Raw genomic sequence first — 61,273 nt, 5'->3', positions numbered from 1 at the left:
TTATTAATTTAATAATATAAATTTGGCGACCAAAGTTGGTCTCTAAATAAAAAATACATTATTTATTTATTTATTATTAATCACTAAAAAGCGACCAACTTTGGTCTCTAAACCAAATATTATATTTTAAAATCTGGAAACTAGAGATCAATTTTGGTCGCTTTTGTATTCAATTATTTATTTATTTATTAAACTATTGACCAACTTTGGTCCCTAAATACATGGATTTAATTTATTTTTTAAATATTAGCGACCAACTTTGGTCGCTATATCACCAGAAATTTTATTTTTTTAATGAAATAGCGACCAAGTTTGGTCGCTTTTTGTAGAAATCTGGGTAAATAGCGACCAAAGTTGGTCGCTATTCTCCAGAAAATTATTTTTTTAACATGAAAAGCGACCAAATAGAGACCAACTTTGGTCGCTTTTCTGTGTATTATTTTGGCAGAAACTGCCTGTTTTTGCAGCTACACCACCTGCGAGTCATACCAATTTCCTAAATAGGCATTTTATGCCAACAACAACAACAATAAAAAGCAATTAAAAGCAACAAGGAATAAAGTTCAATAGAACTAACACATTAAGCTAACAAAACTAAGTTAACGCTTATTACAAGCCCATTCGAACTAAAGAGAACTAACACAATTGTATATAAAGTACTGAAGGAGTGTTCTTTCATCATCCTCGTCTGCAAGTTGGATTGCCTCGCTCGGTTCATTAGGTGGTTGACTGCGTATGAATTCCCTCACGTCAGATGTGAAGCGAATTGAACCTATATAAAAAATTATATTGAATTAGTATTTCAAAATTTATATAAAAGCAAATCAAAATATTTAATGAAAAGTAAAAAACTTACATGTATGTAGTCGAGGCTCGACCCTCCTTTCTGAATCAGTCTCTTTCTTCTTCTTTACAATACGAGTTTCATTGAATAGCTCATCTTGCTTCATTGGCATCATAAAGTTGTCTGGTGGCTTTGGTGATTATCCTCGTGGTACTATTACTCGAGATGAACTTTGATACTTAGAATAACTTGGATACGGTACATGACAGAGTGTGTCTTTGATTAATTGTTTATCTCATTAGCTACAATGATAATAAGAAGGCAACGACATGTGTTTCAAAAAAGTGATGGTGTAGGTAGGATTTAACATTTCCTAAGTAGATAAAAGAGGTTATAGAGGAATTCTGTACTTCATTTTCCATGAGGAAAAGAAGTTTGATTGAGAGTGACAAGGTTGATGAAGACGGATGGTTTTCCGTTGGTCGTTGCAGTTCCCAAAAAACGTGGATCATAAGACTCTATGATGACAGAGATTATAGGAAGTTTTGTACTCAACTTTCTTTCCAGTCTGATCCGTACAAGCTTAATGTGATATTGGTTCGGATTCAGATAATGATTTGACCGACAAAAGTATGGAAATGCTCTTAAAAAGAATTAAAGGTAAAATATTTTTTAGCTTCCTTCTCGACCAAGAAAAACGTTTTACCTTTAATTCTTTTTAAGAGCATTTCCATACTTTTGTCGGTCAAATTATTGTCTGAATCTGAAGAAATATCATCCAATATCACATTATTTTAAGAGTTTCTCCTTATCCGCCCATCTGTTTTTCTCGCTTTCTTTGTTCATAGCTGTACAAAGCCGAACAAACTTATCTGAGAGAAACTTCGTCATTTCCATGGAGTAGAGTAGTTTCAAGGTGCTCGTACTCATCAGGAAGTGACGCCAACAACATCAAGGCCAAGTCACCATCATCATAAGTTGTATCCATATTTTGCAAATTTGTGACCAACTTATTGAAACTGGTGATATGTTCATTCATCGTGGTACCAGGAACATAGGTGAAGTGAAACAGTCTCTTCTTCATGTACAATTTATTTTGACTGTTTTTCTTCAAAAATGTATCCTCCAGTGCTTTCCATAATTTACTTGCAGAAGTTTCCTTTGTGTATGTATATTTTTGCTCTCTAGCAAGGTAGGATCGAATGGTACCGCAACCAACACGGTTGATAATTTTCCAATCTTCTTCTCCAATAACATCTGGTCTTTTTTCTTCAATGGCAAGATCTAGCCCTTGTTGAAAAAGGACATCTAGAACCTCGCCTTTCCACATCCCAAAATGCTCGGACCCGTCAAAAATTTCTACCGCAAATTTAGCATTTGACACAATTCTTGTCATAAGCGAAGATGTCAATGATGATGTATTGTTGACACTTGAAGTATAGAATTCCTCTATAAGCTCTTTTTTTATCTACTTAGGAAATACTAAATTCCTACCTACACAATCACTATTTGAAACACATGTCATTGCCTTCTCATCATCATTGCCGCTAATGAGAATAACAATTAAAGGCACATTCTGCCAGGTACTTTATCTTAGTTATTCTTGGTGGAAGTTCCATTGTATGTCTAATAACGTCATCAACCTCTTCTAAAAAATCCTCCCGCAATCTAAAATTCCAAAACATAAACCAAAATTTCAATTCATATCCTAAAGGTTCAACTCATACCTAAAAGGTTCAATTTATATCCTAAAGGTTCAACTCATACATAAAAGCTTCAATTCATATCCACAAAAGTTCAAGTCATATCCTAAAGGTTCAACTCATACATAAAAGCTTCAATTTATATCCTAAAAGTTATATTCATATCCTACGAGTTTAAACTTAAACTAAAAGTTCAATTTATATCCTAAAAGCTTCAACTCATACCTAAAAGGTTCAATTCATATCCTAAAAATTCAACTCATATCCTAAAAGGTTCAATTTATATCCACAAAAGTTCAAGTCATATCCTAACGGTTCAACTCATACATAAAAGCTTCAATTTATATCCTAAAAGTTATATTCATATCCTACGAGTTTAAACTTAAACTAAAAGTTCAATTTATATCCTAAAAGCTTCAACTCATACCTAAAAGGTTCAATTCATATCCTAAAAATTCAACTCTTATCCTAAAAGGTTCAATTTATATCCACAAAAGTTCAAGTCATATCCTAACGGTTCAACTCATACATAAAAACTTCAATTTATATCCTAAAAGTTATATTCATATCCTACGAGTTTAAGTTCAATTTATATCCTAAAGGTTCAACTCATACCTAAAAGGTTCAATTTATATCCTACAAGTTCAATTCACAAGAACAAAACCTAAAATCTATAAGTTATATCCGTATCCTACGAGTTTAAACTTAAACTAAAAGTTCAATTTATATCCTAAAAGTGGGCGACTCGTTGTACTCAAACAAGAGCCACGCAACGATTCGCTTAAGGCCTTAAACATTAACATTGTCTTGAACTTTAAGAGAAAATCCAAATATACTAACATGTGTCTATATTAAATATCTACCTATAAACTAATCAAGATTAAACTAAAAGTTCAATTTATACCCTAATATATATCTACCTACGAATCAAGTCTTTGATGTTAAATTAGTATCTATTGCTTACTAAAATATTGAAGGAGAAATACTCAATAAAGCCTAGCCTAAATATTCAACCCATACCCTAAACCCTAGATTTCTATAAAATGTTAAATAATGATAAATACAATCTAAACCCTAGGTTTCTATAAAATACAATGTTAAATAATCAATTGAAACACTAATTCTAGGTTGAAATAATAAACAATTGAAACACTAATTGAAACCCTAGGTTTGTAATTCTAACCTTGAATTTTTAGGAGGTGGAGAAGGAGAGACGCAACAGCGGCAGAGGCGACGGCGACGGCGGCAGCTGAGCGGTGGTCGTTGGTGGCGTGGGTGGGGCCTGGTGGTGGGAGTTGGAAGGGGGGTGGAGTTTGAGTGTGAGAGAGAAAAGAGGGATTTTGGGAATTTTTTAGAAAGAATGGGAGGGGATCCCGGTTTTGAGAGTTATGTAATTAAAATAGCGACCAACGTTGGTCGCTATTTTGGTGGGTAAAACAGTTTTGAATTTTTAGAAATAGCGACCAACTTTGGTCGCTATATTCTGACCGTTTGACCAAAATAGCGACCAAAGTTGGTCTCTATTTCAAAAGAGAATATATATATATATATATATATATATATATATATATATATATATATATATATATATAAGTTGTATTCGATACGCTATTACCTAATACACTTATAGTTAGTGCATAGTATAGCGTATGTATATATATATATATATATAAGCTATATTCGATACGGTATTACCTCATACACTTATACTTAGTTCATAGTATAGCGTAAGTACATATATTATATATATATATATATATAAGCTATATTCGATACAGTATTACCTCATACACTTATACTTAGTGCATAGTATAGCGTAAGTACATATTATATATATATATATATATAAGCTATATTCGATACGGTATTACCTAGTACACTTATACTTAGTGCATAATATAGCGTAAGTATATATATTGTATATATATAAGTTGTATTCGATACGGTATTACCTCATACACTTATACTTAGTGCATAGTATAGCGTAAGTACATATTATATATATAAATAAATATATATATATATATATATATATATATATATATATATATATATATATATATATATATATATATAAGTTGTATTCGATACGGTATTACCTAGTACACTTATACTTAGTGCATAATATAGCGTAAGTATATATATTATATATATATATATAAGCTATATTCGATACGGTATTACCTCATACACTTATACTTAGTGCATAGTATAGCGTAAGTACATATATTATATATATATAAGTTGTATTCGATACGGTATTACCTAGTACACTTATACTTAGTGCATAATATAGCGTAAGTATATATATTGTATATATATAAGCTGTATTCGATACGGTATTACCTCATACACTTATACTTAGTGCATAGTATAGCGTAAGTACATATATTATATATATATATATATATATATATATATATATATATATATAAGTTGTATTCGATACGGTATTACCTCATACACTTATACTTAGTGCATAGTATAGCGTAAGTACATAAATTGTATATATATAAGCTATATTCGATACGGTATTACCTCATACACTTATACTTAGTGCATAGTATAGCGTAAGTACATATTATATATATATATATATATATATAAGCTATATTCGATACGGTATTACCTAATACACTTATACTTAGTGCATAGTATAGCGTAAGTATATATATTGTATATATATATAAGCTGTATTCGATACGGTATTACCTCATACACTTATACTTAGTGCATAGTATAGCGTGAGTACATATATTATATATATAAGCTATATTCGATACGGTATTACCTCATACACTTATACTTAGTGCATAGTATAGCGTAAGTACATATATTATATATATAAGCTGTATTCGATACGGTATTACCTCATACACTTATACTTAGTGCATATTATAGCGTAAGTACATATATTATGTATATATATAAGCTGTATTCGATACGGTATTACCTAATACACTTATAGTTAGTGCATAGTATAGCGTAAGTACATATTATATATATATATATATATATATATATATATATATATATATATATATATATATATATATATATATAAGCTGTATTCGATACGGTATTACCTCATACACTTATACTTAGTGCATAGTATAGCGTAAGTATATTATATATATATATATATATATATATATATATATATATATATAAGCTATATTCGATACGGTATTACCTAATACACTTATACTTAGTGCATAGTATAGCGTAAGTACATATATTATATATATATATAAGCTATATTCGATACGGTATTACCTCATACACTTATACTTAGTGCATAGTATAGCGTAAGTACATATATTGTATATATAGACACACACGCCCGCTTTGTAGTACTATTCATCCCTTGTATTACAAAATTATTAACGACTTACATTTATATTATTTACATAGTAAACACAAAAGTGATTTTTAAATTTGACCATATAGAGACCAACTTTGGTCGCTAACTTTAAATGAATTTAATTTAGCGACCAAAGTTGGTCACTAAATGTACATGAATTTAAATTAGAGACCAAATTTGGTCACTAAAATTTAATCAGATTTATTTATATTTTATATAATATTTAAATTAATAATAAAAATTATTAAACGTTAGAACTGGGTCCCACATTGGCGACCAACTTTGGTCGCTAAATTTTGAATTATATTTATTTATATTTTATAAAAAATTTACATAAATATATATTTATTAAAATATTATAACTGGGTCCCACTTTAGCGACCAAAGTTGGTCGCTATCTTCTTATCCTTCAGTTAGCGACCAACTTTGGTCGCAAGTTTTAAATTATATATATTTATATTTTATAAGTTTTATAAAATAATAATAAAATTATTAAAAAAAATTGTGTGGGTCCCACTTTTGCGACCAACATTGGTCGCTAAACTCAGTGTATCTTTGACCAAGCAAGTCTGACCAGTCCAGTCAACAGTTTGACTAAATTTGCGTCCAAATTGCGACCAACTATGGTCGCTAAATTATTTTAAATATTTTATTATTATTTTCGGTAGTTTGGCGACCAACTTTGGTCACTTTTCTTAACAGACCAAATTTGGTCGCCAATATTTGGTCGCTTTTTGGCCAAATTCTAGTAGTGGTTACACACTTTTTACGGACGAAAATCACCTTACATACTCAACCTTTAGACACACCTCTTTGTCTACGTGGCAAGTGCTTGCTTTACAAACAAAATAAGGTGTCTGAACAGTAAAAAACTTTATATCTGATGCTTTATTTGAAGGGTCCAGATTTAATAAAACTTATCCAACGGTTAAATGAATTTTCTTTTTTCCTTTTCCAATATCTTCCATTTTTCATTTTTCTAAAGTAATTTGGTTCAAATTGAAGATAATACTAAGTTTTCTCCATGATTGCCCCATTGAAAAGGAAAACAAAAAAGAAGATTCTTCTCAATTGTTCTTCCAATCTCACTTGAAAACTTCATTACAGATTCTTCTACACTATTTATAATTTTTTCCTAAATCGATTTTTTCAGATTTTTTCCGTCGATCTGTTACAATTTGAATTGGATTTCTTCATTGAAAGTGGAGAAAATGGATAGTAAACATATTGTTATATCTCGAAAATTTTCAAAAAAAGAAGAAAAATACATCAGAAGGTAGGAGCAGTTGATCAGGGCTTCTATTTGTTTTTTCTTTTTTTTTTGAATTGTAAGGTGGAGGTTTGGGTTTTTTTGTGGTCGGCGGCAATGGAGATAGCGAGAAGGCTGTGGAAGGTTTATGTTGTTAATCTATCCATGATTGTTTCTTGGATATGTGTGTGTTAATGGATGAATGATGAAAGAGGATTGTTGAAGAAGGCAGAGACATGAGCTGAAGAGCTATAGTGAGGGCACGATGAACGAGATGGGTTCCTTTTCATTTTTCTTTTCTTTTTTTATATGTGAGAGGGGTTTTTTTTTATATATCTTTTTTTATGATAATGACACGTGTCGTTGTATGATTGGTGCGTGATATTACACATTTTCTAAAAAACTGGTCAAGAAAAAAGTGATGTGTCTTAGGGACACTTTCGAAATGTTGAGTGTGTAAGGTGATTGTCCGCAAAAAATATGTAATAGGAATTTGGTCCATAGTTCAGAGGGTAACCTATGTATTTGCCAATTAGATTACCTCCCCAATCTTCTTATTCTGGCCAATACTAAGTTGAACATTAGCTTTCTAAAGACCTTTTGATGGCACAATTTCCTGAGTTTTAACTTTTATCAGCTTCCTTTTCTTTATCACAAATCCCAAAATGTAATCCTTTTAAAATATGTCCAGGATTTCAATTAATCCTCTCTTGTTCTAAAACTGAATTAAGTTAAATCTTAGAAATCAGGATTATGAAGGGGAGCCTTGGCGTAACTTGTTAAAGTCGTTGCCATGTGACTAGGAGGTTACGGGTTCGAGCCGTAGAAACAGCCTCTTGCAGAAATGCAGGGTAAGGCTGCATACAATAGACCCTTATGGTCTGGCCCTTCCCCAGACTCCGCGCATAGCAAGAGCTTAGTGTATCGGGCTGCCCCTAAAAATCAGGATTATGCATAGATTTAGCTTGTGTATCATGCACACATTTAGCTTCTCTCTCTTAATATATCCACAAAATGAGTGTCGTAAAAAATCTGGATACAAGAGTACTAGCAAGATCAGAAGACATAAGGCACAAATTGCGCGTAATTGAGGATAAATGAGAAAATGTAGTTAGATATAATTTGACCATGAAATATATAGACCTGCAAATGCACCGGTCTATAGGTGAGAGCTAGGATTATTGAAGGTGTTTCACACATGAGAGGAAGTTGTCTCAAAAGACATACGATCTCTTAGAAACTTCTATAGTATTAGCGACCAATATAACACAATAGAAGTAAAAGATCCATACAGGTAATACAACTAGTTGGGATTAAGGTTTACTCTTTGAGGAGGAACTGAAACAACTAATATCATACATGTTGTGCAAACCAAGCAATATTCAAACTAATGAAAAAATCAATGTTTTAAAACTATGTTGCTCATGTTAGGGATATAGTAGATATGCCCTAGATCCAGTCTCATATTTGATGATTTGAACATATTTTTGTGAACGTTATTTGATATAAAAATATATGGCATTCTTTTATCATAGTTATTATTAATTGTTTGATTAATTTGATAAGGTCCTTGATTAAACGTTGAGATTTGTCATCGTGATAAAGATCATGATAATGAGAGCAAAGTCTTTTACAATTTAATCTAAATTTGTTCTTGATCATAAGATTATTAATTTGGACATTAGTAATCCGGTTAGATCAATATTTATGTGATCGTCTTTATGGGATAAAGATTAGTTGATCTCATTAACTAAATTACATAGATAGATGATGCATATAGAGATATGATCATTAAACCGACTCATTGGATAATTCCTAATGGTTAAAAGTTTCCTTTGACCTGAGATCGTCATAGTAATTGACAAGTTATTTATTGTGCTTTGATACCAGACACCTATGGCCCTAGGGCGATAGTTGAAAGGATATTGGGTATGATTAAATGCTTGTAGAATTAGTGAGCGATCAAGATGGAATTTGTCAACTCTTGGTAATGAATTTAAGCTTCATGTTGTCATGAATTATAAACGACCAAATTCAGACCTTGGCCAGGACAATTGAATGAAAGAAGAAAAGAGTTTCTTAGGTCATTCAATGGTCAATTATACTTGACATGAACACGTAGTTGGTCGCCTATTAGGATTTGACAGTTGAACCATATCCTAGGGTGATCCAGAGCTATAAGCACAGAAGGAATTACTACATTATTCTTCTACTGATTTTTTAGAGTAAATTGTATACTTCATTCTATCCGGTCGTTAAGGAGTGTTGCTAGACGTCACCCTTGATTAGTATATTGATATGATCAATTTACTACCGGTTTAGAATTGAACCTATGGGGTCGCACACTAACGAGTGTTTTGATCGTTGCTAAAGGATCAATTACTTTATTATTTGATAATTAAATTAAAGAATTTGATTAGTCAAATAAATTTAGATATTAGTTCAGATGAAATATTATTATATTCTTTGTTAGCACAGAGGATATAATTAATATTGTGAACAAATTAAAATTTTTTATTTGAAATAGAAAATTAAATTATATCTCTTAGTTGAAATATATATGATATATTTGATACTCATAATTAAAAGGCTCATAAGTTAAAATAAAGTCCATGAAAGGACGAGCGGCTGACTTAACCCATTAAGAATGGAATATGATTTTTCTCTATTAAATACTAATAAGGATCTGACTTTATGGAATGTCCATAAAAATTGGCAGTCACGAGACCCATGGAATGGGATTCGAACCGGCCATTGAAAATTTCATAAAGTTTATATTTGAAATAAACTTTTACCTAAGTATATTATTAGCTCAACCAACTAGGAAAAGGGTTTATAGGTGATGCTATATAAAGGGTGATTGAGAAAATTTGTTGTAGTAAAATGAGAAGAAAAACACTTTGTAAAAGTGAGAGTGTAATACAAAGCCAAGAGAAAAAATACAATTACAAAAAAAGTGTTTCTTGTTCTTCTAATTTGAGTTGAGATTTTTGAGAAAAATTTCAGCACAAGTTTTTCGTTCAATTTATTCGCGGGTTTCATTGATCAAAGAGTTAATAGCAAGGATCAGTCTCGGTGTAGATACGCATAGAGTCTTCGCACTATTGAAGAATTTTTGAAACGAGACTCTCTTCACCATGTACGTCTTAGATCCGATCTTTGACAGGTAAATAAATTTTAAACACGAAAATATCTGCCCAGGATTGTTATTGTCTTCCGCTGCGTGTTACGAACACCTATATGCAAACCTTCAGCTCGGACTCTCCAAAATTGTCGTCAGGTGTGTGTCGGATCCTCCAAAAGTAGTGCATTTTTGGAGGATCCGACACGGATACGACAGCATTTTGAAGAGTCCATGCAACATAGTTTTAAAAGAAACAAAAAAAAAAAGATCAAAGGAAATTGAAGAGATTTCAACGGTATTGTACTTCTCCTGTCTTCATGTTAATACACCAGTGCTAGGCCTTGAATGCTATTGAATAAAAATCTCTCATATCTCTTGTTTATATACAGATATCCCTGTCAAAAACTTAAGCTGATAGCAACAGATGTAATGTTGTAGAAACTTTCAAGACCTATTGTGGATTGGATCTGATCCTTTACGAACTCTTCGTTTGCTTGAGCCATTCGGATCAAATTTCTCGCTTACTGGTGCAGATTTGATGCTTGTATTCAATTCCTTTGTAACTAATCCGTTGAGCATACGCCGACTCTTCGGCATCAGTTCATGTTGTTGTGTACTCCATCTCAATGCAAATTCTGCATTTGTAAGTGAAGAAACTTTCACTGGAATAGTTGCTAAGAGCCCTATACAGATAAGAAGCAAAAAAGGCTTATTACTAATGATAATCATGGTTCTTGTTCAAGACAAGAGAAACAAGAAATACAGCTGATTTTAAGTGAGTAAGACACTAAGCAGTTCAAATATCGGTGTCCTGTTTCTGTTATCCATTCTTGTATATATATATATATATATATATTGGCTGATTTATTTTTTAATTGGGGTGGGGGGGGGGTTATATTGAAAACATAAAGCAGGGAGGGTCCAGAATATGAGTTTTTAGATTCACGCCAATCATAAATTTGGGGCTAAAGTAAAATGAAGGCTGTTATAAAAGAATCCAACTAGGATGAATTAAAGGTCTTGTAACAACATTCTTGAGAAGCTAAGCATCTTTTTTCACTTGTTTCCCTTATATCTGTATCATTACTTCTGCTTTGATCTTCTAATAAAGGACCAATGTAGCCACTTGGACTTGCAGTCAGCTTGCTACATCATTTCAGCTAGTGTTATTAAAAGCCATCGCTTCGTATCGTATAACGTATCATTTTATAATGTATCGTATCGTATTGTATAATATTGTACTGTATCATTTTGATATATATAATGTTTGGATAGATTGTATTGTGTGTCGTCGTTTCATGATATCGTGCACTAATAATATGAAGAATAAACTTGCAATTTTACAAAGAAAAAGTAAGGTACGAGGTAGAACTATTATATAAAAAGGTAGGATAAAAGATAAATAGGATTATTTAATAACAAAGAAGGGTAAAATGAGAGTAAAAAATAAGATAACGACGCGACCATATCAAATTGGCATTACATAAAGTGATATTTTTTGTCGTTGCGACTTATTTAACAATATGATACAATAAATTAAATTTAAATAACAATTAAAATAAATATTATATTTAAAGTAACAATATCATACAATACAACAGGTAACAACCATCCAAACAAGCTGTAAGTGGCAATACGAAGCAAGGGATTGTTGCTTCATGGATCAAACTATGCGCATTAGACAAGTGTGCGCTACAAACAACAAGGCACAAAGTGATCCGAACGAAAAATGGCCGTTTTATTGAATCTCAATTTTAAGGAATTAGTTTAATATCGGCATTATTGTGTATTGGATGTTAAAGTTATTTTAATTTCAAACTGATTAATATAATACTAACTCGTATATGTTTGTTACTTAATTTCTTTTTGTAAGTTTGCGCTTCATTTCGGAGAAGTGTGCTTCACCTCTCGCTTTTCGCTTTAAGTCTTACGAACTTTGTTGCTTATTTACTCTTTCCCTCTTTTAAAAATACAGTCGTCTCAGCAGGGAAACTCTATTTTGTATCTCTCAAAGTGTGTAAGGTTTCTTTACGTTTCACAAATTAATGAACCCAAATTTTACACTTTTGGGTCCTCTAATTTGTGAAATAAAAGAAGTCTCACACAACTTACGCTCAGTTGTGTGAGGCACAAAGTAATATTATTAGTCTTAGCATGGTTACTTGTAATAGCCCTAGAAAATGCATTTAGTTATAAGATTTAATCCTTGATTAGAAGGGTTAATGTTTGTTAATCAAACCTTACTTAGGTATTAAGGAAGAGAGTTTTGTGGTGAGAGACTAAGCAGCCAAACTATAGACTGGTAAAAGGGTAAGTAGTCATAAAGCAAAATGTAATGAAAAAGATATGTGGGGGAATAGAACATCTCTTCCTAAAAACAACCAAACACTAACTTTATGGCATCAGGAAATCTCACTTTAGAATTCCAAGCTCTCTTCCCTATGCAAAACTAAAAATACCAGTCTTGGTTTCTTGTGCTAAATCTGTTTCTTTATGCTTTTCTTTTTAGTCCTTATTTTTTGTTGACAGGCCAGATTTCCCCTGTTTAGATATAAATAAACCCAACTTTTTCTTTATATTACTTTGATCTATTGTCTAATATTAGTAAATAACATGCAGGTTGGAACACTCTAAAGTACAGGTTATCATGTCCCATAAATTTGTGTTGTGGAGAATGGATTGTGTCTGAACAGTGTAATGGTCGAAGGTATACAAATACAATATGTTTTCTCTTTCATTGGTAGACTGGTCACTTTTACCTTTTGTCATGTCACAATAGGTAAAGTTTTTGTAATACATTACATAAGAGTATGGTGGGATGATTGAGATCCTTCCACCCTTAGGGAACGATATCTAGTTCGAACCTTGGAATGGATAATCGTTTGGTAGGAAGCGCTTTACTCCCTTGGTAGACCTACTCAAAGAAAATTCAAAAATTTCTTTACACTCTTAATCTTCAGTGTGCTGTCAAATTAAGACAATATAATAAAAGTCGGAGTAATAAAAGAAGGTTTTATTTAGGTGTTTGGAGGGACCTGTTAACTTGCTTGTACTGCATATTTCTTATTTAACGTTGCCATACTTATTAGATACTACAAACTTTAAAGTCCTCGTTGCCTTGAGAATCTTGAAGGGGCTTTCATGATTTCATCCTATGCTCTTAGGAGCTTTAATTTACTTACTTGCAGAAGAATGTATCCATATTCCAATTGAGAAATATGCTTTAAATTTATTTAACACTCAAGATGACTTGATAAGTATATATATCCTTTTTAATATTGTTTTGGGACACTTTTATGGCTGAATATCAACTGAAAAGAAGCAGCACAAATAGTGTGTCGGTTTATATTTTATAGGCGAATGTATCATAGCAGGGTTAAATATTCATCTGCACCGAGTGTTAACACTAAATCATATTAACTTACTATAGTTAAGTGATTTAATGAGGTGAGAATATATACTAATTAGTTATGGTTAAGTGCTAGAACTCTATGTACAAACAAACGTCATGCATTTATTGATTTAATGTAAACACTGTATTTTTATTCATATGCGCAATGTACATAATTTACTGATTTAAAATTTTGAATTCGTCTTTATCGTGGTATTAATTTAGACATATAATCCGACCAAACAGGAATAAGTCCTTATCTGCTAAGCAAGACAAGCCCCCCAAAAAAGATTGTGTTGCATGGGATATGGTCATACGTCTATAATTTGGTGCTAGAAAACACCAAGATTTAGCTAAGTGGGCTCACAAAGACAATCTTTGTTAAAAGATTAGATTTGAACGACAAGAGTGGGACACAGCAAAGAGAATGTTTACCAAAAAATACAAGTTTAAAGAAGATGCTTTGCTCTACTTTAAGATCATTTTGGATGTATAAAATTATAGTAGAAATGATCCTATAACATGGATACACGAGTATATGTGTTTTTCCAACTTTTATATATTCTCAATCTATATCTTTTCTTTTGGATCCCTCCTTAAATTACCACTCCTTTCTAACCTTCAAAGGAAATGTAAGCAACAAGACTTGCTGAATTTGATAGTGAAAGTTAAGATTGTTAGCAGTCTGTTAAATGATAGTTTTGTTTGCCTTGGGACGGAATGAATATTTGTTCTCTATGACAGCTTAAACTTTTAGATGAGATAGTTACACTTTAACATGATATTAGAGCAGACAGAGGTCTTTGGTTCGAGTCTCATCGCTACCCAATATCCAAAAAAAAAGAAAAATTCACGTGCTTGGTTCATCAAAAAGAATCAAGCCCGCACATGAGGGAGCGTGTTGAAGACATAATTAAGTAAATAAAAGTATCTTCACTCTAATAGTTTGAGCTTTTTAATATAATGATCACACACTTTAACAGATAGTACCGTTGGCCATATATACTTTATTGGTAACTACATCGAAATTCAAGCACTTCCTCTCAAGACATAAAAGCTTGTTACGAGAAAAAGTAGAAAATCACTTGAGAAAATTTGGAAGTCCTACTTTCAGATTTGTTATTGAAACACTAACGTCTGTCATATAACAATTCTTGATTGCGCTAGCATGAAAAGTGATTACTTATTATTAGGTAAAGAAAAAGAGGAAAATATGAATTTGACACTTTATTCGACAATAAACATGCCTAAGTACCAACAGTGGTTAGCTGAAAGTTGTAAAACATAGAAATGATGTTTTAGCTTTAAAAAATAAGGAAGGTATGCGTAACATCTCAATCCAAATGTGTGGCTAGTATTACAAAGACAGACTTAGAAAAGGATCTTGAAAATTATATTGTTTTTTTCTCCACAAGAAATCTGAAGAAATGAAAAGAAAAAAGGGATCATGAAAATGTTTTTTGCTCATTACTTGATGTTCATTTTTCTGAAGCGTGCTGTTGTTGTGTTTTTTTTTTTTTTTTTTTTTTTTTTTTTTTGCATAAGCTGAATACTAATTGCTTAATCTTTCCATAATACCAGTATAAAGGAAAAAAGACATTATATTGTAACAATACTTAGCCAACTGAAAAGTCACATGTCTAGAACTAAAATATTTGAGCCAATTCTTTATGGGCAAGAAAGGTTAATCTAAAATGTCGTACATAGGTGAAAAAATGAAAAGATTAATATACAGCTTGCTGGCATTCATTTTTTGAGTAAAGATAAGATAGTGCTATTGTCCACAATACAGATAAACAAATTAAGCATAAGGCAGCTTTTATAGCTTAAAAATAAGAGACCAAGGATACTCTTTGTTATTAGACTGTTGAGTACATTGCTTGACCTCCCACAACTGGCATGGATATGCATCCACACGAAATTCTTACCTTATCTAAAAAAGATATGCGGTTCTTATTGTTTAAACGAGATCCACTGAAGCAGGCACCGCTGGTGTAGCTGGTGTGGCTGGTGTAGCTGATGCTATCGTAAACTGTACACCTCTCGACTGTCCCGAGTGTAACACAACTGCAAATTGTGTTGCTGCCAATGCTTCTGCTTCCTGCTTCACCAAACCATGAAGAAGAGTTTTACGATCAGATATAACTAAATAAACATGGACAGCACACTTTCTAGAAAGCAATTCATGGATGCAGCCAATATTACGACTAGCTTAACTAACACCCACCTCTCTTTGCTTGCGCTGCTGCAAAATGCTGATGGCCCAGAGCATGATGTAGCAGGGTAAAAGGAAGCCAACTGCCCGAAGCAAGAAAAGCTGCAGACATGAATCAATTAGAACCGCTGTTAAAGAAGAGAATTTATTTATGAGAAATAATAGACAGATGGCAACCATATAGGTATGCATAGCCAACTTACCGAAAAGAAAGCAGTTGGATCTTCATCATCTCCATCCGTGTCTGTCATAGGTAATGCATGGCGCAAGAGTAGAAGAGCCATCAACTGTCAATGAAAATCATCATTTATGTCTGGACAGTAATCAGATTGTGGGTAGAAAAGGGAAGGGGTAGACTAAAAGATAAGGAGAAAAAAGAAATATAGGAATCCTGGATATCGGATAACCATAAAGGAGAGACCAGTCAATATAGATCACCAGCAATTGAGAAAGTCACTCTTTCGTATCTTGAAGAAAGCGTAGGCTTTAAGTAATGGCGTTCAGCAATATAAAGCTTGAACAAGGTATTGCACTCTGCATTTGGTTGGTCTCTCTTCAAAATATCTTTTTCTAAACAAATTAAAATGTGAAAAGCTAAACTTCGGAAATGAAAAACAACTAAGCACAGTGGGAAAAGAAACATATGCATCTCTAAAAACTTTCTTATTTCTTGCCTATCGCTTGCCTAAAAATTCAGTTGGATAAAATACTGAATGAGATTGGTGTATTCTTTTGAACGAAATTTAAGGAGCATTATACCCACTGCTTGAAGGTGAAACAAAAAGTGAACGAGGCAATGACACAAATGCTTGGTAAAGAGGCTCACAGTGTTATCTTAGGAAATAAGTTGTACAAGGGCTTACAATTAAAGCAGCAGATCGGCAGAATGCCGCACCACTTGCATTTGCAGAATTGTAATCATCTTCTAGAAGTTGGCGTTCAGCCTCTGCAATTGCCAAGAGGCGAGGATCATGTAAATCCAAAGGAGTACCAGAGATTTGCCATCCTCCCCTGCACAACATATGAAAGGCTTAAAATTAAGAATAAACTGTAAAAGTGCATTGTCAAGCCTCATATGACTAATTCCATACAGAATAGGTAACATCACAACCAAAGAGGTCATCACATAAATCATGGTGAAAAGATTACAGAAAAAAGAAAATTTTCAAACAAGTTAGAGCTAGTCCACAAAAAACTAATGAAAGATGAACTAACTTAAACTCACCCAATATCAATAATTGTCTCCTCAGCCACAGTTCGAGGAGGTACAGTGTAGCCAGGCTGGTATTGCTGCATATTGCAATTGAAAATGAATTTTTTCAGAAAAGAAATAATCTAATGAGTGTCAAGATAAAAGGAAAGCCATTCAAATGAGTCAAACTCAGTCTCAAGTTCTCTGAAATCATCATGATAATGCTATTTAATTTTAAAAAAAGTTGAATGTCAAAGCATAATGGGATAGAGCTAAGCAAGAGGGTGGAAAAACTATAGGTGAATGCTCCAAGAGACAAATACATATCCGAATGTCATCGTCTTGAAAAACCAAACTAAGCTTAGATACTATCGAGAAGTAAGCAATTATATTAAAGGGTAAATTACAGCTATCTCTCTTCTAAATATCAATAAGTAAATCAGATCAGAACTGTGAGAAGATTATAGGGCCAAATATATATTGTTGTTTCATTGACCACTAGGCCATATCCTTGGGTGCTTCCACATCATTTTTGAACTAAAAAGTACTAGTAATTTATCATGTACTGAATCTTGTCCATTCAGCCTAATGTGACGCAATAAAGTACAATGTAGCCCGTGTAAAATCTGCAAGCCAGACATCTCGAGCAAATAATTCTCCACACTTTATCTCATGGGATCTAATCTCAATGGACTGTATATACCATCTAAACCCATCACACTTACCAAACTACCCCTAAGGGTAAAGGCTATTTCCGTTTCAAGAGGGGAAGAGAATCCTGTGATTGAACCCATTGGTGACGCAAGCAGGAGTACTCTCACATTTAATGGGTGTCTTTTCAAGAAATCTCATAATACACAAGAAAATATGGAAACCAACTGGGAGATTGACACATACCTGGTGGCAAATCTCACAAGTAATATCCCCCTTCTCATCGCACCAGTGTTGAACACATGCTCGGTGTGCATACTGCAGTTCGAGTTTTTTTCCACCAAAATAATTAGCAGAGAGACAAAGTGAAGAAAGAAAATAAAGCTAGAGAGACCAAACAAAAAAAAACGACAACACTTGAATTATCAGGCAATTAAAGAAAATTTGTGACCTAATGTATAATAAAATGGAAATGGTACAAAGAAGAGAGGTGCTACCATCTATGCAACTATTGTTCCCATAAGTAGATAAGCCATCAAATTGTCAGCATAAAAAGCTTTGATAGAATGAAGATGTATACAAAGAAAACAAATGCAACAGAAGAACGGCAGTGGCAAGCATGTTACAGCTATATATCATCAAGTTCTGCCGTTGAACAAAAGAATTCCTGAAGTTAAAGTAGAATGTGATATGACTATACAGATAGCAGGATATGTCCTGATAACACAGGAGTAAGGGTCATGTCTTGCTTAATTATGGTGAATAACCACAACTTAAGCCAAATCAAATTTGCTTGAGGTAAGGGTTACAACAGCCTTGAAAAGGGTTAGTTATATCACTACTGAGGCACCAAGAGAAAATGGAAAGAAAAAAAAACAACGCAAAATTATCATGCAAAGACGCCCCCCCCCCCCCCCCCCACACACACACACACAAAAAAAAAAACAGAAAAAATAGTGGCACCTAAGATTTCACCAAATCAATGCCTTGCAAATCCACTTTGTGCTAAACTAGTTGAGATCCACATATTGAGAACCAACAACTTAAACAGTGTCTAGGAGGTAATACAAACTGAAGTTAGTCCAAGCATGATCCAATTTCATCGCAAAATATGAAGAAAACAAAGATTGGTGAACCTTGTGAGCTTAACAAATCCATAAAATGTAACCCCACAAACTCAAGAGATGATCAGATTCTCTAACACCAACAAAAATCAAGGGAGATAAAAACTTTACTTTGAGACTTCCACTGCAAGCACATGGACTCTCCAACTTGTCCAAAGAATCCTCCTCCTGGCAAATCCTGCACTCTCCTCTACAAATTAATGGCACCTCCTCATTCACCACCTCATCATCCTCTTCTTCCACAGTCATGGACGAAGAAGGTCCCACCATTTCAGGGTTCTTGATAATCTCTTCTGCATTTGGCTTCACAAGCCGATCCACGTACACCACCACACGATCTCCCATTCTATACCCAGATAAAATGACACAATTCCTGCACCAAATTTACCAATAATCACTTCAAGTTTGATAAACAAAAACACCCATCTCCTAATTTTCTACAAATTGCAAGATTTTCAGCTCAACTGGATTCCAAAAACGAAATGCACCACAAAGTTAAGATCTTTCTTCAACAAAAACTACTTCTCAATTCCAAACTAGTTAAGATCTTTAATTCCAATGTTAAATTAAAAAAATGAAAGAGAAATTTCAAGAATATATAACAGTGTGCATAAACCAAAACCCTAAAGATAAAATTATACCCATCAAGCCAAGAACCTCAGCAAGATCAAGGAATTTCTCAAAATTCACAGCAGCACAAATGCAAGTCAAATGAAAATCAAACTACAAATTAATTAAAAGAAAAAAAGAGCAAAAAAAAATGTACCCGGAGAAAACGAAGAAATTCAGGAAACGAAATACAACCAAAAAATCTGCAGAAATGTAGCGGAACCAACCAAAATTAAGATAGCGGTGTGAATGGTATTTGTCTTAGGTTTTGACACAAAAGTAATAAAACAAAACTAAGGAAGCACCAAATGTTTTTGTTGTCTTCTGCACTTTCTGGTGCAATTTTCAGAATTTTGGAGCTTAGAATGGGTCACTTTGGATATACGCTTTATACAGATTTATATATGGTATGCATGAAGAACATGTGGATATGTATATTAATTTCTCTTCCACTTTATTACAGTATATGATGGTTATATTATCTAACTTTAAGTATGAGTTCATAGAATTCTCAATTTTTTGAAATAATATTTATATATTTTTAAAAAATATAAAAAATATATAAATTGTACTTTCTCCTTCCCAATTTATGTGATAATTGGCAAATTTCATGGGTCAAATGAGTTGATTTTGATGATGAATTCGGACATAGAATCTTTAAAAAAATTTAAAATAAAATTTATATATTTAAAAAATACTATAAGTTACAACAATTAATAATTAAAAATATTTTTAAAATATAAAAAAAAATTAAGGTAAAAAACTCATTTGATTCTTAAAATTTAAACTGTCACATAAATTGAGGTGAATAATTAACAACTAAACCATTTAAACAATATAAGGAAAAATCACAATTAAAAAGAAACTCATTTAATTCTTCAAATAATATTATATGAAGTAGACAGAATTACGTATTTTTAGTTTACAACGGCTCGTTTTGTCTGCATCGGTTTTGGTGCAGGGATGGCTCAATCTGGCTTTAAATGAAGTTAGTGATCGATGACTTTGAACTCCCTTTTAATAACGTTTTCTTTCAACGGCTTAGAATTTAATTCAGGGAAGGGGGCAAAGTTGTTCATACACACTTCCACCAGCCTGGCTACTTTTCACATGCTTAGAAATTTTTAGTAACTCCATATTTTGAAGAAAAATAGTCTTTTGTAAAATATGATTACTTTTGTTGAGGTAGGAACGGAAGTGGTTGTGAATATTTTACTGTAACGTAATAAATTAATTTTCCCTCATGTAGCTAGGGAAAAGGTAAGGACTGTGGAATTGACGAGTGCTAATGGATATTGCAGTTCGAATTATGGTCATTTATTACTTAAGTTATCCTAGAAACAAGAATTAAGTTTACTTGACATATTTTGAAATGACTATATACGTCCCTAATTAATACTATCGATGTGTGTATGCCTTCGTCAAAGAAAGAAGGGAATCGCATGAAATTTTCATACACTCTAGGGGTCGTTGGTATAAGGTAGGATAAGATGCAGGATAAATTTATACCACCAATCAAATACGGTATAAATTTAATTCCAGACTTAATTTAAGATATCCTATTTTATCCCACCTTATTCCATCAAAGTTGGGATTATTTTATCCCACCTCCCATGTGATGCAGGATTTTAGTCCACATACCAAAAGACCCATTAGGCCTAAGGCCTCGCATTCAATAAACCTTCTCTTCCTCTATTTATCGCAACCTCGCCCTCTGGAAAAAAAATTATGTTAATCGTTACGGATACCAGCTACCACAATTTACTTCAACATGCCAAATTAAGCTAGCAATTAGCACAAGGCAACTACAATTTTATCTCAACGGACCCTAGCTCGTCGAAGAACAATTTCGAATCATTTACCACCCATGAGTGACTTCAATTCTACCCCACCCTCCAGGTTGATAAAGGCAATTCAAAGAGAACAACTTGGTAAAGGAATCGTGTATTTATGACTATTGTGTAAATGGTACAATATCCTTGCTACCAAAAGAGACCAGCTTTTCTAAATTCTAGTCTCTGCTTCCTCACACCATCTAATAATATTTTCAATGGAAGCTTTCCTGGTAACTGTTCATGACCATAAACAGAGACGGACTACTTGGGTTGTCAACCTCATTTCAACGGTCCATACGATTGATCTCACTTCGACGAAGAATAGCATCTTTTACTTGGGGTACCAAGCAACAAAGTGTACAGAGATTCTTGGCAGAGGCAGCTGATCCACTTCGGTCCTTTCGCCTTATCCACAGATGCAGGAAAATGGCTTCCCATCCTATAAAACAATCTATGAACATCTTCCAACACGTGTGACTATGTACTTTCCTTTCTCTAGATCATACACAGTCTTCAATTGTGGCTTTCTCCACTTTGACACATACCATGCTGTGAACATCACCAAAATGAAAAAGGCAAAGAAGAGAAGCAAAATAAGAGAGTCCTCACTGAACATATTTGCAAACCAGCCGGAATGCTCTTTGTCCAACTCAGCCGTGCTCTGCAAGATGAATGCTCCCAATGCCCAATCAAGTGGAATATTTTCAACTTGATTAGCATATCCAATCCTGCTCAAACGCATACATGAATAAAGTGGGATAGTCAAATATTCCACTAACTATATGCTTTTCTTAGGAAAAGATTAATTGGAAGTAAACTGTATTAATTTTATGCTTTACTGGTACACTTCATTTCCTTTTTATTTTCTTCTTTATTACCTTCATTTCCGTTGACTCCAAATTTTCTCCTCACCTATGATTTTTCAGTAGATTTTAACTATTCCCTTCGCGAAAGATTCAAAGGAGAGACGAGCCTCGGGAAGAAGTGGGGAAGGGTAGATAAGATACTTTACCATGACAACCATTTTTAAACTTGGAAGGCTACAACATGTGAAAGGCAGACAGCACAGTTTTCTCTTTCTTTTTAAGTCAAGCAAACAGCAGTAAGTATTGAAGAGGAAATCAGACGTTAGTAAGTACCTATCATCATCCAAACCAATTCCAAGACTATCATGAAGTAGTGCCAATATATACGCTGAAGAGAAGCAATAACGATGCAAATCCTGCTCTTGAAGAGAGTGGTACTTGCTTTTCAACCTTGACCAGTCCTCTTCACAAAAACTTTTCCCAGCAGCCATAAGATCAGAAAGAAAAGCTTTTGGGGGCAAACCAAAAAACTGTTCAGAAAGGTTTGGGAGGAAAAATTACAAACAAAAAAAGCCATTCTTTAGCACATCAAAAGCAAGATATTACCCACAAATAACACAACAAAATGTTGACTTCTATCAGCACATTGGTACAGTTACAAGATGAATGTGCACCTTAGAAGTATGGAAAAAATTTTCTGTAGCCAAAAACTTCCCCTGGAGCTTTGGCATAAATGTTGACCCAATGTAGCAGCTTTTATAAGGGCAACTCTCTGCATTATGCAAGAAGAAGAGCTTCATTTAATGGTTTCAAATGAAAGGAAAATGCCTGATAAAAAATTAAGTACAAAATTAAAATTGCATATTTGTTCTATTACAGGTAAAATAAAAGCAAACCTTTGCCTTTCTGCAAAAGTGATAATGACGCAGACCTGCACTCTGAGAAGTTGCCGCTGGGATACAGAGCAGATAGGAACTTATTCTTATCTGCAAAACTACTGGGGGAGAGCTTCAATGACCTTAGGTTGTGTGTATATCCTCTAGGAGAACAAGGATCCATCAGCTTAACACTTTGAGCAGCTGCATTGATTTTCATAAAAAACAAATTTGCAAATATAAATTTTTACTTGCAGAACCATATGAGAAGAGATGTCTTATTTAAGCAAAAGAAAAACATGAAAACTGATGCATCAGTCCTCGTGAAAAGCAGGATATTAACTAAAGCCATGCTACAACCACAGCATTCCTCAAAAATGTCACTTGGACAACATAAAAAATCACTTTACAATGATGAAAAAATTAAACAGAAAAAAGGCATTTGCTTTATTTTTCCACTTCCTTTCTTCCCTTTTATTATATGTTCCTGGTTGTGAGGATGCTGTGGGGGTGGGCTTTTAAATCAATGAGGAAACAGCACATTTTCAGTTATCCACAAATTTGGGCATTTAGAGAACTGAAAAGCTCAAGCATACAGCAAATTTCACTAAATTATTTACTATAAAAGCCAAACATAATGCACCAATCCCCCCCCCCCCAAAAAAAAAAAAGAACTCCTGCATAGTAAAGATTATAAGGTTGCAAGAGAAAATTAAAGAACAGCTATCCAAAGCTCCAACTTTTAAAGCAAATATCTATATATTCATCTCATGGGAGTTAGAAAGATGTATATGCTGTAACAAGAATCAACTAACGTCTTACCATGAAGTACTTGAAGTTCATATAAGATTAAACGAAAAGAGATTCCAACATTACCTTGATCTTGGCTGCTCGCGACAAGGGACTCCAGGAGTAAGTCAAATGCAACGTTCTGCAAAAAATCACGAGCAATGAAACATTAACATATAGCTATGTTTCATAGATAATAAAATAGGGCATGATGGACAACGAATACCAGGTCAGAATACTGAAAGTCCTCTGCAATACAATTTCAAAATGTTGCTTTTAATGCATATAAGTGCTAATTAAAACTCTAAACGAGGAGAAGATCAGATTCACATTGTTATTAAAGAATGCTTGGTTTCTAATGCAGACTAATTCTGCAGCGAAATCTTGGTTATCTACTTTTTTGTACTTTTTTTCTATAACTGGGAATGTTTAGGGCTAGCTGGCACATGGTTGGAAACTCAGTGGATAATGGGCCAGCCGCCCTAGCCCTCTTTATTTAAATACCAGGATTTTCTCTAGGATTTGTTTGTGGCTGTGTGGCAGGGTTCAAATTCATGACGTGCACCTAAAGCCACACATCATGCTCTGCACTCTTACCACTAGATCAAAAGCACAGGGAGCGACATTGGTTATCTACTTTGAAGTACAATAATCAAGTCCAGGGAGCAGAAGTGTTCCTAATAACGTTGAATCATCAGTTACCAATTTTACAACATTTGGCATGCAGTTCAGAATACAGTCGCTTATCTGATCATGTAATCACCAATGACACTTAGGTTTAGAGAATAAGATAATCAAGGAAAATCTTGCAGTGTTCATGATAAACAACTAGAGGAAAGAAAAGTTACCTGACCAAATTGAAGCAAGCTATGACTGTAGATCTTGTAGGTAAAGTTTCTGAATTTAATTGTCCGAGAATATTCTTGGGGCATAGGCTCGTCAGAAACAAAAGTCACCTGAATATATCATACAACAAAAGTAATAGTAACTTCCATGCTCTCATGCTATCCTGGAATTACATCATGCAAACTGATAAAAACAATTTAAGATGCAAAAAAAAAAAAAACACATAAGACAGCCTATTCATTGTGCAATTAAATTTTCTGTGAGCTTGAATGCAATTACTGACACTCCTTTTAAAAGAAAATGACAGGTCCGCACATTATTTTTGGCTCTTGAAACAGAAAACTGTAATAATGTCCGCATCCATTTTAGATGACAAGAGTGCCTGGAATAGAATAAGCCGAAACATCCCCAATATGGTGATAAATAAATTTTTCAAAAATGATGAGATCAACCTGCGCAGATGCGCCACCAAGTTCAATTATCCCAGTTGTTTGCAGAGGATCACTACCAAGAGTACCAAGGGCATAATTAGCAATAACCCAGGCATACAAACCCTCATCAGATCCTACAAATCAACAAAAATATGATGTTACTTCTGCTATCATGAAGCAAAGATTGTACTCCACAATAAAGTGTCTGCATAGCTTCCAACAGAGGTTCACAGGTATAAGAAACTAATGTGTCAATATATACGTTATGGAAAAAGTAAATCTGACAAGACAAGAAGATTCTATCATTTCCCTCAAACCTAAACAGAGAGGTTTCTCACCTCCAAGGATTCAGAAAAAAAATGAACTATAAATATTCCGCAGTACCTTGCAATTACCTTTTAAGAATTCACAAACTCCAACTATCATTTGAACACATTGAAAATATATTTTCTAATTCTCCCAAATAATTTAGGAATGAGCAAGTAACGAAGTTTAATTAGGCAAATAGCAATTGCGAAGATCAAAAATATTAATAACGAAAATGGGTAGTGCATGGCAACTTAAATAAGCTCAAAATCAGACGCCGAAAACCAGAACATGAAACTGTATCATGTCACACGAAATTCTTTTTAACTTAAATACTACCATCTTGCTTCAGAGTCCAAAGGTTTGAAGCTATAGTTATTATTTCAGAACAAACAGACTTGTATTATTGCATCATATCCATCAAAAAGTAGTTTATATTCTAAACCTGATGGGGCCAACTATATGAATCCTCCATATCCATTCCACTCTAATTCAGCACTGGAAAGACTTATAGCCATTAAACCTTTTTTTCTAAATTAGTAGTTAAAAGTTTTTACCCTAGCCTTCGACCTACCCCAAGATTCCTCTTTGATCCTTGCTATGCTTTACAAACTCATACAGGCAGAGTTATATAACTACATCACAATGATAAAACTTAACATGCCAAAGCTCGTGCGGAAAACCCATTAAAACTGTCAACTGTAACTTATAAACAACAAACTTTCAAATTGATGAGGTAGTTAAGCTTTTACATCCTTGCCTGCTACCTACCACAAGCTTACTCTTTTATCTGTGCTATGATTTACAAACTCAAATAGACAGAATTATATAACCATAGAAACCCGTTAAGACTGTCAACAGTAACATAAGAATAGGCTGCATTGCAAACACATTCCTTTCCTGGATTACCTGAAATAACAGAAGCCCAATCATTCATAAACTTAAAACCTGAATCCCTCAATACCTTTCGACACACTTCTAGAATCTTCTCCTGTACATCCAAATCCAACAACCTCATTCCAGCAGTAGCCATCAACCTAATCTCCGTTTCACTCCAATATTCCTTCGGCACAATTTTCTTCCCAAACTCCACTAACTCCGCCACTGATTCACTCGCCATCTCCGGTTCCTCCGCATATGCTGATAATCCCGGATTCACCCTCATCGAAACCAAACCCTTTTCCCCAAAATCAAACACTGGTCCCACCCCATCCCTAAACTCGTACTCAAACACATGTATCCTCGTACCCGTACTTCCCCCATCAATCACGATCCCGTATTTTTTCTTCACAGAAAACCTAATTTTACTCGAAAACACAAAAACGTAACATACGAAAGCGATAACGAATGCTATTGAAGTGTAATAAATGAGGTTTGATTTGGAATTGTTTCGATTAGGGCTCCGATGCGAAGATCTGCTGGGTCGGGCTTGGAATTTGACCGATTCCATTGTTTGACTTCCGTTAGTAGTCTTTATTTTTTTGCGGGCATTGGATCGGCGCATCAAAAATTGGAAAGATTTGAACCATATGAATAGCAATCTGCATATGATTTTGGTATGAGATTTCTAGGGGTTTTTTTATCGGAGATTGAGAGGGCGAAATCGGAGAAGCCCTCTCTTCTCCGGCGAACAGATTTTTGTTACTTAGATTCCTGAACCGTTGCCGGTTCAATCGGTTCCGGCTGATAGACCTCAAGCTTGTTTCAGAAGATGGGGAGGATGTAGAGAAGGAAATTGGAAAGAAAGTGAATTGAATTGATTTTTTTTGTTCTTTATTCTTTGGGGTGAAATTAAATTGACTTCTCGTCAATAACTATATTTACATGGAGTACTACTTTTCCACAATCAATAACAATGTTATACTTATAGTAGCATATTTGCCGAAGCTTCTCCAACGTCAAAAGTACTTTTATTTTTTTTTTAAATTTAACTTTTTCATAGTTAAGGTATTTGGACAAGTTTCTAGGAAGAAAAACAGTATTTTTAGTAGAAACATAAGCAATTTTTTAAAAATAGAAAACATAGTTTCTCCTCAAAAGCATTTTCTGAAACGTGCTTGTGAGAAAAATACGCTTAGAAGCAGTTTCTAAAGCCTGGTCAAACACTAATTGTTGCTCAAAAATATTTTTCAAAATTAATTAGTCAAATACAAATTAATTTTCACTAAAGTACTTTTTTGATAAAAAAGAAAAAAAATACTTTTCAAAATAAGCTGATTTTAGAAGCTTGGCCAAATAGGTTATTAATAAGAGCCTGTTTGAAAAACCATATGAAAATAAGATATTAATTATTTAAAATATAGTCAAGATATTAATTATTTTGTTACGATATTAATTATCAACTTATAATTATTAATACTTTTAGTTTAAAGAAAAAATAATCTAAATACCCAATTATAAATAATATCTAATTGGTGAGAGGGATAAAGACAGGCGAAAGAAGTCATGGGGAGGTGTGATCAGGCGGGACATGACGCAGCTTGAGCTAACCGATGACATGATCCTTGATAGGAGAGTATGGAGGTTGACGATTAGGGTAGAAGGTTAGTAGTAAGTCGAGTGTTTTCCCATATCTTCTTGTTCCAGTAGTATTAGCGTTAGTATCATATTATTTTACCCTTAGATGGATATTGCTATATATCTTGTATTGTATTACTTGTTATCAGTGCTTCTTTCATCTTGTATCTTGCTATCTTAGTCTCAATTTTTTAAATATCTTGTACTTTTATTACATGACATCAGTGCTCCTTTCATCTTTTCTTTAGTTGAGGATCTATCGGAAACAGTCTCTTTGCCCGTCAAGGATAGGGTAAGGATGCGTACATCTCACCCTCCCCAGACCCTACTTGTAGAACTACATTGGACCGTCGTCGTCGTCGTAATATTTCTTATGTATACATGTATTTATCACATATTAAAAATTTACTTAACACTTTATATTTTATTAGTTTTATTTTATAATTGCAAGTATAAGTATTAATTATATAAAATACTTTTTAAGCTCATACCTAAATTTCTTATATTCACAAAACTAAATAAACGAATTAAAGTCGTTATTAAATTTTTTATTAATTAATTTAATTAAAAATATTATTTATTTGGAAGATATCGTTTTATGATACTATTATATTATTTAACTAATATTAGTACCCGCACGATGTGCGGATAATATTATGATCCTGCTAAATTTTATAAATTAAAAAGAGCAAATTATATGAATAATTATTAACACAAACTTAAATAATATAACCTCATATATAGTCGGTGATACAAACAAATAAAAATACAATATAATTCAAAAATAAATACTCCTCCCCTTTCAATTTACATAAAATATTTTTCTTATTAGTTTTTTCCAAAAGAATGACACATTTTTGTATTTGGAAATAATTTAACTTTAAATTTTTTATTTTACCTATTTTATATATAATGAGAAGTTCTTACACCTATGCAAATATCATGGCCCCACAAAACTATTAGGGTCATAAGTTTCAAAAGTTTTCTTTTTCGTTCTTAAATTTCGTGTCAAGTCAAACAATCTCATCTATATTGAAACTAAGTGAAGTCATACTATATAGAGTAATAAAAAATAAAAATACATTTAGTAACATCTTAATTTAAGTTATAAAATATATTATATTATTATCTCAACATAATCAATTCTCACATCAACATCAACTTCTACCAACCTAAAATTACACGGTGACAAATTAATATATACATACATGATAATTTATTAACAACCAATATATTTTAACTTTTGGGAGTTACCTACTTATAAAATAGTTGGATCGTAATTTGCTCAATAATTTTGCTAGTTACCTCAATTTTAACCACACAATTAAAGTCACATTGTTTTTAGCAATTTAAATGATACCTTTGAGATATAGTTAAGATTAATATATTATAAATAAATAAATAAATGTTAACCTGCTTTAGATATTTTTCTTCCACGATGCACATGTACTAAAAGAAGATGAATTCTTACATGAAATTCTTAATTAAATGAATTTTACCTTATGATTTTATGATCCACTTTATTTTGTGCAAATAGTACAATTATATTCATCTACGTGTTTAACCTATCTAAATCTATTTCATTCTAATTGACACACACACACATAATATATATATATATATATATATATATATATCACCGGCTGCTCGATCAATTGGCTCATAATATTTGAGAGAACATAAATATCAACGACGCGCTAAAATGCCATTGTCCATACCTGAGCCATTAGAGAAGAATCTATCCTCCCTTATTATATATCTTAGCATATCAACTGCTAGCACTAATAGAAAAAAAAAAGAAGAATGTATGTGTTGCTTCCAAATAATTGAGATATAAAATAAATTATAAAATATTGGATAATTAATTTTATCGTAAGGAAACACAATTGACATTTGTTTAGCCAATATTTGAGTCGATTCATAGTTAAACATTATTCCTAAGGTAGTTACAAAAATTAAATTTTGATCCAACAACTGAGTAATTATAATTATGGGTTCGAACCTAGATTTTTTAGTCTTATTTCTAGTAACAAACACGTTTTTGTTTTTTCTGTTATTTTTGTTGTGAACTCAAATTTCAAAAAACTCTTTCTCATTATTTAGAACAATTCGCCTCGCTCGTTGAGCCTCCCCGTTTGAATTGGAACATTTATGTATTGATTAGCTTTCCTAATTAATTAATCAATCAATTCAAATTTAACTTTCTTTCCATTTAGATTCAAAAGAATCTTATTTACTATCTTTCTATTTAAATTTAAATAAATATTCTATCTTTCAATTTAAATTAAATACAATAACAAATATTGTCATAATTTGTCAAGTGGCTTTATATTACCTTTCCACTTAGCTTAACCATAATGCACACTTGCTATATTGCCATGTGACTTTTTATTAGCTTATCGCGTTACTTAATGTCTTTACTCATTGCTCTACTTTTAGTATAATACAATAAATATAGTTTGTATTACCTTAAAATTTAATTTAACATTGTTCTTTTGTTCCGTAGCTCCAATTATTTTGTTAAATTTATCAATAATATTATTTTCCTATTTAATTATTTTATTAAACAAATTTAAAGTGTAGACCCCTTCACATTACTTCTATTCTCCTCTATATACATTATTTTCTATCATATAATATTTTAATTATTTTTCACATTTCGTGTTGTATCTATAATATAAACATTATCGTATTATTTTTCTAATTCTTTTAAAAATATGCCAAAGTTTAAACAAAGAAGTTCTTTTATTATTTTCCATAAATCTACAATTTTTTGTAATTATTATTTTATCACGACCCGGATTTCCCACCCTCGGAAGTCATGATGGCGCCTACTAATGGGAGCAAGGCAAGCCAATCATCAAACAATTACCTTTTTACCAATTTTATTTCTCTTTAACAAACATAAAGCGATAACGTATAAATAACGGAAGTTTAAATTTAAGCGGAAGTAAACAATGAAATATCTGAAATCTGCATTTATTACAACTACTTAAGCCTTAATCACCCAAACCTGGTGTCACAATGTCACAGACGGTCTAAGATTTGCTACATACAAAGTCTGAAGAAATAACGGTACATTGTTTCTGAAGTAAGGAAAATGAAACAGGGAATAAGGGCTAGAGTTAGACGCCAGGGCCTGCGGATGCCTGCAGGTCTACCTTGGATCTCCGTGTGGACTGAAGGTAGCCTCCAAACTACGATCCAAGAGCTGCTCCGGGATCTGCACATAATACAGAGTGTAGTATCAGCACAATCGATCCCATGTGTCGGTAAGTGCCTAGCCTAACCTCGGTGAAGTTGTGACGAGGCTAGGATCAGACTACCAAATAACCTGTGAAATTCAATATATATAGTGGAAAAAGAAGTACATAAATAAATAGTCAAGTAGAGGAGGGGAGCATGCTGCGGGAGAGATATCAATTCCGAATAGAAGGACATCAAGTAAACGAAAGAGGCAATATAACTCGGATATCAACAAAGAATCAGAAATTAATAAATGCACGGCATCACCCTTCGTGCTTTTACTCTCGTCCTCACCAAAGCAATCATATAATAAAAGAAATGTGCACGGCATCACCCTTCGTGCTTTTACTCTCTTTCCTCACCATATAATCAATATATTCGGTACATAATGGTACATCGTGCGGCACGGCATCACCCTTCGTGCTTTACACTCTTTCCTCACAATCATACACGGCATCACCCTTCGTGCTTTACACTCTTTCCTCACAAAACAATGCACGGCATCACCCTTCGTGCTTTAACTCTCTTCCTCACTCAAACAACAATCACAAACAATAGGGCAAGGGAATAAATGAAATTACAATAAGAATCCCGATAAGGGAATAACAATTTAACAATTAAGTCCCGGCAAGGGAACAACATCAATAACATCAATATCCCGACAAGGGAGATAACAAATAAATCAACAATGGCCCAGCAAGGGTGACAACATAATGATCTCTTCTCTTTCTCACCTTTAATTCACAATTTACTTCACAACTCGAACCAATGCTCTAGAGGTTTAATTATCACTTACTCCTCAATGTTCATAGGTCACAATTCCTTCCACAACCTTTACACAACAAGTAAAAACCATCACCAAGGCATGAAAGATACAACGAAGTCATGATAATCACAATATAAAGACTCACGGGCATGCTAGACACCAACGTATAGATACTCGTCACCATGCCTATACGTCGTACTCAACAATTATCACATCGCAAATAGGACTCGACTCCTAATCCCTCAAGCTAAGGTTAGACCAAATACTTACCTTGATGTCACGAACACAATTCATGTTTCAATTATAGCTTTATCCATTGATTCCACCACCAATTTACTTGTATCTAGTCACAAGTTATTTAATTACATCAATAAACGCTAAATGAATCAATTCGAATGCATGAAAATGAGTTTTCCAGAGTTTTGCCCAAAAAGTCAAAAATCGCCCCGGGCCCACATGGTCAAAACCTGAGGTTCGAACCAAAACCCGATTATCCATTCCCCCACGAACCCAAATGTGTAATTTGTTTTGAAATCGGACCTCAAATCGAGATCCAAATCCCCAATTTCTGAAAAACCTAGGTTCTACCCAAAACACCCAATTTCCCCCATGAAAATCATTGATTTTGAGTTGAAATCATGTTAAAAGATGTTAATGATTGAAGAAAATAAGTTAAAATTAACTTACAATCGATTTGGAAGAAGAGTTGTTCTTGAAAAATCGCACTAGGAAGTTTGTGTTTTGAAAAGATGTGAAAATGGGTTTAAAATTCGTCTAAGTATAAACGTTGCAGGTTGTAGATGTGAGAAATGCGAACAGGGATTCGCAATTGCGAACCCCGATCTCTGCTAGCTTGGGAATTGCGAAACAGGACTCACATTTGTGAACCCTTCAGGGAATTTGGAACTTCGCATTTGCGAAAGGGACCCTCGCATTTGCGAGGTCGGAATTGCGAAGAACATCTCGTATTTGCGAGATAAGACAGGCCTGGGCTGGTTCACATTTGCGATATTGCATTTGCGAGCCAGCGAAGCCTTCAGGCCTGATCATACCAGCAACGAAACCTGCAATTTTCTAAGTCCAAAATGCACTCCGTGGCCTATCCAAAACTCACCCGAGCCCTCGGGGCTCCAAATCAATTATACACACAACCTCAAAAATATCCTACGGACTTATTCGTGTAATTAAATCACCAAAATAACATCATGAACATCGAATTAAATCCTAAAATCGATGAAATTTCTCAAAACTTCTTTAAACATCAAAATTTGCATAAAATCGATGAAATTTTGACGTCCGAATCACGTCAAATGGATTTTGTTTCTTACCAAACTTTACCGACAACACATATAAATCACATTGAACCTATACCGGGCTCCAGAACCACAATATGGATCCGATACCACAGGTTTCACATAGCATTTCACTTTTAAAAAAACCTTTATATTTTTTAGAAAACAATTTTTTCAAAAATTCATTCCTTGGGCTTGGGACCTCGGAATTCGATTCCGGGCATACGCCCAAGTCCCATATTTTCATACGGACCCTCCGTGACTGTCAAATTACGGGTCTGGGTCCATTTACCTAAAACGTTGACTGAAGTCAAATTAATTTATTTTATAGTCAAAATTTATTATTTTTCACAGATTTTCACATATAGGCTTTTCGGCTATATGACCGGACGGTGCACGCAAATCGAAGTGATGCTAAAAGAAGTTTTTAAGGCCTCAGAACGTAGAATTTATTTTAAAAACAAGTGATGACCTTTTGGGTCATCACATATTTAGTATTATGTGCAATAAGCAATTAATTTTTTTTCTTTTGTTTTCTTACAGAGTTTTGACTTTAATTTTTTTTATAACTTAACTACATGACAATTTTAATTACATCTTTATATTATTAATTTGTTTCTTGGCGTTATTTCATTGTAAATGTTTTAAATTTTAGGTTTATAAATTATGTTTTCAATTGTGTGATATTATCCATATAATATGTTTTTTCTCTTATTACAAAAAGTTTTCTTATATCAAATTTAAATGTCTAATCCTTCTATATATCTACAATTATATTATTTGTTGACAAAAACAATTCTCTATTTTTTGTTCTTTGTCTATCGTTATTGCGTTACCCGTTACTTAATATGGTTACATTATTACTTAACTTTTTATTAGTTTGTCACCTACTTTATATCCCTATCTGCTACTTCTATTATAATATACTATAATGAATATGGTTTTTTTCTCTTAAAATAATCTTTTTATGTTTTTTTAATCTTTTACTATATAATTGAATTTATCAATAATATTTTTGAGTATTAATTATTTATTTGCTTTATTTTATCATTTAAATTAATTCAAAGTATAAAATTCTCTCACACTATCTTCCCCCCTCTTTCTAAATTATTTCCCCTAGTAAGTATGATATTTTATTTAATTTTTTCATTTAGTGTTTTATTCAATAATAGACAAAAATAAAAGTGCATATGATCAAACTATATAGTACTTTACCAAAATATTACGGTATTTTTATTATTAAACTTCTAGTAATTATTATTTTTGTTGAAGCTTTTAGCCTTTAAAGAAATTATTTTTATTGCATACTTGTTTAAAATTCAAAAAACTTAGTCCAAAACAGATACTTTGGATTATCCATTATGAAATAAATAAATTATTAAATATATCTACATTCTGAACTTTATGTTAAAACCTTAAAATATATTCTTCAACTCATTAAAAAGTATTAAATTTTTAAAATAAATTAAAATTGCACAATAGATTACGGTAGGATATACTCTTCCCACTCGATATTAGAAAAGGAATCCAAATACTATTGATACCGAAATTCTTTACTTTCCAAATAAAAAAATTCAGTTAGAAAATATTAGTACAATGATTGAACTTTTTTTTTTAAAAAGAATTCTTATTTCAATTTAATTTCAATAAATGGAATTTCATATATAGTTCTTAAGTGATATTTCCTTATTTGACAATCTCCCATAAACTCTTTAAGATTGTCAAGTGCCTTTATAGTAGTTTGCCACTTGGCTTAACCACAATCCAAACTTTCTTGCTATATATATATATATATATATATATATATATATATATATATATATATATATATATATATATATATATATATATATATATATATATATATATATATATATATATATATATATATATATATATATATATATATATATATATATATATATATATATATATATATATATATATATATATATATATATATATATATATATATATATATATATTTATTGTTTACATATATGTTTGTTATACAGTAAAATTTATCCATATGTTAATATGAAAAAAGCCTATTTAACCATGAAATAGCACTTGTGCAATCAAATATGACAATGAGAATTATATTGTAATTATGCTGTGGTAAACAAATAGGTTATCATAATTTTATTGTGTAATTAGTAATTACTATCCTAATAATTATATGAGAAAATGCATAAGTACCCCCCTGATCTATATCCGTATTCCCAACTACACACTTTTTCTTTTCGGAAATCCTATTACCCCCCCTAAACTTATGTTAAATAGAATTATTGGCACCCTCATGACAGAGTGTTTATATTTCAAAAAAATGATTTTTAGATTATTTTTTATTCTTTTTTACCATTTTTTCTTACTTTTTTTTCCTTTTCCTTTTCCTTTTTCTTTGTATTTTTTCATTTACTTTTTTTTTTCGTTTCTTCTCTGATTCCGGCGGATATTCATTCACCAACGACTTTGTCTAACCGTTTTTCTTCCATTTTTTCTTTTCATACACAATTTAAACTCTCGAAAAGATCATAAGCAAAGTAAAATACACTCAGATTTGAGGGAAAAATTCATCATATAAAATAAAACACACTTAGATCGGGATAAAAATCTATCGTCGGAAAAAAAAAATCGACTAAAAAAATAGTATTTGTGAAATTCCGACGACCACCATTTTATGCGGTCGGTGACCAAAACAAAAATAAAGAGAATGAAATAACCAAAAAAAAATGAGAATAATAAGAAATAAGAAAAAAGGATAAGAAAAAGAAGAAAGAATAAAAAAAGTACTAAAAATACAAGTGTGGACGCGTGTAGCTTACCACTTGCCAAGAGTTTGATTGTCAGCGTTAAGGGTGCAAAGAATTCCATTTAAAATAAGTTTAGGGGGTAATATGATTCCCGCAAAGAAAAAATATTTAGTTGGAAATCCGGGTATAGATCAATGGTACTTATGCATTTTCCCTAATTATATTGCTAGTTAATTACACATGACTTTTCAAAAAGACGCTAATATCCTTTTAACTTTTTTCTGTATAGGAAAATGAGGAAGAGAAAATAGAGGAGGAAAATAGCGAAAATTCAATCTGCTCTATTATTTGGGAGACTTCCACCATTTTCAGACTCAATATTTTAATTTATTTATGGCCAAATTCCTAGATAGAGATATTTAAGCTTCCATTAATAACACCACAATAATTCTTGTGACCACTAATCTTGCTATAAAATTTTAATTTTCCCTCCAATTATTAACAATTGACATTCTCCCCCATTTATCTTACATAACTAGTCGACATTCTCCCCCATTTATCTTACATAACTAGTCGGGGTAGCTTGAGCTTCGGTCGGGCCCAATATAAACAAAACCTACATTGTTTATATTGTGTACTTCTGATTCCCACTATAATATTTGGCCATTCATTTGTCAGGATATCTCACAAATTTTTTAAATATTTTGTTATTATTTTTGGAAGTACTAAAGAGAGATATAAATAATATTACAATTGTAAATAAAAATACATGTGATAATATCTGCAAAGACCCAAAAGCAAAGCGTAGAAAGTTCTTATTCTTTGCCTTCTAAAATTCAATTTCCAACATCATATAAGCTCGTCAAAAAGTAGATCGAGCTGAGCGTGTTGTGAACTAATTCATCAGAAAGGAAGACTGTATGTCACAGGCGGACGCCCAATAACGTTCATGGTGGTGCTTCAGGATTCCAATGTACCGCATCCAAAATCAAAACGAGCTTGCCTAGAATCTCCGACTTCAATAATAATAGCCTGATTGATATGCACAAGGTAGAAGACAGAGTTAAAAGGAGGATCCATGAAAATATTCATGACGACTTTTATATTGTTGAAGCAGAATCAAGTGAAACTTTCTAAGAGTATTAGTAGATGAATAACATAACTAATGTACATAGACGTATTGGTAGTGACTGTAGGAGCATACCAATTTACATTTGATAACTTAAGTGAACTTGGTAAAACCATATCTCAAGAAGGTTGCCCAAGCTTAAGTAAATATATGCCACTTTCATTAAAATTTCAGATGTAAGCCATTTCTTCTCAAAAAAAAAAAACATGAAATTCTTATATGTACAAGACCTTTTAGTTGGCTAGTTTGTATCTTTGTGTCAAAGGAATAAACTTTACTGATCGAATTTTCTCAATACAGTCAAATTCGTCCATAACTTGCACTAATCATGCGACTTTTGCAAAACATTTATTTGCTAAATGAAACCATCAAGACCACTTAACAATTGTCATCTAATATTTTTCTACAATACAAATGGAAAGAAGACAGGTATGAATAACATCTTCAGTATCTTATGCCACAGTCTAATTTCTAGCAAGTCGGAACACTATCTGAAAACAAAAATACCAACTAAGTTTATTTCTGGCCATTAGGAAACCACTAAGCTTGGAAAGTAGGTAAAGAACCTCATTCGATGTTTCAAATTCAGCAGAGTTAAATTTATACTTCGAAATTCGCTCTCCAACAATATTTTTGCAATCCTGTAAGTAGCTTGTTTATACAAAATAGTTTAGCACAAGCTAGTTACCTATTCAAGATACTTTTAAGAAACGAAGAGTACGTTGTCCAAATAAAGACACGTGCTCAAGAAATTTATTGAGCCAGTCCAACTTCAGCAACACAGAGAGAAAATAATTATATATATATAACTAAGCAACTTTAAAATGCAGGTCAAACATGTAACTGAATACGTGCACAGTAATTATTCAGATAGTAAATCCAAACAAAATATTTCAGGAAATAATTGCTGCAAGCTTTGAAAATCCTGCTCGACCAATGGACGAATAACAATGTCCGAATAGAATAAAATAAAATCCATTAGATGTTTTCAAAGGTGTTGGTTATGTAAAATAGAGAATGTAATCTCATTCAGTGATAAAAGCGTAGAAGTGACTTTTTTTATCGCAAGTGTAGTTATAGCAATAACTCTAATTCTTGCTCTTAAAGCTGAAATATGTATTTGCACTATATCGTCTCCTCCGGACTACAATTATGCACATCAATTGGCAGATTAATTAATTGGACAATAGTACTATAACTACTACGACTTAGCACAATTTACGCAGTTCAGAAATAGTATTCATCGTAGGTGTTCTTTTCTCTTACGTTATTTACGCGATAGTAAAGCCAATCTCACTTGAAGGAACTTAAAATCTCATAGTTTGTGAAGGCAAAATTCGGCATGGGAAATAAGAAGTGATAATACAAAACTTCCAAATAATGAAGGACTAAATCAACTTTTTCATGTAAATACAGGGAAAAATTAAAATAAACCAGAAGCCCATTAAAATTGTAGCTCAAAAGTCAAATCCAAGAAAGTTACAGGATCATCCATTATGAAAGCCCCAATTTTTAAAAATGATAAAACCTTCAAATACGTGGAAACCCCAATTTCTTTTTAAGCAGTTTTTTGAGTTTCACAAAAATTTAAGATAAAATTATAATGAATATTCGAACAATCCAACAAGAACCGAAACAAAACACAAAAGACACCCATACGAAGGAAAAGAAACAACACAGTAAAACTAACCTTTTAATCATGTGATTATCTTGATCAAATATAGAATTGCAAAAACTCAATAATAATCACAATCTCCTATTAAACTATCCTGCAATATATAATAGAAATTGATGCGCAACATGCAAAAAGACAGAAATCAGCAGAGAAGCCAAGAGAATCTAAACAAAGAGACGACGGAGATGCGGAGGAAAATCTTGGTATTGCAGAGAATTAAGCGGTGATAGTCAAGTTAGCTTGCAAAATTACCTATGTAGCCTTTCTCTAAACATCTCAAATCCACCGGTACAGGGATACCACAGGAATTTTTCATAGCACAATAACACCATGAAGACGAAATTGCCCTCCGGCAAGCAGACATGTTGATGAACTTCTAATAATCTTTTAATAAAGTAGAATAGCAGAAAAATAAAATAAAGAGAGCTTAGAATTCACATAAGAAATCCAAAATAAATTAATAAAAACAGAGAACAAATCAAAATCTAAACTCAGTTTGTTTTCACCTTTCTGAAATAAATCTTAAAACTAAACTGAAGAAAAGATCGCTAATCAAGTCAAAACCCCAAAGATCTGATCTTTTTGCAGAAAAAGAAAAAATTAAACAGAAAGCATAAATAAAATGAAATACTGGAGTGATTGGAATAAACCTGCTCTTTATGGTAGATGTGAATCGGAAAAGGCTAACTGCTCTAATTTCGCTAAATTATTAGGCGAGGTCTGGTGGATTTTGGGGCAATTGATGCTCAACGTGGAAGTGGATGCTTCTAACAAGGTCTGTTGAATGAGTTTTAGCTTTGAGGAATTGGGAGTCCACGTGTTGGCAACGGCAGAAAGAGTCAGCAGCTATAAGGTTGAGCTGTAAATTAATGAAATTACAAAAATACTCCCAGACAAATTAGAAAAATTCAAGGAAACACACACGTTGACGGAGAGGTGCTTGTGTTCCCTCTTCTAATAAGTAAGAATTTATTTTGCCCTTAACATTTAGTTCTCTCATCGGTGTAATATCTTTTTAGTATACATGAATTCTTAACCTAGATCTTGCCTATAATTTAAATTACGTTATACCTTATTATAAATTATAATTTAAATTCGTTAAAATTATAAATAGAATAATTATTTTATGAATTTGGTACAAAACAACTTTATTTTTATTTTAATATAACACATATTAAGTATATGTTTATGTTACATGATATCAGAGAAAGAGATAGAAATTTATACAAAAGAATTTTTTAAAAAGTACTAATACATCATATATAGGATCTAAACTCGTCTAAAATTATGTTTTGAACTCTCTTTATTACTATATTAGCATATTCTCTTATGTCAAGCTGATCGACAATTTATATATAACTAAAAAACTTGATTTTTACCCGGTATGCAGAGACCAATGTTATGGCGGGGAGATTCAATTGAACCCTCCATCACTACACTTGGAGGGCTCGATTGGTTGGGAAATAACTTTGTGTACGGTCGAAAACAGGTATGCTCGATTTCATGGCCTCGATAAGTTGCTTCAAGCCTGAGTTCAGGATGGGCCGAGTTCGAGGCCGATGGACTAAGCCCAAGCCCGATGACAAAGTACAGGGTTCGAAGATCGGAGTGCACGGCGAGCACCGAAGCCGAGTATGACCAACCCCGAGATGATGCCGTTACGGGTTTGTTACAGAAGAGCAAAATTTCTGCCACGTCCCTAAGATCACGGCGTAAATTCCAGAATAGATTCGTACAAGTTAGTACGAATCCGTATTAGGCGGTTAGACGTCTATACCAATAAGATTGCTTACAGTAAATATAAATGCACCTTGTTTAGAGTTCCCCTACTATATAAAGGAGACCCCAATCATTTGTAACCATCATCAATCATTGGCAAAAGAATATACACTCTTACTTTCTCACTCATTACTCATCAGAATTGTTCTTTAACTTTATTATTTTTATTGTACTGTTCTTGTGAACCTACCTCGAGGCCGTTGCAACTCGAGGTCGAGATTAGCTTAAACACTGATTTGATTCTACTTACTTCCTTAATTTATACGTTTGGATTTTTGGTTATTAATTAGTATTGAACTAAATCGCGTATCTTTAAAACCATAAACAAGTTTAATTATTACTCGTATTTTTGAGGTAAATAATTTGGAGCCCACTGTGGGGCTAAAGTTAATAGTGGTTATTTCAGTACTAATTCTAATAACACACGTTATTTTCACACTTGTTCTTGTCAAGAATTTCTTTTCTCACGATAAAACATGTCAAATTCACAAAACGCACCCGTACACGACAATGATGGTCTTGGATTTTATGGGAACAGGTTGATATTAGTTCACATATTATTTTGAATGCGGATTTAGGCGCAGATCCCGAGGGAAGTGTACGCAGGGAAGTCCGATCTGGTGGCCAATGAACACAGGGTATAGGAGACAGGGGAGTTAGCCTCCAAGTAATATTCGAGATGTTACAAGCTCAACAAATTGCTATCGCTCAGCTTCAAAGTCAGCATAAAACTCCAAGTGTGGTCGAACTAGAAGTCACTCGCCGAACTGAACCAGTGCCAGAGAGATCGAACGACAATGACTCGGGGGCTCATCCCACGATTATGAGGATGCTCGAGGAACTCACCAAGAGAATCGAGTCGGGGGAGAAAAAGATTGAGGATAATGACAAAAAGTGAAGACTTTTAACTCCCGTGTTGATCAAATACCGGGAGCACTCCCGGACTTGAAAGGTTTGGATGCCAAGAAATTCGTACAAAAACCATTTCCTCCGAGTGCGGCTCCGAAGTCCATTCCTAAAAAGTTCTGTATGCCCGATATACCTAAATACAACGGGACAACCGATCCTAATGAATACATTACCTCGTACACTTGCGGGATTAAAGGAAACGACTTAAATGATGATAATATGACACATTACCTCATACACTTGCGGTATTAAAGGAAACAACTTAAATGATGATGAGATCGAGTCGGTTTTGTTGAAAAAATTTGGGAAAAACTTTGTCAAAGGGAGCGATGATTTGGTATCACAACTTGCCGCCGAATTCTATTGATTTGTTTGCTATGTTAGCATACACCTTCGTGAAGGTACACTCCGAGGCTATAAAGGTTGCGACAAGGAAATCAGATGTTTTTAAGATTAGACAGAGGAATGATGAGATGCTAAGAGAGTTCGTATCTCGATTTCAAATGGAGCGAATGAAATTACCACCGGTCTCGGATGATTGGGCCGTGCAAGCTTTTATGCAGGGGTTGAACGAGCGGAGTTCGACTGCATCATGATAGTTAAAGCAAAATTTGGTTGAGTATCCAGCTGTGACTTGGGCAAATGTACATAATCGTTATCAATCAAAGATCAGGGTCGAAGACGACCAGCTGGGAACCCCCTCGGGCTCAGCTCATCCAAATAGATTGATGGTTAAGGCCCTGAGGGATACAGACAGGAAACCAAGATCAGATAGGGAACAATATCATCCATATGTCTAGGAGCGAAGAAATAACGGTTCGGAGCGTAATCCCCCTCGGAATGATCGGAGAAACGATCGAGGACAGAATTCTCGGGGACTTATGAGTAAGCATGGTTTTGATAAACATACCGATCCTGTAGAAGCATCTCGACTGTCGGAGTATAATTTCAGTGTAGATGCATCGGGGATCGTATCGGCTATTGGAAGGATCAAAGATACCAGGTGGCCCAGGCCTATACAAACCGATCCTTCTCAAAGAAATCCAAACTTGATGTGTAAATATCATGGGACACATGTCCATAGGACCGAAGACTGCAGGTAGGTGAGGGAGGAGGTAGCTCGATTATTCAACGAGGGTCATCTTCGAGAGTTTCTCAGTGATCGAGCTAAGAATCACTTCAAAGAAAGAGACGCAAATAGAAAAAATGAGCAGGAAGAAATGCAACATGTAATTCATATGATCATTGGCAGTGTCGACGTTCCACAAGGGCCTATATTCAAACGCACCAAGGTGTCAATCACCAGAGAAATACGGACTCGGAGTTATGTGCCCGAGGGCGTCCTATAGTTCAATGATGAGGAAGCGGAAGACATATCTTAGCCACACAATGACGCCCTGGTAATTTCTATTTTGTTAAACAAAATTCAAGTTAAACGTGTTCTAGTGGATCCAGGTAGCTCAGCAAACATAATCAGATTAAGGGTCATAGAGCAGCTTGGCCTACAAGTACCAAATTGTACCTATATCTCGAGTTCTAAATGGCTTCAACATGGCGAGTGAAACAAAGAAGGGGGAAATAATCCTACTAGTGAACGTGGCCGGGACCATCCAAGATACAAAATTCCATTTCATCGAAGGGGAAATGAGATATATGCGCTACTCGGGAGGTCGTGGATCCACAGCATGAGGGAAGTACCCTCAAATCTTCATCAGATGATGAAATTCCCAATGATGGATGGTGAGAAAACAGTTTAAGGAGAACAACATGCTGCAAGAGAAATGTTTGCAGTCGATGAGATAACACCGATACCAATGCCTTCGACCTCAGAAAAATTGAGCACCAAAGATAAGCAAACGACCAAATAGCAATCACCATCCCGAGCCTCGACCGAACCGGAAGAACAAGTAATCGAAGAAGAAGATAATTTCCTTACTCCTCGAACTTTCGTTGTTCCCAAAGGTCAGATGCAACCAAGTCAAAGGTCGAGGAATTGGAATAGGTCATATTGATAAAGTACATGCCCGAGAGAAAGGTATACATGGGAATGGGGTTAACCCCCGAACTCAAGAAAAAACTCATTCAATTTCTTACCGATAATATGTATTGTTTTTCTTGGTCCCATTTAGACATGACAGGGATCTCACCAGAAATAACAACACACCGACTAAGCCTCGACCCCAGGTTCAAACCAATAAATCAAAAAAGAAGGCCCCAGTCCGAGGTGAGCCATGCAATCATAAAGAATGAGGTAACTAAACTTCTTAAAATATGGTCTATTAGGAAGGTAAAATACCCCGAATGGTTAGCCAACGTAGTTGTATTCCCTAAAAAGGGGAACAAACTTAGAATGTGCGTAGATTATAAGGATTTAAACAAGGCATGCCCTAAAGACTCTTTTCCACTGCCTAACATCGATCACATGATCTAGCCACGGCCGACCACAAGATCCTTACCTTTCTCGACGCTTACTCCGGGTACAATCAAATTCAGATGAACCCGGAAGACCAAGAGAAAACCTCGTTTATCACTAAGTTTGGAACATACTGTTACAATATAATGCCCTTCGGGCTAAAAATTGTTGGAGCTACATACTAACGCTTAGTTAATAGAATGTTCGAGGAATAGATAGGTAAATCAATGGAAGTTTACATTGACAATATGTTGGTTAAGTCCCTACGCGCAGAGGACCATGTAACTCATTTGCAGGAAACATTCAAAATCTTGAGGAAGTACAACATGAAGCTTAACCCAGAAAAATGTGCCTTCGGGGTCGGTTCGGGCAAGTTCCTTGACTTCATGGTATCAAATCGAGGGATCGAAACCAACCCCGACAAGATCAAGGCCATCGAAGATATCACTATCGTAGATAGTGTGAAAGCCGTACAAAGGTTAACAGGATGGATAGTCGCCTTGGTTCGATTCATTTCGAGGTCACCGGATCGAAGCCACAAGTTATTTTCCTTGCTCAAAAAGAAAAAGGATTTTGCATGGACCCCGTAATGCGAACAAGCATTGGAGGAATTTAAGCGATATTTATCGAGGCCACATCTGTTTCATACTCCGAAGGTGGATGAAAAGCTTTACTTATATTTGGCAGTGTCCGAGATAGCGGTAAGTGGGGTACTAGTTCAAGAAGAGCAAGGTATGCAATTTCTTGTTTATTATGTAAGTCAGACTTTAGGAGATGCTGAAACTAGATACCCATATTTAGAAAAATTAGCACTTGCATTAATAAGTGCATCTAGAAAACTAAAGCCATATTTCCAGTGTCACCCAATATGTGTGTTAACCACTTATTCTCTCCAAAATGTCTTGCGTAAGCCCGAGCTATCAGGCCGATTGGCCAAATGGGCAGTCGAACTTGGCGAGTACGATATCGAATATCAACCTCGAATGGCCATCAAGTCTCAAATCTTAGCTGACTTCGTGGCCGATTTTAGACTAACCCTCGTACCCAAAGTGGAAAAAGAACTTCTGCTAAAATCGGGTACATCATCGGGGGTATGGACCCTCTTTACGGACGATGCCTCGAATGTGAAAGGGTCCGGGCTTGGCATCGTTTTGAAGCTGTAACGACCCGGCTGGTCGTTTTGAGAATTTAATCTCCGTTCAGCGGTGTAAGGTCTTAAATAGCTTTGTAATATGATCATCGACTTGTGTGCATGGTTGAATTCAATTAATGGATGATTTAGAGTCGAATTGGAAGAAAGAATGAAGTTTTGGGAGTTTGAACGGTGAGAATTTGACCAGAATTGGACTTTTGAGTAAACGGCCCCAGAATGAAATTTTGATAATCCCAACAGCTTTGTATGGTGATTTTGGACTTAGGTGCGCGTCCGAATTCAGATTTGGAGGTCCATAGGGTAAATTGAGGCATTTCGGCGAAAGTTGGAAAAGTTGATGTTTGAAAAATGGAGAAGTTTGACCCATAGTTGACTTTTGTAATATCGGGGTCAGAATCTGATTCCAAGAGTTGGAGCAACTCCGTCATGTCATTTTGTACTTGTCTGCAAAATTTAGCATCATTCCGGGTTGATTTAATCGATTTCGGCACAAGTTTTTGAATTTGGAAGATTTAAAAGTTCATAGTTCGATTCATGGTTTGATTTATTGTTTTGGCATGTTTGATGTGATTTGAGACCTCGACCGTGTTCGTGTTAGGTTATGTGACTTGTTTGTGAGTTTAGACGGGGTCCCGGGGGCATCGGGTGTGTTCCGGGTGGGCTACGAGTATTTTGCCCCATTTTCGGAACTGCTGTTTTGCTGCTTCTGATATCCTTCTTCGCGATCGCGAGTAGCTTCTCGCGTTCGCGATGACTTGTTTCTGACCACCTCGAAATCCTTCTTCGCATTTGCGTCCTTCTCTTTGCATTCGTGAAGCCCTGCATTTTCCTTCTTCGCGTTCGCGTCCTTCCCATCGCGTTCGCTAAGCCTTACATTTTTCTTCTCCGCGTTCACGAGCTCATCATCGCGTTCGCGATGAGCAACTTGGGCAGCCTTAACTTTTCTTATTCACGAACTCGGCCCTTTCTTCGCGCTCGTGATGCATAAAAACCCGGGCAGACAGAATATATCCCAAAATCGAGGGTTTCACCATTTTCATTACATTTTGACTTCTAGAGCTCGTTTCTTGGCGATTTTAGTTGGGGTTTTCACGAAATTTGTTTGGGTAAGTGTTCTTCAACTATAATTGAATATATTCCACGAATTTGTCTTTATTTTTATCATTTAAATTATGTTTTGGGTTTGGCAAAGAATTGATTTTTGAAGAAAAATTTCAAAGTGAAAAATCATGATTTGAGAGACCAAATGGTATCGAAATTGGATAAATTTTATATGGTTGAACTCATTTTGGAATGGGTGATCAGATTTTTTAAAATTTGATGGGTTCCGAGGTGCGGGCCCGGGGGTCGACTTTTGGGTCGATTTTTATATTTTTGTAAAGATTGAAACTTCATTATTCAGAATAGTTCCTTATTCGATGTATGTATGTTTTGGAGTTGTTATAGTTGGATTTGAGCTGTCTGGAGGTCTTTTCGCCCGAGAAGTCCATTTTAGAGTACCGAGTTGTCGTCTTTGAGGTAAGTATCTTGCCTAACCTAGTGTGGGGGATTCCTGTCGACGCCCCCTTTTTCTACGGGTCGAAATCGGGTATACGACATTGGGAGGACAACTCTATTCCCTTTCGAGAATTGGGTTTAGAAGTTGAAGAGTCGCCACCTAATGATTATAGTGCATTAGGACACTTTTTAGAAGAGTTTGAGTTGGAAAACCAGAGTTTGAATAAGGGCTAGAAATTATCTTGAGGGGAAGGTGTTAGGCACCCCTCAAGATCCACTAGTGTGGTTCCCGGCCATGTTATAATTGTAATTTTACAAGTAAACAATCAAGGCTCAAATAAGGACTCGCATATAACATTGCAATTAGGTTGATACTTATGAAAGTAAGTAGAAAGAGAGCAGGGATTTGAAAAGTTTAAACAATTCTAAAGGAAGCAAATAAAGAAAAGGGGTCCTATGTTTCTGATTAATATGGATCACTTCAATGCAATACCCAACAATCACTCCTCAAAAGAGGGGCCGCACATGGTATTAGCGCATCGATCATCATCTCCATATTCTACCCTTCCCACCCCGTTAAGGTATTAAAGTGCAGAATGGTATCATTACTTATTGCATGCTATTACCCGCCCCAATCCTATCAGTCTCGGAGGCATTGAGACTACTAATCCTACATGGTAAGGAGTAGGCTGAACCCTCAGGTTTAAAGGATAAAATGCTAAGCGACATACATAACAAATAGGACCGCACATAAGGGAACATACAAAGACAAATAAAGGCTCACAGATCCCTCCACAAGTAAACATGTATTAGCACGTCTCTAACACATTTAAGGTCTCAAGGATAAAGGTTTAAAAGCAGGAACATCGGAAAAAGATAAGTTTCGGTGAAAGCAGAAGGTTTAATAAAAAAAAAAAAACTAAGTGACCTGAAGAATGTTTGATTTTCATAAATATGACCAAAGATGGTAGTTAGTATACATCAGTTTAGGAATTAGTAAAAGTATAGATAAACTTGTTAAAGCACACTTTGAAAATATAGTAGAGGCATTAAAGATGCAGTATTCTGATAAGTCGTAGAAAAAGTAGCACGATTCTGGACAGGAAAGATAACCCAGTGGAAAACATGATAGAACAGATGCACGATTCTGAGTTTATCTCAAAATAGGGTGGAAGTTTTAGTAGAAAAACAGAGCAAACTTCAGAGAGGCAACAGAGTTCAGAAAGTTAAAAGAGGCCGAGTAGTCTGAAACTGGTAAAACATGATTAATCGATTTTATTGGGCCTAAAGCTTGCCTAGGCGTCGTATGTATTGCCTGCTTATCTTAAAGGTGATCATGCATATGAATCCTAGTTTTAAAAGAATGCAGTTAACCAGACTTGTACTATTAGATTAAACATATTGGCGAGGCGTTCAACAAATTGCAACTCGGACAAAAATAAAAACCCTAAGTAACATGGTGTCTAATGCACATAAAAGTCCTAAAACATGGTCTCTAAATGCCAGTGAGAATGCACCAGTTATTTTAACAGTTATTCGTTAGTTATTAGCTAGTCGTGATTACGAAATGAGTATGACAACAAGCTGAAAGTAAAGAGTCTAAAACAGGATTACTACTATATGAGATGCATGTCCTATACATGATATCTATTGCACAAACAAGTAAGTAAAGTCCTATAAGCATGTTTTCTACCCATTATTTAAACTAAGCATGCATAACCCCTCCTAATTTCACTATAGCCCCAATCAGTTGTTTACAAGTCATTACAAACCGAGATAGCTGAATTATAGTAATGAAGAATAAAATAAGAAGTTATTCTATAGGGAGCCTTCAACCAGGCCCAATCTTCCAACCTTACTTCTTTGAGTTTCACAGCCATGGTTTGGGTGCGTCACAGCTCTTTAGCGCCCCATTGGGTCCCTAGCCAATACCAACACCCAAACATTTACCAAAAAATGTTGGACAAGTGCAGTGTGGAATTACCAGCCTTGTGCATCAAAGTTCAGTGGGTATTCAGAGATACCCATAGCAATGCTTACACGAAATGGGGCAGAACCTATTTTCTAAGAGTAGTGAGAGTGTGTGATAGAGTTTTTTAAGAAATTGAGTTGAGAGGAGAAAACAGTTTAACATGATCCATATAGAATCAGTTCTTAAAAAAAATAGAAGAGTACGACAATTTTTGTGAGGAGATGAGTAAGACAATCTTAGAATCAAAGCATCACACATAGTTCAGGGAAACAAACACAAACGGGGGGGGGGGGGGGTGGGGACAAGTAGTTCACTTGTAAGAGCATAGTTGCACATACATAGTCATCAGAGAAAAACATTTCAAAATTTAGGCAGTGACAACATTTTTACCAAAGAGGTTTAGGGTTACATGCTGATAATTGTACTGGGGTAAGGAAGAACATGCATTAGACAAATAAAGGAAGTAGTAGGCATGCTGAATTAAAGGAAAGATAGACACATCAATTAACACAGAGGCATGCTAATTTCAATGAGAACAACAGAACCATAAGTAGAAGCATAAAAAGAAACAAGAGGAAGTGCAATACACATAAAACCATGTTGTTTTGGGAAACTGTAAATCAAATAGGAGACATACCAGTCAAGAGTAAGATAATATAGAACAGTGGTGTGCAGGGAAGTAGAGCAGGAGTGTATGCAGACCAAGAGAAGCAGAGCAATTCAGCAGTAGAGTAACAAGCTACACAATCTTGGCTTTCAGTCGACTGGGTAACCAGTAGAAGTTAGAGAATGTGTAGAAAAAATAAGAGAGAGAGACCAGTGAAGATGCTTATGTGTGTAAGAGAGAGTTTAGAACAGTGATTGTTCGTGTCTTATGCCAAAGAGAGGGTAGACTATTTATAGTTTTGGAAACAAGTGGAAAATAAGGTAACACATATAGACTGATCATAGTTTTGGAAATAATACCTATTAGAATCAATTAAAGCCTCGGACTCCCTTCAATTAGGGAGTCATAGTTTAAACGGGTACAAATTGTATCAAATAAGGAAATTATTATTTACAAGACTGGTATATCCATAATAGGAGTAGTAAGAGTATGATGCATGTGATAAGGACTGAATAGAGAATATTTTAAGTAAGGAAAGTATAAGGACAACATATTGTGCATACAAATTAGTTCAAAGAATCACGAATGAAATTGAAAGTCACAGGGAATCAGTACTAAGTAAGGAGAGCATTTCACGAATAAGGAAGTGATTCAAAAATCAATGTAAAACTTCTAAGGAAAACATATACAAATCAGGGATTCGAAGAGATGCACAAAATCAGCAAAATATTTGGTAAACGATGAACAATTAGACCTATAAAACACAATAGGCATGAAAATCAGAGAACCCTAAGCAAGAAATCATATAAACAGTAGGAGGTTGAAACCCTAACAACAAAAATTAAAGCATAGAACTCGGAGAACAACACAGAAGATCACACAAACCAACAAATAATACAAACACAAACATATAGTACTCAAAATCAGAAAGATAAAGTGATTTCGAAAAGGGGTTCAGAAACCCTAGTTTGAAAAAGGGAATGAAAACGTTTAAAACTTGAACAATCGTAAAGATCGAGTAGAGAGTAGTGTTAAAACATAAAGGTGTGAGTTAAAAATCATTAAAAATACAGAGATTTAAGGGGTTTGGGTCGAGATTAGGGTTTTGTAAGAAACTAGTGAGAGATAAGAGAAACCTGGCTGTGCAACTCAACAATAATAGTGTCCATAGAACCATCGGACCAAAACCCATCGGAGAAAGGCCGGAGACAAACCAGACCAAGCCTTCAGTGACCATCTCGTATGGCAGAGGTTTCTAGGGTCTCACCGATAGAGGGAATCAATGAGGTAAGGTTTCACGGCGACTGGTGGTCGAAAGGGGTGAGGCTGGAGGTGGTCGGAGAGGCGGTGAGTTCATCGGAGAAGAAGAAAGAACCAGAAAGTTCTAGAGAGAAGGGAGAGTGAGAGACGATATAGAGAGAGATAGAGAATCTCCTGGAAATGAAGGGTCTGGGGGGGGGGGTAATTGGATTTAATTAAGGCAAGCAAATCTGGGTCGTTGATCTCATTTGATCAATGGCTCAGATTAAATCGGAGCTGGGCCGGGTTGAAAATATGGGTCGGTCCAATTGGGGTTAGGATTGGGTAAATTGAGGGCTAAAATTGAAATCTGAATGGGCTATAATTGCAATGAGATGAGGCTAAATGTCAAATAGCCAGTTTTCCCTTTTTATTTTATATAAAATAGTAAAAATGATTTTTAAAACAAATTAAAAGCACTTAGCTAATTAATAATATATAAAAATTAATCTAAAAATACTGGAAATGATTTTATGCTTGCAAAACGCTATTAGTCGTAATATAGGCTATAATTGCAATTTTATGCAATTTATTTTAAAAATATCAAATAGATTTGTAAAAATATGAAAAAATCACCTTAATTATATGTTGGTGTAAATATGAGAATAAAATAAATTATTCACCAAAATGATGATTTTGTGAATTATTATGAATTTTGTACTGCTAAAATAGACGATAAATTGGTGTTAAAAATCTTAAAAACAGTTTGGGAAAAATACCAAAACACTTGGGCATGCTTATGTATACACATATATGTTATTTTGAAAGTATTTGGAGTTTAAAAAAAATACTTAGGGAAAAATTGGGTATCAACACTTCCCCTTAGGATTGAGTCTTCTATGATGATTGAAATCCGTGTACGCGAGGTGACGAGTGCGTACCCGGACTTAATTATGTATAGTTGGCCTTTTAGGGTTCTTAGGTTCTTATATTCACTATGTATGGAGTTATTCTTGATATGACTGAGTTCCTGCTTATTAGTTTCGTCTCTACATGCTTAGTTGGAATTGTTTGCTGCATGATTTACTTTTATTGCCTTATTGTCATCCCTCCTATAATCGCCTAGTCTTAAGTGCAGCTAAGTTCATCTTCCCTTAACTGAAATTACCGAATGTTCTTGTAACTTCCCAACCTTAAATGGATTTAGATGACCTATATCTTTATCGACTTGCCTTTATTTGGGACTACTAGACTCGTGTTGTCTTCCTTGTACTGATTTTGTTTATTTGGGATTGTCACTACATGTTAATTTCCCCTTTCGTTGAACTGTACCCTTTATGCCTTTCATTTTTCTTACTGTGGCTATTCTTGTGAACTGGTTATACTGATTCCTTGTGATTTGAAGTTTTGGAGTGGCTTCACTCGCTATATTTTGTATTACTGTCACTGTTATTGTTGTGCAGTTGTGGTTGTGTTAGTGCAAGATGTCTATGCCGTGCGGTTGTGGTTGTGTTGGTGCACGAGGTCTCTTCCATGCGGTTGTGGTTGTTGGTGCACGAGGTCTCTGCCATGCGGTTGTGGTTGTGTTGTGCACGAGGTCTCTGCCATGCGGTTGTGATTGAGAGGTTGCACGAGGTCTTTGCTCTGCTATTGTTACTATTGATACATTGCATATGCGGCGTGACAAGGCGGGATATGTTTATATGCTTATATGTGGGTTGCGCATGTGGCGAGATAAGGTGGGAATATTATGATGCACGTGTGCCGAAAAAAGGCGGGCACTTATTATGTTATTATTTTCACACGTGGCGAGACAAGGTGGGCTATGTCAGGGATTGCTTGTGAGGATTTGTGATGGCCTGTGGGCATTCTTGTTTGTTTAATATTGTGATTGTGGTACGCTTACCTGTATGAGCTTTATCTCGTGGAAGTTGTGAGGAAACATCGTATGTGTTGTCTGCTCTTCTCCTTACGTCTATTAGCTGGTAGGAATTTTGTTAGAGTACTTGCACAAGCATACACATAGTTGAACACTCTTATTAGATGTAAAGTCCTTCTAATTTTGCTGAATATAGATGTACACCCTCATTTACTTATTATATATGTGAGAGTGGCCCTTATATATGTGAGGGTGGCCCTGGTTAGTAAGTGAGTTGTTAGTATGACCATGAGGCTGATGGGGGCACAAGATGCCAAGTGTTAGATTTCATGTACTGGGACTCGTGAGTTGTAATTGTCCGAGATTCGGTATTTCGTGGAAATTGTTGGATAAGACCTGATGTGAACACTGTCGTAGGATCTGAGTTATTGCTTACCTTTACTGTATTGTGACTCTAGGATTTGGGTTGTGTTTTTGCTCGCTCTTCTGTGCCATTATTTTTGTATTTTGTGTTGCTTGCGATTTTCTTCCCTTATTGAGATTGTACTATTGCTAGCCATTTCGTGTAGTCTTTATATATACATCATGTCCCGTTGTTCCTATATTTGTATAGTTTATTGGACCGGTAGGTGTCTTGACTGTTCTTCGTCACTACTCCACCGAGGTTAGTCTTGATACTTACTGGGCACCGCTGTGGTGTGCTCATGCTACTCTTCTGCACATTTTTGTTGTGCAGATCCAGGTACTTCCACTCAGTTCTATCATCCTTGGGAGGAGGTGTTTCTGTAGAGACTTTGAGGTATATCTGCCGCGTCCGCTGACCGAGGAGTCCCTTTCTATTTTTCTGTAATAAGTATAGCCCTTCGGTATTTTCCCCTTGTTTAGACATTTTCGGAGTTAGAGCTTCTTATGTATCTCTTAGCTTGTGATTCGTGAGATTCCAGGTTTTGGGAATTGTTGTTAGCTTTGAGAGTTGTTATTGTATGTGCCGAGCAACACCTTAAACACTGTTTCATTTTATTATTTTAGTTTTTAATTATTTCTTCCGCAATTATTGTTTACATTCCGCATTGTTAGGATTACCTAGTCGTAGAGACTAGGTGTCGTCACGATGGTTCACAAAGGGCGAACCGGGGTCGTGACAAGTTGGTATTAGAGCTCTAGGCTCATAGGAGTCATGAATCACAAGCCGGTTTATTAGAGTCTCGCGAATCGGTACAGAGACATCTGTATTTATCTACGAGAGGCTATGTAACCGTTAGGAAAAATTCCACTTCATTTGATTTCCCTATCGTGCGAGATTTTTGACCTTACAATCCTAAACCTCTGTCTTCCATTCTCTCACAGATGGTGAGGACACGTGCTACCCAAGATGATCAGGCACCCGCGCCCCTACTACAGCCATCAGAGGTCTGGAGCTGGGTAGAGGCCGAGGACGCACATATTATGCAGCCAGAGCACCTGCGCAAGCCGCCACCGAGGTACCGCCAGCAGTTCCAGCCGGAGTCCAGACACCTGATATGCCTACTGCTACTACTACTCCAGCACTTCAGGAGACTCTTGTGTAGTTCATGAGCATGTACACCACTTTGGCTCAGATAGGGTTGCTTCTCTTTGCTGAAGCTACATCTCAGGCTGGGGGAGGAGCACAGACTCCCGCCGCCCGCACTCTTGAGTAGTGAGTGCATGTTGAGCAGGTCCCTGAGATTATTCTTGTACCGCCTGCAGTACCAGTTCAGCCCGAGGATAGGGCAACGGCTTCCGAGGAGGAGCAACTGAGGCTTGAGAGATTCAAAAGGTACAAGCCTCCTGTATTAGGTGGTTTAAAATCCGAGGATGCTCTGGGATTTCTAGATGAGTGTTACCGCATTCTCCGTACCATGGGTATATCGGAATCAAGTGGGATTTCTTTCACCGCCTTCTAGCTTCGAGGATCCGCCTATAAGTGGTGGCGCACCTATGAGTTAGACAGTCCGGATGAGGCAGCTTCACCGACTTGGACCCAGTTTTCAGATATGTTCCTGAGAGAGTTTGTCCCTTAGAGCCTCAAGGATGCATGGCGTGCAGAGTTTGAGCATTTGCGCTAGGGCACTATGACTGTCTCGGAGTATGCTGTCCGTTACACCAGCTTGGCTAGACATTCCTCAACATTGGTTTCTACTGTTCACGAGAGGGTTCGCCTGTTTATTGAGGGGCATAATCCCAGCATCAGGTCTAGCATGGCTTGTGAGTTGGAGATGGATATTTCTTATCAGCAGGTGGTGAGCATTGCTAGGAGGATAAAGGGTATGCATGCTAGGGAGAGAGAGGATGATGGGCCATGAGAGAGAGGGCAGCCAAGATCAGGAGAGAGAGTTTAGGAGGCGAGGAGGACTCGTAGACCCGGGAGATCTGTTGGTCCTTATTTTGGAGGCAAGGTGCGGCATGGTAGAGGTTTTGTGGTTCGCCAGTTCAGTTCGCGCTTTAGGCTTTGCATAGTGACTCAGGTGTTCATGGGTCTCGAAGTGTACCGCCCGATTTCCACAGCCTCGTCAGCAAAGAGGTTGCTTTGAGTGTGGAGATACTAGCCATATGGTGAGAGATTGTCCCACACTTTGGGCCAATATGTGACAACGAGGTATTTAGGCGAGTAGAGGGCGCCCAAAAGGGGGAGGCCCAACTCATTGATGTGTTTCATATAGTAGGCTTGAGGCCGCCACACCAGTTGAATGTCATTCAAGTATGATTTCGGTTTGTTATAGAGGAGCACCATCCGTAGTTCATTACAGTTCTGCTTATAGGGGCGAGTTTCCTACTTGTTGCTCCATTTTTGGGTGCATTTCATGATTAGCACTCTATTTATGTGATTACCCTATTGGGAGGTTCTATGAGTGATAGCCGTGTCTATCGTCTATTTCTAGCCATTGTCGGGAGTTATGAGACTAGTAGTAAATTCATGTTATCCATTTCGGTAGGTTTGATGTGATTTCTGAGTATCTTTGGCTACGAGCTGTGATTTTATGCCCTACCAGTGCGGGAGCCAGTATGTGTTGTAATCTTGGTGACGGAATTGATCTAGTAAGAGTTCCTAGCTGATTTGATGTGTACCCTACTTGTGATTTAGGGTGGAGGGTGGGACTCTCATGATTTCATGTGTTTTGATGTATTGAGGCCGGGCTGTGTACCGCAGTGGGAGTTATATCAGTATGAGAGCCTTGTGATTCTTTTATATGCCTTAATTCTTTCTTGTTAGATTGTTTTGTAGATTAGTGTTGATAGAAAATTTGTGCTTGTCTGGCTTGTTTGGTAGTTCCCTTATGTGTTTCCCTTCCCATAGTCAGTCATTTTCGTTATGTGCTTTCAGCTTGTTGGTGTGTGCCTGTTGGTATTATTTGAGATTTGGTGATTCGGATGTTTAGTTATGTGGATTTTGTGGTTATTGTATCATCTCCAGTGTGGTGGGGGTTTGAAACGGGTTCCTATTGGATATGAGGCTTATGGCCGGTGCTAAATTTGATTCCGGGCGAATATTGTGAATAGAAATATTACTGTGGGCCTATATGTGTGTCGTGTTGTAAGGGTGTACAATATGGGTGTTGGTATGAATTGATGCAGCTGGTTGAGATTGATACCCGGTAAGGATTTAGAATCGGGTCTTTTGAAAATGGATGGAAGATGAGAATTCTAGTTCTAAGGCTTATTAGCATTGATAGAAAGGCTAAATTTCAGTTGAGATGGTGTCGTCAGGCTTACGTGGATTGGGGTGAGGTGGGATCACCTGCGGGTGTATGTTGGAAGTGTGCATTCAGTGACTTGAGGACTCGAGGCGAATCTTGGCACGTTCGAGGATGAACGTTGGCTTTAAGAGGGGGATGATGTAACGACCCAGTCAGTCGTTTTGAGAATTTAATCTCCGTTCAGCGGTGTAAGGTCTTGAACAACTTCATAATATGAGCATCGACTTGTGTGCATGGTTGAATTCGGTTAGTGGATGATTCAGAGTCGAAATGGAAGAAAGAATGAAGTATTGGGAGTTTGAACAGTGTGAATTTGACCAGAATTGGACTTTTGAGTAAACGGCCCCGGAATGAAAATTTAATAATCTTAACAGCTTCGTATGGTGATTTTTGACTTGAGCGCGCGTCCAGATTCAGATTTGGAGGTCCGTAGGGTAAATTGAGGCATTTCGGCGAAAGTTGGAAAAGTTGAAGTTTGAAAAATGGAGAAGTTTGACCCATAGTTGACTTTTGTGATATCGGAGTCGGAATATGATTTCGAGAGTTGGAGCAGCTCCGTCCTGTCATTTTGGACTTGTCTGCAAAATTTAGCGTCATTTCGAGTTGATTTGATCGGTTTCGGCACAAGTTTTTGAATTTGGAAGATTTGGAAGTTCATAGTTTGATTCACGGTGTGATTCATCATTTCGGCATTGTTTGATGTGATTTGAGACCTTGAACGAGTCCGTGTTAGGTTATGTGACTTGTTTGTGAGTTTAGACGGGGTACCGGGGGCCTCGAGTGTGTTCCGGGTGGGCTATGGGTATTTTCCCCATTTTTGGATCTGCTGTTTTGCTGCTTCTGATATCCTTCTTCGCGATCGCGAACAGCTTCTCGCGTTCGCGATGACTTGTTGCTAACCACCTCGAAATCCTTCTTCGCGTTCGCGTCCTTCTCTTCGCGTTCGCGAAGCCCTGCATTTTCCTTCTTCGCGTTCGCGTCCTTCCCTTCGTGTTCGCGAAGCCTTGCATTTTTCTTCTCCGCGTTTGCGAGATCATCATCACGTTCGCGATGAGCAGCCTGGGCAGCCTTAACTTTTCTTCTTCGTGAACGCGGCCCTCTCTTCGCGTTCGCGATGCATAAAAACCTGTGTAGACAGAATATATCCCAAAATCGAGGGTTTCGCCATTTTCATCACATTTTGACTTCTAGAGCTCGGTTCTTGGAGATTTTTGTTGGGGTTTTCACGAAATTCGATTGGGTAAGTGTTCTTCAACTATAATTGAATATATTTCATGAATTTGTCTTTATTTTTATCATTTAAATTGTGTTTTGGGTTGTGGAAATAGTTTGTTTTTGAAGAAAAATTTCAAATTGAAAAATCATGATTTGAGGGACCAAATGGTATCGGAATTGGATAAATTTTATATGGTTGAACTCATTTTGGAATAGGAGATCAGATTTTGTAAAATTTGATGGGTTCCGAGGTGCGGGCCCGGGGGTCGACTTTTGGGTCGATTTTTATATTTTTGTAAAGATTGAAACTTCATTATTCAGAATAGTTCCTTATTCGATTTATGTGTGTTTTGGAGTTGTTATAGTTGGATTTGAGCTGTCCGGAGGTCTTTTCGCCCAAGAAGTCTATTTTAGAGTACTGAGTTGTCATCTTTGAGGAAAGTATCTTGCCTAACCTAGTGTGGGGGACTTCCCCTTAGGATTGAGTCTTCTATGTTGATTGAAATCCGTGTACGTGATGTGACGAGTGTGTACCCGGACTTAATTGTGGGTAGTTGGCCTTTTAGGGTTCTTAGGTTCTTATACTCACTATGTATGAAGTTATTCTTGATACGACTGAGTTCATGCTTATTAGTTTCGTCTCTACATGCTTAGTTGGAATTGTTTGCTGCATGATTTACTCTTATTGCCTTATTGTCATCCTTCATATAATCGCCTAGTCTTAAGTGCAGCTAAGATCACCTTCCCTTAACTGAAATTACCGAATGTTCTTGTAACTTCCTAACCTTAAACGGAGTTTAGATGACCTATATCTTTGTCAACTTGCCTTTATTTGGGGCTACTAGACTCGTATTGTCTTCCTTGTACTGATTTTGTTTATTTGGGATTGTCACTACATGTTAAATTCCCCTTTCATTGAACTGTCCCCTTTATGCCTTTCATTTTTCTTACTGTGGCTATTCTTGTGAACTAGTTATACCGATTCCTTGTGAGTTGAAGTTTTGGAGTGGATTTACTCGCTATATTTTGAATTACTGTCACTGTTATTATTGTGCGATTGTGGTTGTGTTGGTGCACGAGGTCTTTGCCGTGCGGTTGTGGTTGTGTTGGTACACGAGGTCTCTGCCGTGCGGTAGTGGTTGTTGGTGCACGAGGTCTCTGCCGTGCGGTTGTGGTTGTGCACGAGGTCTCTGCCGTACGGTTGTTGTTGAGGGGTTGCACAAGGTCTTTGCCGTGCTATTGTTACTATTGATACATTGATATTGGCACATGTGGCGTGACAAGGCGGGATGTATATATGTGGGTTGCGAATGTGCGAGACAAGGTGGGAACATTATGATGCACGTGTGGCGAAATAAGGCGGGCACTTATTATGTTATTATTTGCACACGTGGTGAGACAAGGTGGGCTATGTAGGGGATTGATTGTGATGATTTGTGATGGCTTGGGGGTATTTTTGTTGTTTGATATTGTGTTGTGTGGTACGCTTACCTGTATGAGCTTTATATCGTGGAAGTTGTGAGGAAACATCATATGTGCTGTCTACTCTTTTCCTTACGTCTATTAGCTGGTAGGAATTTTGTTAGTGTACTTGCACAAGCATACACGTAGTTGAACACTCCTATTGGATGTGAAGTCCTCCTAATTTTGCTGAGTATAGATGTACACCCTCGTTTACTTATTATGTATGTGAGAGTGGCCCTGGTTAGTAAGTGAGTTGTCAGTATGACCATGAGGCTGATGAGGGCACAGGATGCCAAGTGTTAGATTTCAGGTACTGGGACTCGTGAGTTGTAATTGTCCGAGATTCGGTATTTCGTGGAAATTGTTGGATAAGACCTGATGTGAACACTGTCGTAGGATTTGAGTTGTTGCTTACCTTTACTATATTGTGACTCTAGGATTTGGGTTGTGTTTTTGCTCGCTCTTCTTTGTCATTATTTTGGTATTTTATGTTGCTTGCGATTTTCTTCCCATATTGAGATTGTAGTATTGTTAGCCATTTCGGGTAGTATTTATATATACATCATGTTCCGTTGTTCTTATATTTGTACAGTTTATTGGACCTGTAGGTGTCTTGACTGTTCCTCGTCACTACTCCACCGAGATTAGTCTTGATACTTACTGGGCACCGCTGTGGTATGCTCATGCTACTCTTCTACACATTTTTGCTGTGCAGATCTAGGTACTTCCACCCAGTTCTATCATCCTTGGGAGGAGGCGTTTCTGTAGAGACTTTGAGGTATATCTGCCGCGTCCGCAGACCGAGGAGTCCCTTTCTATTTTTCTGTAATAAGTATAGCCCTTCGGTATTTTCCCCTTGTTTAGACATTTTCGGAGTTAGAGCTTCTTATGTATCTCTTAGCTTGTGATTCGTGAGATTCTGGGTTTTGGGATTTGTTGTTAGCTTCAAGAGTTTTTATTGTATGTGCCGAGCGACACCTTAAACACTGTTTCATTTTACTATTTTGATTTTTAATTATTTCTTCCGCAATTATTATTTACATTCCGCATTGTTAGGCTTTCCTAGTCGTTGAGACTAGGTGCCGTCACGATGGTTCACGGAGGGCGAACCGGGGTCGTGACAGAAGCCACCTACAGGTAACGCTATTAGACAATCTATTAAAACTTCTATGGTGACTAATAATGAGGCCGAGTATGAGGCCATGATTGCAGGTCTCGAGCTAGCTAAAAGCTTGGGGGCAGAAGTCATTGAAGCCAAGTGCGATTCTCTGTTGGTGATAAACCAAGTAAATAAAATCTTTGAAGTTCGAGAGGATAGGATGCAAAGATATTTGGACAAGCTACAAGTACCTTGCACCGCTTTAAGGAATGAACTCTTTTTTTTGGCAATCCGCTAGGCATGCGCCTAGGGCTAGATTTTATATATATAAAAATAAGAAATACAAATGTCTTGATGTCCTACGAAATGTAAAACATAAACTTTGTAAAATACATGTACCCTATTATCAAAATTGAGTAGATCACTCAAAATTGATATCACAAGTATTACTAATCATTGTATAGAAAAATTAGCCCATAAATTGCATCCCTGAGGTCGCACATGCTGTAATCCAGCTTTTCTCGAATTGTGCAGATCAAGTGCATGCTCAAATTTCCAAAGCATTCTTGTCCAACATGTTTTACATTTCCAACATACATTTCCATGTGAAAACAGGCGTGCATCCCTGTTGGAAATTAAAATGTCCTCCAAAGAAAGCACTGCCTAGCTGCTTTGGTTTTGAAAACTACCAGCAGCCATGTGTACCTCGTATTTCCTTCCATAGGCAAGCTCCAAAACGCATGCTTGTAACAAAGAATTAAAAATTGGACAATAGCACTTCTAATGAAAAGCTGAAGCGTGCATTGTATTAAAATACCCATGATGCATCGTGTAATGTATTAAACAGTGAAGCCCACGATGCATTGTACTGTTTTTGCCTATTTTTAAATCCCTTCCATTGGAATGAATGCATGGCATTAATGCCACCAATTGAAAGTTCATTAAAAAATATGCATAGAGTGCTGTGACATTTGCATATGTACTCTGCATTTTCCAAGGAAATAGGCTTGCATAAGACAACTGCATCGGCCTTTGTTTCCAGCTTTTCTCGAGTTCATGCGAGCTCCACATGCTTATTGTGTTTCCAATGCCTTTAGCATCTTGTCAAAAGCTTACACTCAGCATCACTCCAAACTAATAAACATTGCGTTTGTTTTTGATTAATGTCCAGATTCTCCTCAAAAGTAAACACTTCTACACCAAGGTTGTTGTATATCCGAATGCACGCTTGCACCCCATGCTGAATTTGTTTCCAATGCCTTAGGCCATTCCTTTTGTGCTCGATTATTGTAGTGCTTTTGTTCTTTATCAGATGTTGTCTCTAAATGTTACAAAAGTGAATGCCATAAGCATTGTGATACTTGAGGGGGTATCACAACTTGTGCGTTAGATTCAACTTCACTGCCCCATGTAAAAGAGCTGTGCATTCTGTTCCTTTGTTCCCTGCTTGTGTATATCATGATATCTCTTTCAAGGGATTGAGTAACATGTACTAATACCACCCATTGAAATTGACAATCATGATAAGTCATTTCCACATTACCATTTCCTGCACAAAAACACCAAATGTTAGTATAACAGAAGATCATCAAGATCTCTTTCCATATGATTCGACCTTGCTGATCAGTTAAGTCCAGTCCATTTCTCCTCTTCATTTAG

The 61,273-nt window shown here is 35.5% G+C and overlaps 2 protein-coding genes and 1 long non-coding RNA gene across 6 annotated transcripts; all 3 read right to left on the bottom strand.

Moving 5' to 3' along the window:
• Positions 1–15,256: 15,256 nt before the first annotated feature.
• Positions 15,257–19,867, bottom strand: LOC107771381 (uncharacterized). Of its 3 annotated transcripts, none has more exons than XM_016590735.2 (8): positions 19,564–19,867; positions 18,909–19,170; positions 17,920–17,991; positions 17,056–17,120; positions 16,694–16,841; positions 16,034–16,117; positions 15,843–15,932; positions 15,257–15,716 (listed from the first exon to the last, which is right to left on the bottom strand). In XM_016590735.2, exons 2-8 carry the CDS (start codon positions 19,140–19,142, stop codon positions 15,576–15,578), a joined length of 834 nt encoding a protein of 277 aa, XP_016446221.1. In that variant the 5' UTR covers positions 19,143–19,170; positions 19,564–19,867; the 3' UTR covers positions 15,257–15,575. The 3 variants fall into 3 exon arrangements, with proteins under 3 accessions (XP_016446221.1, XP_016446222.1, XP_016446223.1); XM_016590736.2 differs by having other exon boundaries at positions 19,634–19,778; XM_016590737.2 differs by lacking the exon at positions 19,564–19,867 and adding an exon at positions 19,439–19,528.
• Positions 19,868–21,334: 1,467 nt separating this feature from the next.
• Positions 21,335–27,131, bottom strand: LOC107771380 (putative apyrase 6). 2 transcript variants are annotated; one of them, XM_075241467.1, is made up of 9 exons: positions 26,204–27,131; positions 25,010–25,122; positions 24,560–24,667; positions 23,799–23,853; positions 22,944–23,126; positions 22,722–22,819; positions 22,381–22,577; positions 21,851–21,969; positions 21,335–21,680 (listed from the first exon to the last, which is right to left on the bottom strand). In XM_075241467.1, the coding sequence occupies exons 1-9, from the start codon at positions 26,796–26,798 to the stop codon at positions 21,526–21,528; spliced, it is 1,623 nt and encodes a 540-aa protein (XP_075097568.1). In that variant the 5' UTR covers positions 26,799–27,131; the 3' UTR covers positions 21,335–21,525. The 2 variants fall into 2 exon arrangements, with proteins under 2 accessions (XP_075097568.1, XP_016446220.1); XM_016590734.2 differs by having other exon boundaries at positions 21,335–21,969.
• Positions 27,132–36,604: 9,473 nt separating this feature from the next.
• LOC107771379 (uncharacterized) lies at positions 36,605–39,520 on the bottom strand. Its single transcript, XR_001644814.2, has 3 exons — positions 39,323–39,520; positions 38,925–39,056; positions 36,605–36,900 (listed from the first exon to the last, which is right to left on the bottom strand). It is a non-coding gene; the product is annotated as an uncharacterized LOC107771379 (long non-coding RNA).
• Between the last annotated feature and the right edge of the window lie 21,753 nt (positions 39,521–61,273).

Source organism: Nicotiana tabacum, chromosome 20 (assembly GCF_000715075.1).
Source record: "Nicotiana tabacum cultivar K326 chromosome 20, ASM71507v2, whole genome shotgun sequence".
Classification (NCBI taxonomy): domain Eukaryota; kingdom Viridiplantae; phylum Streptophyta; class Magnoliopsida; order Solanales; family Solanaceae; genus Nicotiana; species Nicotiana tabacum.
The sequence above is the reverse complement of the archived record's forward strand: the minus strand, read 5'-3'. Positions and strand labels throughout refer to the sequence as shown.

Bases quoted from the DNA above. Each gene is read 5' to 3' on its own strand.
- LOC107771381 (XM_016590735.2), bottom strand. From the start codon at position 19,142: ATGGGAGATCGTGTGGTGGTGTACGTGGATCGGCTTGTGAAGCCAAAT. The intron at 17,121-17,919 runs GTATGTGTCAAT...TGCAATATGCAG, and splicing joins CTTGTGAGATTTGCCACCAG to CAATACCAGCCTGGCTACAC. The intron at 16,842-17,055 runs GTGAGTTTAAGT...TATGTTGTGCAG, and splicing joins GAGACAATTATTGATATTGG to GGGAGGATGGCAAATCTCTG.
- LOC107771380 (XM_016590734.2), bottom strand. From the start codon at position 26,798: ATGCGCCGATCCAATGCCCGCAAAAAAATAAAGACTACTAACGGAAGT. The intron at 25,123-26,203 runs GTAATCCAGGAA...GTTGATTTGTAG, and splicing joins TTGGGCTTCTGTTATTTCAG to GATCTGATGAGGGTTTGTAT. The intron at 24,668-25,009 runs GTTGATCTCATC...TGATATATTCAG, and splicing joins TTGGTGGCGCATCTGCGCAG to GTGACTTTTGTTTCTGACGA.